The sequence below is a fragment of the Leguminivora glycinivorella genome, chromosome Z (genome assembly GCF_023078275.1).
Source record: "Leguminivora glycinivorella isolate SPB_JAAS2020 chromosome Z, LegGlyc_1.1, whole genome shotgun sequence".
Taxonomy (NCBI): Eukaryota; Metazoa; Arthropoda; class Insecta; order Lepidoptera; family Tortricidae; genus Leguminivora; species Leguminivora glycinivorella.
In genome coordinates, this window is record NC_062998.1 from 26662876 (window position 1) to 26734964 (window position 72089).

At 37.3% G+C, this 72089-nt stretch overlaps 2 protein-coding genes across 3 annotated transcripts; both read right to left on the reverse strand.

The window, feature by feature from the left end:
* Positions 1-8608: 8608 nt before the first annotated feature.
* On the reverse strand, positions 8609-23052 carry LOC125241896 (U-scoloptoxin(19)-Tl1a-like). Of its 2 annotated transcripts, none has more exons than XM_048150593.1 (3): positions 22807-23052; positions 8877-9020; positions 8609-8774 (listed from the first exon to the last, which is right to left on the reverse strand). In XM_048150593.1, exons 1-3 carry the CDS (start codon positions 22979-22981, stop codon positions 8638-8640), a joined length of 456 nt encoding a protein of 151 aa, XP_048006550.1. In that variant the 5' UTR covers positions 22982-23052; the 3' UTR covers positions 8609-8637. The 2 variants fall into 2 exon arrangements, with proteins under 2 accessions (XP_048006550.1, XP_048006551.1); XM_048150594.1 differs by lacking the exon at positions 22807-23052 and adding an exon at positions 10028-10149.
* Positions 15557-17962, reverse strand: LOC125241895. Its single transcript, XM_048150592.1, has 2 exons — positions 17687-17962; positions 15557-17065 (listed from the first exon to the last, which is right to left on the reverse strand). The coding sequence occupies exons 1-2, from the start codon at positions 17934-17936 to the stop codon at positions 15810-15812; spliced, it is 1506 nt and encodes a 501-aa protein (XP_048006549.1). The 5' UTR covers positions 17937-17962; the 3' UTR covers positions 15557-15809.
* Positions 23053-72089: the final 49037 nt, after the last annotated feature.

A 72089-nucleotide genomic window follows, 5' to 3' on the forward strand; every position in this document is an offset into this window, starting at 1 on the left:
AACTCTAATGCCGCTTTCTTCTGTGACTTAGGCTGAGAAATAACACCACAGCACCTGAGGCGGGGTAAACAATACTTTAATTACAATTTGTATACGTTTACGCAGCTTGGTTAGAGCTTTGTTTTCGGCCGACGTAAACGCAAAGGCGCAATTTGCTTTTAAGCAGTTTCTCTCCTCGGGACATTTATAGACCGCGAACCATTAACAGGTTTCTGTGACCAATTGCGTGCCAGGTGAGAATCCGTAATATAAACAAAGGACTGAGGTACAATACATACATACAGATACCAACATATAGCCCTATAAAATTAAATGTTAATATCGATTATTTGATGCGTTGAAAAAAGATAGCCACAGAAACTCGCAAAGTAACATCATCGCAGCCCAACTGAAAATTTGTCAGTTGATGGAGCATTCAATATGCTGTCCCGTGGGTACAAACGCATTATATTTCATGTGTTGCGATTTTTTGCAGCGTTTAAAATTAAATCAGGGTATCATTTGTAGGTTCAACACCAGTCGATTTGCAGAACATACGAGACAACTGTCTAGACTCTTTCATGGAATGCTCCTATTAAGGTATCAGCTGCATGTTATATCTAATTGATAGAAGAATATTGAGAAAAAAATACAGTTCCTGTTTTTAAGTTCTTACCTCTATGCTATGTCAGCTCCTCCTCCTGACACCTCCAATTTAAACCAAAAAGTGCATTTAGTGCATTTATTTTGTAGCTTATGAAGGACGTCCTTCATAAGCTACAAAATAAATGCACTAACTTAATCTGATCTGTGGTAGAACGAGATGTTTTTTTTTATTTATTTGAATACAGTACAATTGATTTTCCATACCCGCTTGTTAAATCTATCCGATTGAAAAGGCTTTATATTTTTTAATCAATGGCCAATTGGTCAGTGCAAATTAAAATTACATATCAAATAATTCGTTGAAAACTCGTAACATGAATTCTGCTATATCCTGATATATTTGCAATAAAGGATGTTGCAACACTTGTACTCAAAAGTTGTGTTATTAATTTGAGTGTGTTTTATTATTTAAGGTGGCTCGCCTAGGTTACCCGAAGCTCAGGCTGCGTTAGATGGCGTTAATCTGCAAATTACCGGTCTTATTTTTTTTGTGGAGTCGTACAGGCATTTATATACTTTCAATTATGCTTCGCGAACATTTAATATTAAAATTGACGTATTACAACATACATTCAACTTCTCATTGTAACGTTAATCCCCTTAATGTAGATAAATTTACTATTTTACACTATTTTTAAGTACCACTCACACATACAAACAGTGTTTTTGTATTCCTTCTAGTCGATAATTTCACGCGGCGACAGCTTGTTTAAATAGCCTTGCGGTAAATACGTGTTATCGCATGATTTGCATGGAAGTACTGGGTTCGAATCCAGGACTTTTTCTCTTTTTTTTTATACTACGTCGGTGGCAAACAAGCATACGGTCCGCCTGATGGAAAGCGGTCACCGTAACCTATGGACGCCTGCAACTCAAAGAGTGTCGCATGCGCGTTGCCGCCCCATTAGAAACTTGTACATTCCCCTTTGCTGTGTGTGCACAGCAAAAAGGAGTGTACAAGTTCAAAGGAGGGTTTGGGTTGCCGACGACTCAAAGGACAATAGACGGAACAAATTAATTCCGTAAGTCCTCCCGTCGTCAGCACCCCGCACCCTCGTTGAGCTCTGGCAGCCTTACTCACCGGCAGGAACACAACACTATGAGACACTATTTTTTGTTTTATTATTATACATAAATGTATATGTACTCGTACAGTAGTTACTGAGCGTTTTCCACAAAAAAGGTTAAAAACCTATTCTCTTACATGGTAATAATTTTTGGGTTCGTCGAACTCAGAATTTCTAACATAATTATCCTAATCTGATATTTTAAAAAATTCCAAAAAGTATAGATAAATTTTAGTTTCTAAAGTACGATTCGAATGATTTTTTTTTTTCTAATTGTTTATTTTCGATGGAGCAAGGGTATTCAAATCGCTTTTGAAATCTTAAATTAGTAAATGAAAATGCAATAGTTAACTGAGTATCGTAGTGCTTTAAAAACTCAAGTGGACTTTTTTATCTAAGGAGTAATTTCGAGAATATATTATATTTAGCGAGGGTATTAAAAGTTGTGTTTTATGGGCGATTCTCTGTAAGCTCGTGAAGGTCCCATACAAATGCTGTCCTGTCAATTTTTTTTAACTATTGCCAAAAATCTGAGTTCTATGTTGACTAAAATTAACTATTATTTTAGTTACATAAGGAGACCCACTGAATTTATACGTAATTTCCGAGTTATTAACGATTTTCTAAAAAATCGTAACAGGGGACTGTTTGGGGCATGAGGGGACTGTTTTTAACGTGTCATGTATTTAGATAAAAGTCATTTTATATTGATCAGTCATTTATTATTTCAATGGCATATTTGCACATCAATAATCAACAGAAGCTTTTTTAAGAAAATCTCAACAGAAATAAAAATTTCTTTTACCAGGGGACTCTTACCAGGGGACTGGGTGTGGCAGCGGTCCAAACGCGGGTTCACCTCACAAGTGATGCTCTGACACTAAACAAAATGGCGTCTCGCCGCCGCATTAGGCATGGTAACCAACTTCACAGCGATTGCGTTTCGTTTCACTCAAAAATACGTTTGCGAACATAGTGGTTATTTTTTAATATGGCTTTATATCTTAATAAATAGAAAATCAAAATGACAATAAAAAAATCAATATGTTCTCTAAGATAAAATTGATACCTTCGGCTCTCCATTCTTGCTCGGTCAATGAAAAATACGAAATTTATATCCAAAAAAAATACAAAAAGTTTATAGAATCCCGGGATTCGAACGCAGTTTCACGGCGTGACAGGCGACTGTTCACCAACGACGCCATTACATAACACGCTGTTACCGACGAAATTAGGCTATACGTATATAATTATTTAAATATAAATAATAATGTCAAATCCGTACTAAAATTACAAATAAGAATGGGTGTGTGTCTGTTTGTTTGTCCGTCTTTCACGGCAAAACCGGAGCGACGAATTGACGTGATTATTTCAGGGGATTTAGTTGAAGGGATGGAGAGTGACATAGGCTACCTTTTGTCTCTTTCTTACGGGAGCGAAGCCGCGGTCAAAACCTAGTTTATTATAAATGGGAAAAGCTGGTTACTCTATAATCTGAAGTGGAAGAATTCATTGTTTCACCAAAGATAATGTGTGTTTGTTTGTTTGTCCGTCTTTCACGGCCAAACGAAGCGACGGATTGACATGTTTTTTAAGTGGAGATAGTTGAAGGGATGGAGAGTGACATATGCTACTTTTGTCTCTTTCTAACGCAAGCGAAGCCGCGGGCAAAAGCTAGTACAGCACGGGTAGCATGGTTTATCGCGCGACCATAATTGCCTGCCTGGACCAGATTATATTGATGATAATTATTATTTGTAACCATTTAGTTAACACTTTCGAAACCGGGCTCTACGCGGCGCTACGACATTTTCGCTACATACGGGGAAACCCATGTAATCGGCTACGCTTCTACGAGCGGTGTGCCCGACAGTCGGGTTCTTGGTAGCGAAAGTGTTAATATTGTCTTCAGTTACCGCGATAGTTACTCATGAAATAAAAACTATGAAAACGGATTAAATCGTGTATAATGAATTTACAATTCATCCCGACGTTTCGAACACTACAGCGTTCGTGGTCTCTGAGCTCAACGGGTGACTGAGGAAAAATTACAATGTGCAAAAGCTACCCACATACCTACATACATATTCATATATATAACTATTTAGTTGTTGAAGAAAAACATTCACACAACAATAAGATAGGTCAACTAGCTCAGTAATAATAATAATAAGTTTCGGCGGAACAGGGGAGCCATCTCGGCCGCTTGGATTGATTATAAGAAGGCCTATGATTCGGTGCCTCATTCATGGCTGATAAGGGTATTGGAGCTGTATAAACTTGATGCAGCTTTAATATCCTTCCTGGCTGCATGTATGAGGCAGTGGACCACAGTCCTTCGTCAACCAGGAGGCAGGGATGACCCCCCTGGCCCGCAGGACTTCATAAGGATTGAGCGAGGAATATTCCAGGGTGACAGTCTGAGTCCATTATGGTTCTGCCTAGCTCTGAATCCCCTCAGCACGCTGCTGAAGGATTCTGGGCTAGGTTGCCGGCTTCGGAGAGAGGGTGAAGTCATCTCTCACCTTCTGTACATGGACGATCTCAAACTATTTGCACCGAACACCCAAGACCTGATGGTGCTATTGAAAACCACAGAAGTTTTCAGTACCGCCATCAGAATGGAGTTTGGTGTCGATAAGTGTGCAGTTATGCATGTACAGCGGGGGGAGGTTGTAAATTCAGAAAATTTACAACTTTCTGAGACGATGTCGTTCAGATCTATCTCTGAATCAGAAACCTATAAGTACCTTGGTATGTCACAGTCGTTGGGTATTGAGGATGTTGGCATTAGACGGTCGGTGAAGGAGCGCTTTTTCAGTCGGCTCACAAAAGTCCTTAACAGTCTTTTGTCAGGAGGCAACAAAGTGCGCGCCTTTAACGCCTGGGTAATGCCTCTACTCACATACTCCTTTGGCATACTACGGTGGACCCAGACTGAGCTGGACGCCCTGGATCGGAGGGTCCGTTCACTGCTTACCACACATCGTATGTTACACCCGCGCTCGTCTGTTATGAGATTGTACATCCCACGGAAGTGCGGAGGTCGAGGCTTCCTAAACGCCAAAGATCTCCACAACCGTGAGGTGTACAATCTCAGGAATTACTTCCTTAACAACGAGTGTGGGATGCATCGTGATGTGGTGGCAGTTGACGGAAACCTCACGCCGCTCTCCTTGGCGAAAGAGAACTGGCGCAAACCTGTGGTACTAAGTACTGCGGACCGCAGGGCGGTATGGGAGAGCAAGCAGCTACACGGGCGGTTCTACAAGGCCCTCACGGGACCCGATGTAGACCTGCTCGCATCGGTGAACTGGTTACGATTCGGGGACCTCTTCGGAGAAACCGAGGGTTTTGCCACGAACAACTACCGGAAATATATCCTGAAGGACGGTACGGTCGACATTTGTCGGGCATGCCGCCGTCCCGGAGAGTCACTCAGGCATATCATTTCCGGTTGTTCTCATCTTGCTAACGGCGAGTACCTGCACAGACATAATCTCGTAGCCAGGATTATTCACCAGCAACTTGCTCTTCAATACGGCCTTGTGGACCGCGAAGTACCGTACTACAAGTACTTGCCTGCGCCAGTTCTTGAAAATGGTCGTGCCACGCTCTATTGGGATCGATCTATTATCACTGACAGGACTATTGTAGCCAATAAGCCTGACATTGTGATAATAGATCGACCGCAACGCCGGGCCGTGCTCGTTGACATCACCATCCCCCATGATGAGAATCTCGTGAAAGCCGAGAAGGACAAGTCCAGTAAGTACCTAGACTTGGCTCACGAGATAACCGCCATGTGGGATGTTGATTCAACGATCATTGTTCCGATAGTCGTTTCAGCGAACGGTCTCATAGCGAAGAGTCTCGATCAACATCTTAAGAGACTCTCGCTAGGTGGCTGGATCAAGGGCCAGATGCAGAAGGCGGTGATCTTGGACACGGCGCGGATAGTCCGACGGTTCCTCTCTCTGCAGCCCTAACCACCGGCAGCTTGGGCCCTGCCCCGCTGCTGGCGGCACCCTAGGTTAGGTTTTTTATAATGTGTTTATATGTTTTTTATATTGTTTTGTATGTGTTTTTGTATTTTACTTTTATATTCATATTATAAAAAGCTTAACCTAAGAAGCAAAATAAATAAAGGAAATAATAATAATAGCCTTTTATTTCATGCAACTATAGATTACATTAGATGTGTAGATACATTGTTTTTTTTTTTTTTTTACATTTGATCGGTAACATGCATTTACCTACTTTAAACATATTTCAATTGAATAATAATATCGCGATAACAGACTGCTCATGAAATATTTATTTATACTAATTGATTTGCGAATTATTGTTTACTAATTAATTTCTAAAGGATAATAAATTAATGAATTGATTACATACTTAATAAATTAATAAATTAATTAATTACATGGCGCTTTTCGCACAAAGGCCTCCCCCAAACGTTCCCATTCTTTCCTGTCTAGAGCCGATCTCCACCAGTATTTGTCGTGGCTTTTCAACTAGCTCAGTAAATGTAAGGAAGTCAGCACATTACTAATACTATGCCCACACTATGACCTATGTACCTGACCTGACGTGTAATATTTTATTTTATCAACAAAGGCACAATAAAGATTGTATTGTATTTTTGTATGAAAATAAAAAATAGGAAAGAAATATAGTCTTTTTTAATAGAATATTTATTATATTAAAAAATATAAAAAAAACTTAATAAATCCAAAAAAAGTTCAAATGATTAAAAAAGACTCCGGAATGGAACTAGAGATCTTCTGCTTCATAGTCAATGCGTTTGACCGAGACGCCATTTCGATTTACACTAGCAGTGTCGAAATACACGATATGTATCTTTATTGACAAAATGCGTCATTATTTCTGAGTCTGCTTGAGTTAAGTAAACCAATATCTTTAAATAATTACTTGTCAAGAGCCAAGTGTCACTGATGACAATGTCAACTAAAAATGCGCGAAATATGACGGCTCTGTGTCTGTACACAAAATTTGGCACGCACATTTTCGTAAAATTAATAAAAAATTTACATGGATTTGTCCATGATTTCTGTATGAAACAATGTATTTCGTTCAATACTGCGACGATGGATAATGTATAGTAGATGTATGCGCATATTTTTATTTAGTTGTAGTGTGCGGTGACTAAATAAATGGTAGATGTTTTTTGTATGGAAAGCGAGCCACCTTAATGCCAGCGGGTAAAAACGCATTTTATATACTAGTGGATAAAGCAATTTGACCTTGAATATAGTCTAATTTTCTGCTTTAAAATTGATAAAAGTGAGTGATAAATACTAGTGATGAAGATGATTTACCACCAGTGGAACTACTGGATCCAATTAATAAACTCGTTTTTTGCGTTGTATTTCCTCGCTTAGTGAGGGTTTGCCCTCACTATAGCGAGTTTTGTGTTATACAGGGATGCAAACGTATTTTTTTATTATTACAAATGGGCTTACTTGGCCGGAGACTAGCCAAAGGCAAAGACGGGGCCTAAAATAAAGTGAGCTCGCCTAGAAAATGCCTGTTCGCCTTGATTTTAAGTACATCTTCCTCTGTGATTTAAACAACAAAACTACCATGAGACGCTGACATATTAAACATATAAACCGGCTCACTCACGTGTGAATTATATATTAATATTGGAAAGTCGCTCGATATGTTCCGCTTCGTAACGAGGAGCATTTTAATTGAGCGATTTGACATGTGGAGCGATTTTCGACTACTACACGTGAGTGAGCCGGTTTATATGCTTAATAACTCTTTTGTGTTTATAGACTGTTGTTTTAAGTTACACGAGTTAAATTAAAATTAGATGACCTCGCATTTCTTACTTCTTTTGTACATAAGCAAAACGATCAACAAGTGTACTTACAGCAATATTTTTTCGTGATACAAAAGTTTATGTAGAATGAAAGTAAAAAGTGTTATTGCTAGGTATACCACGACTCTACCACAACAATCTCTGTAATCCGTATTTATTTTATTTAGGCGTTAAGTATAAGTAATGGCATCGGGGACCCAGAAACGAGATTATTTTTAGGGGAATTGTTATTTGGTGCAAGAAATATTTATATTAGGAAAAAACTTTCTTAAAAGAACACCTGAAAATCGTAGTCTACTGATAATAACAGTTTATGTTAAGACATGTGTTGTCATAGCACCTTGTCGTGGTCTTTGGTAATTAGTCGTCAGTATCTATCTACAAGTACCTAAATGCTTATGGCGCAATAGAATTAATTCTTTAATATTTAATACACCGCTAAATATACCGCTTTCCATTAGGCGGACCGTATGCTTGTTTGCCACCGACGTAGTACAAAAAAAACATATTTTTTGTTTTGGTCTTCCTACAGACAGGCATTAAATTTGTCTGTCTGTCATTTCCTACAGGCAGGTGTCGACTAATTTGCAATGATTTATTAGCAGCAGATAGAGCAGATTATTGTGGATATTTACTAAATTAAGCCTGAATGTCTGTCTGATAAATTATCTAAATTGATGTATTGTGTTGTCATTTCTGTATAATTTTGTTTTCGGGTAAATTTTGTGATCCACACATTATGTTTTTGAAGTTACTTAAAAGGAACTACCTATATCACAGTCAACATATATTATTTCCTTAAAAAAAATATTATCTGAATAATCTGCAGCCTTCAGACTATACTAGTTCTAGGAGATATCACAATATGCGAGAATGTCCGGCATGTTCTCGAATATTCTTCGAGCAAGATCCGTCGTGGAGTCGAACATCAATTGTTCAGTTTTCAGCCCTAGTCTGTTCATATATTTTATCATCGACTGCGAATCTTCGTATTCAATAACTACATAATTAGTAAAAAACATAATATGGAAAGGAAAAAAGTCTAGTAGGTAGATAGTGTTTATATGCAGCAAATTAATTAACCAAAATACAACAATTTTCCCTCTCGCCGCAATCTGTGGCTCGTGAAAATATGAGGTTTGGAGGGCACTTTTGCTGTTTTTCTACGCATTCACCTCCACGTTTCTGACATCGAGTTTCCGAGAATGGCACTAGAAAAAAAAAGAACGAGTACATTAGGTCGCTGAAATAATTTATAAAATTAACTACTTATTCCATAATTCAGTAGGTAGGTAATATAAAATTTAACTTACAAGCATAACAACATTCGATTCCATTTTTCTGTTGTTGTGGACACAGGCCTTTAACTGGGACGCGATTTGCATCTTGGCAATCCGTGGACGAGACGCAAAGGCCACCAATGGTTAAGCAAGGCAACTCTTCATGCGTAGTCCATGCTGTCGAACATATTTTACAGTTTTATTTATACTTTTTACTTTTCATTCTGTAAATTTATTCATTATAAATATTATACGTAACTATAAAACATGTTATAAAAATACTATAATTCAAAGAAAACTAACATAGTACCTAACCTATGTATGAATTTATAATTGTTAATTTAAGTTCGTATTTGTTTTTTTTAATCAATGTATCTATTTATTTAGGATAGCAAGAAAAACAGTAAAATAGGTATACTAAAAATATGACTAAACAATTAAAACTACAACATTAAAACTAAATATCAAGCTACCTATAAAAATACATAACTACAAAAATAAAACTGTCATAAAGAGAAAACCCCGTCCATTGTTCGGCCTGCGGCATGGACCCCATGTTCGTATTTGTTATAATATTTATTTATGTAGATATAAAAGTTCACATACAATCATAAAATTTAAAAAAGAAAGAAAAGAAAAGAAAAGATAGAAACGTTGCATCCCATATAAGACACCGCCCTCTCTGCCATGGAGCCAGCGTCAGCCCGTCGGGACGTTTGCCATCGGTTCGAGACAAACCTGGCGGTTCCAGGAGGCACGGAACACTTACCGACATACCGACAGCATCGCACGACGAATTATTTCATTTATCGAGTGTTGCCTAGGGAAACGACCGGCGCAACGTAGGCAGCTGAGGCCATAGTGGCCGTTCTCCTCAACTATCGCCCCACAAATGCAGCGGTGAACATTGCATTATTAGTTCCTAAGAACTTCACAAGTACTCTAATCGTCTTATAAATCGCAAAATAATTCTTATTGTCCAATTTAAGGCGCAACGTGCTCAAAGGCCAAAACCGAAACGAGGCCTTTTATCGATTTGAAAATTTAAGTTGTGTGATAAGGAGAACTCAGGTAAAAAAAACTTCCAAAGGTTTGTATAAACAATACCCACACTTTTCCCGTTTCCGTGATGTGATGGAAAAGGCAGACAATGCCTAATTATTAATATCAGTTACATTACTTACTTGCTTCGTAACCAGTACCATAGTTAACATAAACAGCACTAAGTATAAGCCAAATAAACAGATTAGGAACCATAATTCGACAATTCACACCACTTGTATTAGCTTCCTGCTACAGGCCTTCAGCCAACTGTGAACGACAAGTCTGTACTATCTCTGGTTTTATACAATTTGGCCCGCATTAGTAATATGTAAATTTTACTTTCGATGTGATAAAAAACAAATTACCCTTTTGTTTTCAGGTTAGGTCAACAACCAGGATGAATGAACAAAATATGTATAAATTTTGCCAGAATTCATTTGTGTATGTTCCTAACATGTATTTAAGAAGTTAAGAGTCAGATTTTTGCATTTTTTGATGCAGGTTGGAGCGGGGGTGACTTTTAGGAAGTATAGTAAAAGTGTCATCTACGTATCTTTTTCAATAGTTTTATTTCATGAGTAACTATCGCGGTAACCGAAGACAATATTAAATAATCAAAAGTTAAAATTGTGTCTTATTTACCCAGAAAACAAATTTTAAACAGGTTGCCTGTATGACATGGAACATCCTATTTGTCATCTTAGAAAGACTGGCAATTTTATACATTCAGTTGGATCTAAAATCAACTATGATAAGTAAAAAAACCGGCTAAGTGTAAGTCGGACTCGCCCACCGAGGGTTCCGTACAAACTTTGAATAGTTGAATCATCAATGTTTATAACACGACAAACTTGACTAAATCCCTCAAGACTCAATTTCCAACAGCCATAACAACTATTTATTTTATTATTTTATTTATTTAAATATCTGGGCGACTATTTTAATATATCACGTCTTTAAATAAAAAAAAACTCTTATAAATACAAAAACAAAAAAAAGACAAAAACCAAAAACTTAATTTCTGGCCGGGATTCGAAACCCTGACACCTACGATCTATCTGCGTACATTAGACCGACCTCGTACGACTGAGCTAAGCGGAATCGATGCGCGCGCGGCGAAATTAACGACCATATTTTATATTTACTAACGCGAAAGAAAAACTCATGAAAACTCGAAAATTCGCGTTTTCTGGGATCTAAGGCTACGCTAGATCGATTTTTCACCCCCGTAAACCCCTACATAACAAATTTCAGCGAAATCGTTAGAGCGGTTTCCGAGATCGTCGGTATATATGAATAAATAAATATACAAGAATTGCTCGTTTAAAAGTATAAGATTATTACAATCAAAGGTAGCAATAGTATAAACATACAGTGCTCCACAAAACTATGGTATTATAAGTTTGACTGTGGAGTCAAGAAATCAATTAATAATATATAACAAGTAATATTTAATTTACAATTTACAACGTCCAAAGAAATTCAATAGTTTACGACATGACGTAAGGACACTACTTACCCGACCCCATTATATCAAGAATAATGCGATGTAGGAAATGAGTGTTCAACGTACAGCGACATCTATCGTCAAATTAAGTAAAGTTTCTTTTTTTTTACAAAAACATTAAAGTTTAGGGTGCTCAAATTTTGCACATTAATTACTGGTGTAGAGCCACAACAACCATAAAAATTAAAAGCCCAAATTCGTCGGGGGCAGAATCAATTAGATTATCCTGGCACGCCCTTTGATAATTGAGCTCTTTCTAACGATACCCCACTTGACCTAGTCACTTGACATTTACAGTTTACCCCCCTTTCATTTTGGCCATTTTATATAATAAATATTAATAAATTTAAAAACAATACTTTCAATTTGTAGAGGTTAACAATGTTCATAACTATTCCAAATTTCAAATCGATAGCATAAGTAGTTCTCGAGATATTAAGGAATGTGACAGACGGACAGACAGATAGACAGACAGAGCGGACAGAGCGGCACCATAAGGGATCCTTTTGTACCTTATTGGTACGGAACCCTAAAAACAGGCTTGTGTCGTGGGCGTGGGTACTTAAATTAAACAAAGATATTGTACATAATACTTACATAGAAAATACCCAAGTGTCTCTATCGACATTTAAAAGAACGTGTCGCGTTTAACGCAGTCTTTGAAGGTTGTACTGTTCAATCATGAAGTACGTCACAGTAGTTATAATAAAGATTACTATCGTATTACACGTATTACAGACGACGTTTGAATCTGACAAGATGTAATAGCCGTAATAGGCCTATGATGAACCCAGGACCATCGGCTTAGCAGGGTCAGTTACCACTAAGCCAGACCGGTCGTCAAATACAGACTGAACCGAACGTGGCAGTAATCCGAACTACAGCACAGAATATAATAATTAACTACAGCGTGACGAACTGACCAGTGATAAGATTTCGAACCTATCTAACTAAGTATGTATTTCGGTAGTATGGACTTGCAAGTCAAATTTGATGCGCCTGGCTACTGGCTATTCCTAAGTCTAATAATATTAGGTAATCATTATTTTAAGTTCAATGCTTAGTAGGTACAACATTTTGCAGGTGATGCATATAATATATTTTTCCCCTCACTAGCTCGGAAAGACGTGTTTTGTCCTTTAATACAAGCGGGTAAAAACGCATTTTATTCACAAGTGGGTAAAGTAATTTGACCTTGAAGCGTATCTAAGTAGCTTTTGACAGCTAACAAAACGTAAACGCTCATAAAAATGATTCATTATGATTAAGTAAAAGGCTTGAAATTACAATTAAAAACATCAAATTTAGCTTTATTCACTTCTTTTCATGCATAAACATTCAAAATCCATAAGAAACATTTGTTTTTTTTAATGATGTTGAATATCATTCTAAACGCACGAGTTAAGTTGATGCAATTTCAAAACGCAACGTCAGGCATGCCAACGTGATCAATTAAATTTTACTTCAAAACCAAAACATTTCTCGCCGACCGATTTTCATAAAAAAAAACAGCTTCCAGTTTTCTGTTACAAAACCTGTGAAAAAAATGAGTGATACTACCGATGAAGACGAGTGTACGCCTGCGGAACTAGTGCAAGCTGTCAAAAATGCGGAATTAAGTTTGCTGCCGCAAAAATCCTGTGATAAGTACATGAAGGCTTTCGAGCAATTCAATGTCTGGAAGAATAAAAAAACCGGCCAAGAGCGTGTCGGGCCACGCTCAGTGTAGGGTTCCGTAGTTTTTCGTATTTTTCTCAAAAAGTACTGAACCTATTAAGTTCAAAACAATTTTCCTAGAAAGTCTTTATAAAGTTCTACTTTTGTGATTTTTTTCACATTTTTTAAACATATCGTTCAAAAGTTGGAGGGGGGGGTCGCACTTTTTTTTCCTTTAGGAGGGATATTTCCAAAAATATTAATATTATCAAAAAACGATCTTAGTAAACCCTTATTTATTTTTAAATACCTATCCAACAATATATCACACGTTGGGGTTGGAATGAAAAAAAAATCATCCCCCACTTTACATGTAGGGGGGGTACCCTAATAAAACATTTTTTTTCACTTTTTATTTTTGCACTTTGTTGGCGTGATTGATATACATATTGGTACCAAATTTCAGCTTTCTAGTGCTTACGGTTACTGAGATTATCCGCGGACGGACGGACGGACGGACAGACAGACATGGCGAAACTATAAGGGTTCCTTAGTTGACTACGGAACCCTAAAAAGGAGCAAAAACCTACTCAGAAACGGTTATACTGTCATATTTTATAGAGTTAGCCAACTCTAAGAATATTATATATACAATATTAAATATATACCTACGTTTGATTATATATTCTTAATACACATATAAATATAATTATATATATATATATATATAGATATTGTCATATTTTCTTGGTAATAGCGTATAACAAGTCACAATTTCTTTTTATTAAACATCTTACTTAATATGTCAACCACGGCAACTGGGTATATTGCCCATCTACTTCTACCACTTTTTATGTACTCGGCAATAATGCTGAACTATAATCTAAGAGTTAAAATTATTTTTTTTTGTAAAACACATTTATTTATTTTTTTACCTACTGTTCATCTGAAACTTCAACCTTAATGTACTTAGCAATAATGCTTTTATAACTTAAGATTTGATTTATGAAGGAGCGAATTCCTCCTAACACAAGTGTCAAACTTAAAAGGAGGATTCGACACCCTAAGAAACCTTGTTTGATAAATAAACGAATTTTGAGTTTTTGAATTTTTTGAATTTTGAAAGAAGCCCAGCTCTCTTTGGAGCATAATTCTATGCTCAAATCTACATTGAAACTAAAAAAAGATGTTCACATAGATAAATACCCAAAGCTGTTGGCGTTTCTCAAGAAAACCGGTACCGGATACAAGCCTAAGAAATCGAAAATTTTTACAGCCGCAGATATAGAAAAGTTTTTTAATGAAGCTCCAGATTTAGAATACCTAGCAGCAAAAGTAAGTTAAATCTTAGTTTTCATAAAACAACTAATCATATGCAATAAAGTTGGAAGCTTTTAAAAGCTGTTGTAATACATATCTAGTATGAATCTAATAGCTTATATAGAGTAACATTAATAGTTGACGAAGTCAACGAAACAGTTGTATCGGTGCAATGCCATGACTGTATTGGATCACAAGGAGGCTGCAAACATGCTATAGCTTTTCTTATGTGGGTCCATCGCAGGAGTGAAGAACCATCCATTACATCAGTTGAATGTTACTGGATGAAATCTAAGCTATCGAGAGTTGGAACTACCATAAAGTATATAACAGCAAAAGACTTATCTAATGGTAAGCCTAGTTTGCCAACAAATACTGTAGTATTTGAGAAGTTTATTGAGGAAGGAAGGAAAAGGCCACTTCACAATTGTGAATTGATTAAATTTCAGGAAGATTATGTGCCTAATACAGTAAATACATTCTCCATGCACAAATTGGTATTTAAATATAAGGAAAGATCCTGTGACACTTTCTTGGAAAAACTTTTGTTTAATGACATAGATGTTAAATTGGTTGAGGAAAAAACAAGACAACAACATCAAAGTGGTCTTTGGCACGAATTAAGATATGGAAGGGTGACAGCTTCACGAGCATATGAATTTAGTAGGTGCAAAACTACTGATGGAACACTGATCGCTTTGATAATGGGTGGAAGAATTCCAGACACCAATGCCATGAAACGTGGCAGACTGTTGGAAGATGAAGTAAGGGAAACCGTCTCTACCAGTCTGGGGAAAACAATTAATAAATGTGGCTTATTTATAAGTAAAAAATATCCCATGATAGCGGGATCACCAGATGGGGTCTGTGATGACAGCATTATAGAAATAAAGTGTCCAGTAAGTACTAAGACTTACAAAAATTATGTCATTAATGGAAAACCAACCAAAAAGTTTTACGCTCAGATGCAGATACAAATGTATTTGTCACATCATCACAAAGGTTACTTTTGTGTTGCTGACTGTAATTATAGTGTGAACAAAAATGTAAATATAATAAGTGTGAAATATGATGAAAAATATGTTTCAGAACTTATTTTGGCTTTAGTCAGTTCATGGAAGGATACTGTGTACCCATTATTGTACCAATGTGTAATTTAGTTATAATAAATAAATAAAACAAACAGTGAATTTTTACTTTTATTTTTTCCTAATTAAATCAGGTTATTGCATAAAGGTAGGTACAAGATATTATAGGTGAAAAACTTAAGAAAGTCACCTGTTGTATGTGTGAGTGACGTGTTCGAATAGGCGTTTGTTTTGTTTGTGTTACTAATTATAAATATGTGTTATCTATTCCAACACGTCACTCACACATACAACAGGTGACTTTCTTAAGTTTTTCACCTATACAGTTCAATTACAGCTATCATAGGCTACCTATTTAATTAAAGAATCCTGTAAATTTATTAAACCACATGCAATGGTTATACTATCATCAAGTACTCTAACTAAATTGTGATTCACACATGCGTGTGGTTTCAGTAAACTAAATTCTCTCAAGCGGCGAATCACTCTCTCTATGTGTATTCTTAGGCTAGCAATTTGTTTAGTTTCCCTCACCTCGGTCTTTGAAAGCTTAGAACCTTTTACAACACTTGGAGGTCGCACTAATTTTACTCCTTGTTTGAGTAAATATGATTCTACATGCTTAAAACCTCTATCAGCCATCACACACATGCTTGGTTGCAAACATTTAATAAAATCACATGATTCTACCAAACATGTGTCTGTTACTCTTCCTCCATACCCAGGTGATATAAAATTTACTAGACCATTTGGAGTGCAGGAGATAAGATACTTGATAGTATTAGCCTTTTTGTATTCAGACCAGGAGAGAGATTGATTTACAGCTTTCGAGGGCTTCTGTATTTCTATTTCTAAGCAGTCAATGATGCAACTTACATGATAATATTTATGTCTGAACGCCATTGGTAAATTATTTTTTATATTATATTTATCTAATTTTACAATAAAAGCACGCATGACACTAGCCAACAAAGGAACATTTTTAAGAAATATCTTACTAGCATAACTTGGTGTCATGGAAAAATCATCAGCGAGCTCTCTGAATGAGTTATTTAATCTAATCTTTTTTAAACACATGAGAAAATGAACTGGAGGAATATTTGTGTATTCTTCGATTAGACCTAATAAATAATGACAGTCTTTAGGAACACCTATATAACAGCGAGGATTTCTGTTGATTTTAAGTAGTGTACACTGCAGCATTAGAGCTGCCTCTTTCTGTTTATCATCTTGTAGCAACTCACTGCAATCTGAAGTTGAATTTGTTTGAACAGATATAGTTTGTGATGTACCTTCATCCATTATCGATGGTGTATACGAAATATCACTATCAGACTGGGCTTCATCTACAAATATTTTTCTTGAACTTATGTGTATGTTTGATGTGGTTGGTTTGATTTTGGAAGTGCATCTAGTTATCTTAAATGGCGATGTAGAGACAGATTGGCGATCCTGTTTCAATGGTGATGTCATCTGGTTTACAATTTTAACTCCAGATTGAACGGCTTTGCTTCTGAATTTGTGTGTCATGTAAACTTGGATTGATTTATTTGCTGTCTTATCTTTTTCCTGTGTAATATTTTCTATAACTTCATCTCCATGCACAGCTGAAAAAAAAACACATTAATTAAATACCCAATAGCACAAGTCAGTATAGAGATGAAAAATAACTATCAAGTAATTCTTAAATAATGAGATGAGGTACTCTAGGTACAGAATGCAAGGTAATAATCTAACGTTGTGTAGGTACCTTGCTATCAAATAGTTAAGTCATTTAGTACCTAACCTGTAACATAAATAACTACCTATAGAATGGTTTAATCAGCACAATTGAATTGCTAATTTACATAAACAGAATAAGAAATTGATTTATATTTTGAACAGGAATAATATACTAATACTAATGGTAAAAGAAGTTTTAAAAATTCAGTTCAGTAGTTTTCAAAATTATTACCTAATAATAACAAACATAAACACATTTTCACTATGCAATATTACCATGAATAAAGAAATAAACATATAATTACAGCTGCACTCTAGTTTTTCTTTTACATCCTATTATTTTATTGTTATTTAGCATTAAAATAGCATTCTAGTGGTGTGTTGATTTTAGAAATCAATCCTGTCTTTTTGAGTATATTGGTAAAAACATATACACTAATATTTACTTTATAATATTTCTAGCAGTCCACCCCAACTCCTACAGTGAACCTGCACTTGCCTCCTACCTGAACTTCCAACTGATGTCTCTTCTAGCTCTAAGGGTTTGTTTATAATACTTTTCTCTTCCAGATCTTTTATAGATTCTTGAATAATATCTTGTCTTTGTTTTTTTGTAATATATGGTCGGTGGATGGTTTCAGCTGAGGCTCGTTTTCTTCTATCTGGTTGGCAGTCAAACCTGGTGGGTATACACCCTGGCTTCATCCTAATTTTTGCCACAGAACCCATGATGTGATACTCCATATAATTATCCATGTCATTTGGCAACTAGAAAATGAATAAATGGGTACATTAATACAGTGGATTCTTTGTTTATTTTTCAGATAATCCTCATCATAGTCATAAGCGGGGCTTGCCGGACAAATTAAATCACACACGTAATGACAAAAGATGTTGAGAAACATTCTGACACATTATTATTATTTAAACTACCAAACACAAAAACGAACATTGAGAGAAATTTTGTGGTACGTGATGAGTATGCAAAAATTTTTGAACAATATCAAAATCTGCGGCCACCCAATACATCAACGGAAAGATTTTTTCTTGCCTATCGCAAAGGAAAATGTATTAATCAGCCCATTGGACCAAATAAAATTGGTGGATTGCCACGCGAAATTGCATCTTTCCTGGGGCTGAACACACCTGAACAGTACACTGGACATTGTTTTCGACGGACCTCGGCCACTCTATTAGCCGACTCTGGTGCAGACTTGACTACGCTGAAGCGCCATGGTAGATGGAAATCTAGCACAGTGGCGGAAGGGTACCTTGAGGACTCGCTTGAGAATAAATCTAAAATATGCAAAGGCATTGTTAGTGGCATTAAGCTCAACAATTCATACACTGATCCACGAAACCAACCATCCACATCAAAGGATGCACTGCTATTCGAAAGTTGGCCATCAAATGACGAAGAAGTCCCCATTGAAATTACTCCTGCTCCCGCTGACTCACCTACATTTACCTTAGAAACCACTGATAAAGAATAGTTATTTGTTATACAAGGGGGCACCGGGCAAAGTTGTATTTTAACGCCGAGTGTGGAATTGAAAAACGAGCAAGTGAAAGGATTCTATAGTTGATAGTTGGGGAGTTTATTGAAAAACCTTAAATTTTTTGACCAAAGCATGAAACTTGGCACAGTTGTTCCTTATATCAAAATAAGCCGATTAAGATCGGGAGCCTTCGGGAGCCTCCCCCCTGGGGCCCGGGAGGGGGGGTCCAAGTACCGCTTCACCCGGCTTGGTTTGAAAAATTCTAACTTACCCCGTTTAGTTAATAGGTCATGTTTGGTATCGTTTTCGAGTAAATCAATAACGTAGAATTCATTTTTGGTACTAAAATTATAATTTAATGGTAAGTAAAATTAAAAAAAATTTAAAAATTTGAAATTTTCATCCATGATTTACAAATTCAAGTCATCATAAATGACAAACTGTTTGCTTTTTCTATAAATAAAAAATACGATATGAAAGCCTATTTAATGTATATTATAAAAAATATAACTTTTATCCACCTTCACAAACGTTAAGTTCCACAAAAAAATTACTTTAAGACGCGCGGCGTCGGGACGCCGCGAGCGTAATTTTAAAATACCTCTATTTTAAAAACTCTATTAGACCCGGTTTAGCTATTAGGTCATGTTTGATATAGTTTTCGAGTAAATTAATAACAAAGAATTTATTTTTGGTACTACAATACAATTATAATTTAATGGTAAATAAATTAAAAAAAAAAATCATCTATAATTTGCAAATTCAAGTCAACAAAAATGTCAACTGTTTGCTTTTTCTTTAAATAAAAATATGATGTAAAAGCCTATGCGTATGTCACCAAACACCCAGACAAGTTTGGTGGAAGCTTCCTTCACGAACTGCTTGGTGTCTGATGACCATGGTCAATATGTAGTTGTTTTTTAAAAATGCATATTTGCGCGTTTAAACTGGGCGTTTTGCAGCAGCAGTCCCTGGTTTCTGGGCCGAGCGTTAGACGTTGGACGGAGCCAAGGTATCCACACAGGTCACGCCCCACGCCAAGGGTCGTCCCAAAAACCAAGGCAAAAGCGAGCAACCATCAGGCCGCTTTCCGTCTGCTGCTGACAAGCCGACAGTTTCGAGGGTTGTCGGTATGTTCGCTGTGCCGAGAGCCTTGCGGATTAAATCGTTAAGTGCAGCGTGTCACAAAATTCGGCCAGCAATAGACTGGCAGTGGAGTCCGTGGTGTCCTAATGCGTCGGCAGCAAGGGTGTGGTTGGCATGTCTTTAGCCCCAGTCTTAGACAAAATGGCAGTATATGATAAAGTAAGGCAGCCTCGGAAGGAGGTATGTTCTCCAAGTGTCGATCTTTTCTAGTAAAGAGGTTCTTCCGGCACTCATTCACTGTTGCGTAAGGACCCTTGATCTGAAACAATATGTGCATTGTCATTTTATTTAAACAGATTCTGCAACTATCAAATTACATTTTGGTGGATCACCTTCACTATTACACACTTACCTATCATACAAAATAATTACAAACTTTAGTAGAATCTGATTAGCCTATCTATGATATTGCTCCATCTCGTAATAGTTTGAAGCCTTGGGTGGCCATGTTTCTCCCTTGTTGATCGTTTCAAGCTGCGTTTATCGTATATATTACCCATACTATGTCTAATCTAGAAACGTTTTCTTTTGGCTTTGAAGCTTAGCCAGGCCACTCAAGGTGTCAAACTTAACAAGATGGAGCAATATCAGAGGCAAATCAGATTCTACTAAAGTTTGTAATAATTATGTATGATACGTAACGTAAGTGGGTAATACTGAAGGTTACGTGATCCACCAAAAAGTTGTAATTTGATAGTTGTAGACTCTAAAATGATAATGCACATATTGTTTCAGACCAAGTCGTTGCGTAACGGTGAATGAGTGGTCGAAGTACCTACCTCTTTAGGTACCAGAAAAGATCGACAATTGGAGAACATACCTCCTTCAGAGGCTGCCTTGCATCAGCATATACTGCGCACAGTGTACCAGGGGCCCATTTCTCGAAGCTACAAGTTACAATTTTCAACTGGTTGTCAATGTCTAATATGACAAGTTGGAAAGAGACTTCCTCTTGTAACTTGTAACTTTCAGTTTTGAGAAATGGGACTCAGGGCGTTCTTGTTTGGAGTCAGGCGTTGGTGCCACACCAAAATTTGCCAAGTTCGTCTTCTTGGGGATGGAAGGAAAAAGGAGACGAATGGGTACCACACTGGTCACTCTGGTCAGACAACACTGAAGTGGCCAGTATATGCTTAGAAGTTACAAGATGTAAATGTAAATCAGGTTGCAAAAAACGATGCAACTGCATAAAGAGGGTAGAGCCTTCTTTATGCAGTTCTATATGTACCCAGCTATGTTTCTGTGAAGGGAATGTATAGTATGAGTATGAGTATGAGTAATCTGTCAATTAGGACACCACAGACTAAACTATAAGTGCTAACTTTTCAGTGTTGGATACTCTATGGCAAATTTTCCTGCATCTGAAACATATTTTTTTTATCTGTCGCGTTATCGGCCAATCAGAGACGGTTATTACAAACAATTGGTTGCTAGGTAATTCGATGTTGATACAATGGTGAACGACTCTATTGACATTAATTTTATCTTGCATGAATGGTGATATTTCCGTCCATTGATGATGAAGATGATGACTCGTAGAAAAAGTATTGTATACAATAGTGATATAATTAAGCTTTTCACTCTCGTACTACACATGGTACTCTACTGAAAAGTTTTGTATTATATCACGATTGTATAAAATACTATTATATAAATTTCTTTCAGGATTCACTACAATAAATAAATAACAGGTACAGTCGGTCTTTAGATCGTGTGGTCCGACCCGAGTGTTGCCGTTGTCGACACCGGAGTCAATAATAATGAATCTTTTTCTATTTATGCATTAACACACCTCTGACACTGGCGATCAAATATATGAAAGAGGCGCGTTCCCCGCACACAGTCTAAGCTCGCGTAGGTGAACGCGTACTATCCTTTGTGAATAGGCTTTAATATCATATTTTTATATTTATAGAAAAAGCAAACCGTTTGACATTTATGGTGACTTGAATTTGCAACTCACAGATTTTTTTTTTAATTTCATTTAACATTAAATGGTCATTTTAGTACCAAATATAAATTCTACGTTATTAATTTACTCGAAAACGATACTAAACATGACCTAATAGCTAAACGGGTTCTAATAGAGTTTTTTAAAATAAAGGCATTTTAAAATTACGCTCGCGGCGTCCCGACGCCGCGCGGCTTAAAGTTTTTTTTATGAAACTTAACGTTAGTAAAGGTGGGTAAAAGTTATATTATTCATAATCTATATTAAATAGGCTTTCATATCATATTTTTTATTTGTAGAAAAAGCAAACAGTTTGACATTTATGATGACTTGAATTTGTAAATCATAGATGAAAATTTCAAACTTTTAATTTTTTTTCATTTTATTTACCATTAAATTATAATTTTAGTACCAAAAATGAATTCTACGTTATTGATTTACTCGAAAACGATACCAAACATGACCTATGAACTAAACGGGCTATGTTAGAATTTTTCAAAGCAAGCCGGGTGAAGCGGTACTTTGGCCCCCCTCCCGAGCCCCAGGGGGGAGGCTCCCGAAGGCTCCCGATCTTAATCGGCTTATTTTGATATAAGGAACAACTGTGCCAAGTTTCATGCTTTGGTCAAGAAAAAAAAGGTTTGGCCTCTTTTTGTCGATAAACGTCCCCACTATTGAACCACGAACGAAGCGAGTGGTTCGAGAATAGAATCCTGAACTTGCGAGCTTTTTAACACACGAGAAGTAAAATACATTTGCACCCGAGCGTAACACAAAACTTTTCCCCTCACTATAGCGAGGAAACTACAACGCAAAAAATGGGTTTATCACTGCTTCCAGTAGTTCCACAGGTGGTAAATCATCTTGATTTCTAGATTCACCTACTTTTATTAATTTTAAAGCAGTTAATTTGACTTTATGGAAAAAACACGTGTTTCCGAGCTAGTGAGGGGAAAAATAAATTACAATGCAATAACAATAATACCCAAGTTACCAACACAAGCATAAATGTTCCCAAAAAAAACCTAACCGTCATATCCGATGTGACCTCCTCCGTTGTCTAGGACTAAATTAATCCTGGAATGCATATTCGCCACCATATTCCAACACATTTCACTTCCTCTTAAAAGTTTCCAAGTTTGAAATACCACTCCACTCAAATTTTCTTTGTTTCGGACATCGTTTGGATCCCAATTGAGAACCATTTGACCCCAAACGTTCTCAATGGGGTTTAAATCGGGGCTTTTGGCTGGCCACCGAATCAGCTCAACGTCAGGTTGACCTGCCAGCCATTCCTGCACTAATCGGGAGCTGTGTATGGAACTATTGTCCTGTGCCAAATAAATTCGACCTTCGGGATAAGCAATGCGAACTGTTGGTAAAAAAACATCACGCAAGATTTCCACATATTGAGCCCCATTCATCCTGCCACTTACTGTTGTGAGTTCTCCCGGGCCCATAGAACTAATCCAACCCCAAATGCCTAGACCAATCCTTCCACTTGACTTGTTCGGCAATGTGTTCTTTTCGACATATCGCTCATTATGTCGCCTGTAGAGTATCTTGCGACCATGCTTGCCCGATTGAAATGTCTTCTCGTCGACAAAAATTACAACATTGTTTACCCAATCGAAATTGTAATATTGCAGACAAAATGCGATACGGTCGTCTTTGTGGTGGAGTCCCCCTTTATTCAACCGACGGCGCACTGTTTGCATAGAAATCTATAACAAGCATTCATAATCATAATCAATATTTCACTTCTATTCAAGTGTTATTACAGATAAATAAATACTTAAAGATAAAGTAATTGCGTTAAACTTACACCGTATTGTATGGCTGTATCACGACAACGATGGAAGGGATCCTGTGAATGTGTAGCAATCATCTCTGCGTCTTCCGCCTCTGTTGTAACTCTTTGACGTGCTAACCGTGGACGGTCTTGTAGTGCTTCATCGTCGCCTGCTTCATATCTTTGGACCCATAAGTAAACTGTTCGCCTCTGAAAGTGAATAAAGTCGTGATAGGAGTCTGTAACTCTGTAGTGATAAAGTATCATTAGTTAGAAAATGAACGCCGAACGATCAACTTTTTTCTATATAATGAACAAAGATGTTATTTATTGAAATCACATACTTGCACTACTGTTTCTCGAGCAATCTCGGCCACACGCATCCCAATCTCTTTCAGCTCTACTATTCTTGTTTTCTCCCTTAAAGTTAGACGGGGAGCCATTTTCAAGCGTGAATTAACCGAAACGCAACATCAATCGGAAATAAATCGACAAAAATATATATTAAATTTAATGTCAATATGTCAATATTGACAATAAAAGAAAAAATACTGTTTCAAAACTCTTTTGAATAATAGCCCGCGTAACTAACACATACGCATAGGACACACACACATTCGCATTCTAGTGCGACTCTCTTTCATGCAATATTTCAGATTTCTGAAGTGTATAGCTAGATGTGTTGCTGTGTGTACTTAATGTTATTCTTACGAATACCTATAGCTCTATTTTCGCAGCTTTAAACAAGTTTCAAAAAAATAGTCTCTGTATAAAATGAACTAAGAAAATATTTGTTAAAACAACGAAGAAAATGAAAGTTTTATTTATAGCCCTCGGACTTTAATTCAGTTAAAAGAACAACAGAGAAGTTGGATAAATGTTTTTGAATTATTTAACGTCATTTTTGTTTGTAACGCCCAGGAAGGGCGAGATCCGTATATTTAGTAAGAAACGTTTCATTCTTAATTTGAATTTATGATCCTGCTGTAACATTTACTTATTAACGGTCCAAAAAATAGGCCAGTTTCATTCCAAAGCCAGTTTCCAATATTAAGTAGTTATATTATTAACATAAAATCGTATTAAAAAGTTTTTAATGCAACAAATACTCTTAATTTTAGAACATTAATTTGAATATATTATGGACTTGATTAGTCCCGAATAACAAAGGTAGGTAAATCAAGATTTCTCTATTTTATATAACCACGATTAAATGTAATTTTACTGTCAATTTTGTGTTGAAAATGTGTCATTTAGTTAAGACGATACGATACAGGTCAATTCTCCATACAAAGGCTCTCGACTATTTCCTCCCTGGTTTTTGAAGATAGAGCAATGATTTTTTCAACACAGATTATTATTATTTTTATCTGTGTCGTACCGTTTTGATTTTTGCTATTTTTATTTTAAAAGACGCTAGAGCCAATCAAAAATTTCTAAAAACGGCCTTTTTCAATATGTCTCAAAAAAAGGTGTGATAATCAAGATCGGTAACAATTAGCCAAAAAATCTAAACGGCCCGACACCGATTATTTCATTGTTATTCGGATTCTTCAAATTTCGTTCCGTTTAAATAAGTTTTGAAAGAGGAAACAGTCGAGAGCGGAACCTCGATTTTAAAATTTAAAATTTTTTCGCAATATCTTTTAACTGAGTTATTCCTAATGGACATTTTTTTTTTCGATAAATCTAGTTAATAACAATAGTATATTTAACTGAAATTCCCAAATTGAAAGGGGGACTCCTTTCCATTTTAGCATTTTCGATCCCCTAGCTCCTTAACTGATTTTAGGCTCCCCCGTGTTTTAAATAGGCTCCCCCGTGTATAATTTTGGTTTTCGACGCTAAAAGCTACTATAGATGTCGTATAAAGGTTTTCGGCGTGACCGCCTGTCGTATAAAAGCCTCCAGTAACACATTTTAGCTCTATAAGCTTATACCGCTAAAAGGTGTTATTAGGAGTGATGTAAACGTTTATATCACCGTTTTATAGAGCCGCTATAGGCCTGGTCTATAACAGGATCAAATATGACTACTATAGGTCTATAATATTGTATAATAGTGTTAGGGATCACTGCTATGCTATCAATTTGCGCTATTAAGGTTCCCGACAAGCCGCTATAGTTGTTGCGTTATACAGCTAAAAGGTGTTATTAGGAAGTGATGTAAACGTTTGTATCATCATTTTATAGAGCCGCTATAGGCCTGGCAGGCAATTATGGTCGCGCGATAAATGATAAAACATCTGGCCGTCCCTATCGCACTTAGTAATAGTGCGATAGGGACGGCCTGACATTTTATCGTCTATCGCGCGACCATGCTACCCGTGCTGGTCTATAACAGGATCAAATATGACTATTATAGAACAATATTATTGTATAATGGTGTTAGAAATCACTGTTATGCAATCAATTTGCGCTATTAAGGTTCCCGACAAGCCGCTATAGTTGTTGTGTTATACAGCTAAAAGGTGTTATTAGGAAGAGATGTAAACGTTTATATCACCATTTTATAGAGCCGCTATAGGCCTGGTCTATAACAGGATCAAATAACCTACTAAAGAACAATATTATTGTATAATAGTATTAGGAATCACTGTTATGCTATCAATTTGCGCTATTAAGGTTCCCAACAAGCCGCTTATAGTATTTTTAGTAGTTGTATTTTAACAGATTTAAAACCTAACTATAGTAACTATAGCACTATTTTGGGATATAGTGGCTTTGGAAAACACTGCTATAGTATTTAACACTGTAGATAGTGATATGAATACCATTATAGAGCTATTTTGCTGTATAATGAAGTTTTCAGGATACGTTTATATAGCTTTGAAAAGCGTTAATAGTCGTTTTCTAATGCCTTTTATATCTCATCGCCGTATACGCCATAATGACTCTTTTATATCACAGAACTGTTGAATAATGGTTTCGGTATCTCTTTTAAAACACAATAGCGTTATAGCTGAGTTTACTATATGTTTTATAAACCAAATCAGATATATAAGAGTAGAAAACGATTACTTTTAAATGATAATTTTGACCTTAAGAGGGCTTTCGTGTTAAAAATAGTGAAATCGCAACCGAGCGCTCGATCATACCGTGTGTGGTGTCAAATTAAAGGGCTTTGCGAGTAGTTTATAAATATATATCACATTATAGGACTTTTTCTACTTGGTCTAACAAAATATGAGAAAATGTCCAAAAGTGGTAATAATTGTACCGGTGAAGGCTCGTTTTCAAAAAATTGGCAAAAATCAATAATAGCAATTTATAATCACTAAGGCATAACAGCAATTTAAGTAAATGTTGCAGATTAATTTAGTACAAAACTTACTTCGATGTGATGTAGATTTTCAAAGAAATTGTCACTTAATTTTAGGTAATTTCTGAAAAAAAATGAATTCGCCTTAGGCTAGTTTACTCTTTTTCAAAAACTTAAAATAAAAATCTAGTCTGAAATGATTGTGGTACAGGATATACGAATTATAAATTTACCCGTTTTAATATTCAAAATTGTCCAAATTTTACAAATAAGATCGACTGATTCAGCTCTATACGTGCGTTTTTCTAAACGTGCATTAGAGAAAAATTCATAATTAATTTAATGAGTTAGTTTTCAAAAATCCAGTCTTATAAAAATCAAGATAATAAGATGCTCTTACTGGAACTTGAATTAAATAAATCTATTGGATAACGGAAAGTGTAGTATTTCACCGACTAAAACTATCAATTTTACATTCTTTTGACGTTTTTTTTGAAAGCAGCCTTAAAAGGCTGCTTTATGGTATTTATTTATACATCGTAATTATGAAATCAGGCCAAAGATTCGGTATCTGGTTCCGTACAGTGTTTTTCTAGAAATTAACTTTAAAAATACACATAGCGACCAATTGTAGTTTAGATTTGTCATACTAAAAAGAAAACAACATTTATTGATACTGTTTATGCTTTCTATAGTAAAACATTGAAAACAAGTATTGTTTTCTATATAAAGAACTTATAAGTTAAACTGGATCATAGTTAAATTCTCATGCAACCCTAATTGAATCCACGATGGCGGGCTTATGGCAGTGAATGCGTATGATAAGTGATATAGTCGAACTATAAAAGCGTATGTTTTACTTCTTGGATTCATAGTAGAAACTATGGTGCCAATAATTTTATATTGTATTAAATTATATTTATTTATTTTATTCAAAACATGTATAAATCGACGGCGCATTTAAAATACTCCATTAAACTAATATTCTTTTAACGGTAAAATTTCCATCGCATACCTTTTTGCAGTAATGATGGAAGTATACGAAATCCAAATTATGTTAATTGACACTAAACTTCATAAGTTCACACGCCACTTTTCATTAAGTTCCTCGTTTAGAACACTTTTTGTTAAGTATTACACACACATTAAATTATTTTAGAAATTTCGCATTAAAAGGGACGGCAACTGCTATTATAGAACAAAATAACCTGTATAACGGAATCTCAAATGCTACTATAGCATAAATTGATACTATAATAGCGTTACTGTGTCCTCTATGTCAACAAATTAGCACAATAGTCATCATTACATCACCATAAACGACCTTAAACATCACGGATGATACTGCTATAGGCCTATTATATCACTAAATGGCTGCATAATTGCGCCAAATCGGCTCTACAGTACCAATATAGATTATTTATAGGACCATTTAGTGTGATTTAATTTGGCACTATAGGACCAGAAATTGTTACTTGAGAGGAACTATAATAAGCACACAAAATTTCATCCCCATCGGTTCAGCCGTTTAGGAGGAGGAGGTAACCAACACACAAGCATGTCAATGACGTGTTAAAAGAATTTCACCATCCCCTGCCCATCTTACCCCCCGTGTGACGTGTTCGTCACCAAGTCGACTGTGGGATTTGGGGGTGAAATTGTGGCGTAGGCGAGAGGCTGGCAACCTGTCACTTCTGTCACAATTTTTGATTTCCTTTAACCCCTTAATTGCCAAGAGTGGCACTGAGACTTTAGTAGTTTCATGTGCTCTGCCTACCCCTTTATGGGATACAGGCGTTGTAACAGACCGACCTCTACAGTCAATAATTTAACGTTTTAATTCAGTTAGATAATTTAACTTGTCAATATTGAATTTCGCGCGTTATTTTGGGATTGTAGACGTGACGCTCAATTGAACGCCATCTATGAATGGTGTAGGGAACTATTAGGTCGATTCGTTTTGATTCATTATTTGCTACCCTGCGGAATTTACGTAAACATTTAAAATAAATTATTTAATCTAATCTTTGTTCAACAAAATAATTACTGATCTGAAAATATTGGACATTTCTGTTTTACCGACCTTCTTATTAAAGTTATGCCGGGAGATCGATTAAAATGCGCGGGAACTATAACCACCAATCATATGTTAGCGTCGAAGATATTAACCAATCAGGACGCGGTATTTTGATAGGACCTATTAGGAATTGGTAGGAACTACGGGGAGCAACCGAGGTGATAAGATGGATGACACGGGGGAGTTAGGGGCTTTTTCCGTCGGCAGAGCGTCGAGACAGTAGGGAATTCTGTGAGTGTTAGTTTGTAAGGAAAACGTGTAATAAGCTTGTTCACAGACACGAGGTCTAGCTGCCGCCATCAGAAGAATCAAAGGATGAAGAAAACCAACGGATGTGACGGGCGAGACATTGCATGCGGCATGTCGTGGCAAGCTGAGCGTTGGCGCGAAAGACAGCATCATGCCGCCATGAGGTTTCAAAAGAGCTACGTTTCACTGGTTCCGGGTTACTGTGAGTGTTCAGGTTCCTTATCTATTTCCTTTACAGCACACCATCTGTCAGATCTGGGTCACTGTTGAATAGTCTGCAGCCATGTCGGTTGAAATGTAAGTTACATAGTTAACTATGGGCGTAAATATCTACGTGCTACCTATTATCTTCGTGAGGAATTCCAAAGACAGCGTGGCTATCGAGGCAGCTTCCACAACGACTACTTATCATTAGCGTCATGATTACTGTGAGTATTCAGTATTCTTAAACCTGAAGGCATGCTGACCGAGACGCGTCATATAGTCCTAACATGGGCGTGAGTATCTAATTGCTATCGCCTTGTGAGGGAGACTAGGACAGAGCTTGTGTCAAAGATGGACGGCACATGGAGGGGCTTCTACATTCACGTGGGCGAGTGGAGCCACGTAAGTCTACCTACCACGAGGTGGACGTGACATTGGATAACACTGGCATGGTACGTTAATTTAAATATTTAGTTGTTGGTTGTTATTCAACTTTGTGCATACCCATAGGTTATAATGACCGCGTACTTATTAGTAAGATCATATATCGTTCGTATTGTTTCATAGAATTTGTAGTAGCATAAACAAAACATAATGGGCGTAGTATAAACGGAACGTAATATTGGTCTTGAATGAATGGCGGGTAGTTCCATAGGTCACGTTAGCTTATTCCTTACGTTAATTTAAATATTGAGTTGTTGGTTGTTAATCAACTTTGTGCACATCCATAGGTTATAGTGACCGCGTACTTATTAGTAGGATTGTAGTTGGTTTGATATAGTTCGTCATAGCATAAACAAAACATAATGGGCGTAGTGAAAACGGAACGTAATATTTGTCTTGAAGGAATGGCGGGTAGTTCCATAGGTCACGTTAGATTATACCTTGTATTTTGCAATAAATTAAATGTTGTTGATTGTTTTAGGTTACCAGCTATGCTATAACGTTCGAAGTGAATATTTTCAGTTTAGTTTGATTCTTTTTAACAGTGTAACGGATACTTGTTTGTGTTTTGACGATTTATAAATAATATACGTGGGTCGGAGTTCGGGAACGATTATGAAGAGTGAACGTATTATTGGGTTAGTGCGTACAATCGGAGTTGAAAGTAAGTCTCAACGTCATCATTATCCTCCTTGCGTTATCTCGGCATTTGCCAAGGCTCATGGGAGCTTGGGGTCCGCTTTGACAACTAATCCCAAGATTTGGCATAGGCACTAGTTTCACGGAAGTAAGTTTCAACGTTCATCATTATCCTCCTTGCGTTATCTCGGTATTTGTCACGGCTCATGGGAGCATGGGGTCCGCTTTGACAACTAATCCCAAGATTTGACGTAGGCACTAGTTTCACGGAAGTAAGTTTCAACGTCATCATTATCCTCCTTGCGTTATCTCGGCATTTGCCACGGCTCATGGGAGCTTGGGGTCCGCTTTGACAACTAATCCCAAGATTTGGCATAGGCACTAGTTTCACGGAAGTAAGTTTCAACGTCATCATTATCCTCCTTGCGTTATCTCGGCATTTGCCACGGCTCATGGGAGCTTGGGGTCCGCTTTGACAACTAATCCCAAGATTTGGCATAGGCACTAGTTTCACGGAAGTAAGTTTCAACGTCATCATTATCCTCCTTGCGTTATCTCGGCATTTGCCACGGCTCATGGGAGCTTGGGGTCCGCTTTGACAACTAATCCCAAGATTTGGCATAGGCACTAGTTTCACGGAAGTAAGTTTCAACGTCATCATTATCCTACTTGCGTTATCTCGGCATTTGCCACGGCTCATGGGAGCTTGGGGTCCGCTTTGACAACTAATTCCAAGATTTAGCGTAGGCACTAGTTTCACGGAAGTAAGTCTCAAAGTATGTATGTTTATAGTAGTCTGTCCCTTATACGCGTAAGGGCAGTAGAAGATTTTGTAATATTTACTAGGGTTTGTGTCGAAATAAATCAAAATCGTGTGTATGTTAATTTGGTAATATGATGACGAATATTTACCTATTTAGTTACGTGTAGATATGGTAGAAGTAGGTGTAGTCTATAAATAGCGGCCGTGTGTTTGCAACCTTGCTGGTACTATTAGTGATTTGTTTATATGCGTGATTTTTGTAATGGTTGTCACATAATTATTACATTCAATTTGCGATTAATTACATTATAGAAGTGAGTAGTGTATGTATGGTTCTCAATGGTTTATTTGAATCGTAGATGTGTTCGATACAGTTTTAGGTAGCGTTAAGTTCTTTCATTCAAACGATCAGAAATGTATCAAATAGTTAGTTTAATCGTAATATTACCTAATATGAATAAACGTAAAGAAATAGTACCTATAGGATTTGAAATAAACGGACGTTGTAGGTAATTGCATTCCTTTATTTACTATATTATTCAAATTGTTCATTTCTCAATTCTCGGTCCATGGGCGAGGAGAATCGACGAGCACCTCCGTCAGCGGATTACCAGACCTCCAGTTTACCAGTGTATCGTCGAGGTTTTGGGAACCCTTCTACATGGACATGCTGCCACATTACCGCCACCTCGGGCCACTTGCAAAATACATCGGGCCAAGGTGCTTCTCGTCGGCATCTAGCCAAGGCGCCGTGACTAGGACGTGCAAATGCAAAATGGTGTATTACTGAAGACAATACAAACGGTGCGTTGGTTCTGAATTGATATTTCTCTTAATCATGATTGATTTGATTTCATATTTTGTGTAAAATTTGGCATACTTCCCTAGGTCGTCATATTGAGCATAATCTAAGCCTGGATCGTGCTGTAAACGGTAATTTATTATTTATTTAATTAAGAGAAGTAATTTAATATTGATGTCCCTTTTATGGTATGATTATAATTTATAATTAAATATCAAAATGATGATCACTCTAGGGTGTAAAGGTAATTCCCATATTCTTAACAATCTTATTACATTGTGCAGTATTTATAGGTTTCACGTTTTATTTTAATCGGAACTATCAAACTAAACTAATAAAATAAAATAAATAAATAGATATTATGGTACACTTTTACAGATTAGTCCTGGTAGGTCGAAAGATTGTCTTGTGGGAACTCAGACAATTACTTATATATAAAATATAAATACTTACATACATACAGAAAATATCCCTGACTCTGGAACAAATATTTAGATATGTTATAAACACAATTTTATTTCTATTTCCGGTTCACGAGCGGTTGCGGGTGCGAGCCTGATGCCATCGGCGACATGCAGAGCTTTACTATGGCGCTACGACGGGCCTCCTCTGCCACGACGGGCGTCAGACGCAAGCTTCTTTACGACAAGCTACGCGTGAGCCACTCCGTCTTCATCGTCATGAACCGTGAGATCTTCGGACAGCGGCCGTCAACCCTGACGCTATAGTCTATGCGGCGACCTAGATGATTTACTTACTTGCGTAGAATGTAACTATACTGCGTGTCCCGAGATTTTAGGCGGGGTAGTTTTGACGTTAGGTACGTTTTATTTACTTAAATGATTAAATTGATTGCGGCATATTTGTTTAAGATTAAGACACGTGTTAAGTATATTTGTATGTTTCCATTATTGCGGTTCAGCCACACACGTATTTATTAATGATAATTATTGATTTACATGTCTAGTCGTTGACTGTGAAAGTAGACGTTTCTCATGACAAATGAAGTTATTCCTGACTCTATTTTTGATATTACGAGACCTTTTGATTATCTGGTAAAGCCACCTGTTTGATAATTAATAATATTGACACCTACTTAATGATCATGATGACGTATTCATTTTAGATGTAAGATGCTAGGTACCATATTATCCAAATATATCTCGTATCCAAGTTCTAATATAACAATTCATATTTATTTCACTATAAGAATAATATTTAAATACACTCGAGTACATACATAGCTTCAATCTATTTATATATCTATATTTCGCACACGTTGATTCAGTCTTGGCTGGTTGCGAATCATGAATCATTTGCAGTGCATTACAATGACATTGCTAAGGTGTAATGTTAGATTTATTATTAACGCATCATTCATTAAACAGATTGGCATAGATATATATGGTCTTACGTAAACTTCAATTTCAAGTCAGCATGATTCGCAAACAGCTATATTCTATGAAGTTCAGGAGTCATGAAATGCTATTGTGGGTGTGATATTCTATCATTAGAATTTTATACATACCCAATTCACGTGTCATACTGAATCAAGTCATTTGACTGAAACTATGTTTAATACATATTAAATGTAAGGTTGTACTCCGATACGTCCGTCCGTTCGAAAGTAGGCATATTATATTTATTTACTAATTTGTAGTTGTTGAAACCGGTCACAGTGGCTTTATTATTATACATGTGGCTGTTTCGACAATGAGGTAATTTTAGTTATATCTGGAACTGTCTTTATATTGACTCATTCCAGTTATGACAAAGGTTTCGGTACTACCCAAATTTATATTCATGTAAGATTAAGCTGAGCGATGGTTCTAGTCCAGGTTGAGGAAATACGAACCATGTGTTTTATTATAGGGCCCCCGTCTCTGTTTCATTGAAGAGGGCTTCTCCTCAGGTCCCATCCCCACTGAAAGTAATCCTTGAAAAGGGAGGGCTACGGTGGAGTAACACGTGTAGCGGAGCTGCTAAGTATCTTGTTTGTAGTAATCTTATGATTCATACAAAACGTTTACTGGCCTTCCCTCTAACTATAGAGACGCGTGTGATCATGGAGAATTATATGATCTTTTATCGGACTCTGGTCGGATACCACACATCAAAGCCGTCTAGAACCTATGAGAGATTATTAACCTCCCGTGGACGATAATTGTGTATTGTCGTTTACCGGTACAAGTCGTCTAAGACTCCTTTATATATTAAACAACTATATATTTTATATGGATGAGATAGTCTTGTATCGGGGCCAATGATAATATAAATTGTTGGAGGAGCGCTAACCCCTTTACCTCTTCAATAAAACTCAATTATTACTGAGTCTTGGTTTGGCCATACCTCGGTAATGAGGACAAAAATTAGTCAGTAAGATATTTAGTATGATTCAACCTGGAATTAGGCCTGTATTGAAAATGCTTGGCATTTTTGTGGTAATGGGTAATTTAATCAAATCCTTTTCCACTGGCTTTTATTTGTAGTATTTCGATAATTCTAAATGATTTTCAGTACTTTGTATCTGTAAAGAAATAAAGAATGGGTGGTTTCAGGACGTTGTCGGTCAGTTTTATATCATTGCTGTGTTTATAGTCTCTCTTAGACACTATTTGTCGATTAACTATCTACTGTACTCGCTACTGTATTCACATGAGGCACTTTCACGAAAAAAAGGGTTTAGGGTTCATACTGAAACGTATTATAGCCAATTACACGTCTAAAAATACTCGGACAGTCGAGTAAATGGCGAATTCATTATGGTTGCATGATCGATATTATTACCCAAGGGTTTGCAAAATTATGCAAGTTACTATGTAACATACACCCGGGCTAGGTAGGGCCCATAATGATTGTATTTGTATGTAATATATTTCTGGTAGCGTGTGGAGTGCTTCATGTAGGACTTTGGTTGACATAGTTGTCTATAGAGGTGACGTATGCATAGTAATTTTATAAGAATCACAGCCTGGCCTTTCAGTGAATTGCAAACAACTATTCTTTGTACATAATATACAATTATAGTCTGAGTTACAAAAGCCAGATCCCTACCCAACCAACCAAGTCTAAAATATATATATATATTTTCATGATATATTTTGTTTGACCAATATAAGCGTGCTATAGATGTTAATAAAAACATCATGTCTAAACCACGTTTATAGATACTGGTCTTGTTTATTTTATGGTTAATAATCAGACTGATAATCCCACAATAGCATTTTATAAGCAGGAATAATGGTTTATAATATTATTATTTGTGTCCTCGAATTTCATGAAATATCATGAAATTCCGTATTAACGTCTTATTCAACTGGCTTAATTTTAATAAACAATTGTATTTTACTTTTGCGCGATGTTACAGGTGCATAATGAAATGGCTGATCTCATGATATCAAGGGCAACGCTTATATCATTGTCTTGTTTATGATCGTTTATGGGTGCTCATGTCACATACTTACTTACTTATTTGGTCCCGGTTTCAGTACTCTTTAGTCTGAACCTTACGTGACGTAGTCCATGTAGACGACGGGTCTACGGTATTGCAGACGATGCGGGTCCAAGTGACTATAATACCATGCGTATGGGTGCGTTCACGTAGGGGCTTGCGGCTAGACATATTTTTAGTACCCATAATAACGACTTATGCATGATAATTTTATGAGATTTCAAAGCTTGCCTTAACGTTGATTGCAACCAGCTATTTTATTTATTGATATAAATGAATATTAATTTAGTTATAAGCCAGATTTACCTGTCAGGTTTATTGATCTTATAACATATTAATATGTTATTTAACTTGAATCTCAACAAACATATTTTATATATCTCAATTTATCTCTAAATTTCACTATCGTTCAACAGTGTTTATAAACCAATATTTTAACCAAACACCATTAATAACTTATTATTATCGTGGTTTTCTAATTATTAAATTATAAACCACAAAATACTTTCATATACTTCTAGTTGCGTTAATTATGCCATACATTTAGAAGTATTTAGTTCTATCTTTGGTTGTAATTAATAGATAATTTAGATCGCTTTAAGGATGCGGATTATGCTTGTTGGAACATATCACTGGTTGTATCACTAACATGTCTCACACCTCAGGAGCTTTGGCTACTACTTATCATAACGTTAGTCTATACTACCCTAGATGATTTTGCCATACATTGTTTGTGTATTTTAATATGCTTTACTTCTTTGTCCGTAACATATTTTATTATGCTTGTATACAGGTTAAACTTGGGCAGTCAGGTTTTTGTTTCCGTCTACTTTTCCTGACGTAGGGACTTGGCCCTAGTAATGAAGGCGGTGTATTCAAGTAGATCCTAATCAGATTTAATTGAATACAGAGTTATAATAATTATTTTCTGATAAAAGTATAAATGATTATAGATACAATAAATCGAAATGTTTTAGTACCTAATCTTTTGTTTATTTTATACTTCACCCTCGTAGCTTACACCCTAATTATTATAGGTTCAACTTTTAGTTAATGGTAAGCATTAAAGCTTGAGTAGAGTCAATAATCTTATTGAAGTAGCTTTCATTATTTCTTTGAGCTTACCCTGGGTAAGATGTAACAATATGGTTTAGGCCGTGTCCAGGATAATAACATTTTATTTATTTTGTTTTCATGCCTTTCATTAGGCACAATTTGATGTTCGTGCAATGGTCTGAGGTCTAAAGTGAGATATGTTATGTGGTTGTACTGTGTTCTAACAAGCATTTTCTTTTCAGATCTTATATCCTAATATTAATTTGGGATGAATACTGTCTTCCGTTTTGATATGTTTTGCACTGAATTTTATGTTTCCTTTTTCACAGATGGATGTTCTTCCAAGTTATTTTATAATGATATGTGTTTATTTCAGAATTCTGTTAGTTTTAGTAGAAAATTCGCCATTTTATTTATTTTATTCCGTTGATTTGCAGCATCATTTTATTGATTAATTTATCATTAAATTATTATAGAACTGGAAAAGTCGGTAGTGGAAATAAAAGGAAAGAATAACTTTTGTAACGGTTGCTAATTAGAATTCTATACATTTTTACATTTCTTTTTCAACGAGTTTCGCCTATTTACCTTAATCGTAGGATAATTATTTTAGTAGATTCCTAAATTCTTTCTTTTTTGCTCGATTCAAAGTATTTCTTTCATCGAAAAAAAAAATATTTTAATGTTATCAGTAGAATCTCCAAATAATTTGTTTTTGCTTAGTTAGTAAAAAAAAAAAAAAAAAAAAAAAAAAACTTTGTATTAGTATACTAGCGACAATTACTGAATCTGCTATTATATTGTGTGTGATAATACAATTTATTACTTTCAGCGATAATGGTTTTGTTGGTAAGTTCTTATGTTAGTTATCTTGAATGTGTAAAATTATATATTTCTTTCATTTAATTGATTATTCTGTACATAGTTTCCAACGCATTTCATTTATTGATTAATTTAAATTAATTGTTAAAATTAGTTCATGCCTCTACTCCCTTTATCGAGTTTTTAGAACAAGATATTTAACTAGTTTCTTCTAGACGGTTTATTTAAATTCATATGGGAATTTTTGTCTTTTCTATTCATATTTTTGATTAGATTTTAGTCTCATTTTAAATTAAGTCAGAATTCCAAGTGTCTTCTACACGATGTCTTTTACATTCAGGGGTTCAGCATACATATGTTTTCAAACTTATCGTGTATTTATTATTATTTTGTAAAAAAAAAAAAAAAGGAGATATCTTGAGCTTCATGTTATTAATTTAAGGTCCGTATCGTGGGTTAGTTGTTATTGAATCTTAACGTGTCTACTTCTTTCTAGGTTGTTAAATTAATTCATAATATAAACTAAATAAAATTGAACGTATATTTCATATTTGTCCCACTTTCTAGGATAGTTCTGTAGGTATTTATATTATTTTGCTCCATTTTTTTAATTTTGAGTTTGGCTCATTACAAGCTAAACTAAGAAACAAATCACTTTTTATTAATGATTTTATATTATGTATTTCATTCACGTGGCACTGCTCACTCCGCGAGCCTCTTTTAATTAGTTTTATATTTAACTGTCTATCATTATTAATTCTATATTATCTAACTGTCATTTTAATTCAATATTCTTTGGGTTCTTCATCTACGTCGGAACTATTAACAGTTGTTACTTTATCATGTTTGTCATAGTCTAAAATTTACTATTCAAAATTAATAATGCATATATATAGACTTCTTCTTGCATTCTACATAGTTTATATCAGGACCTACATAGACGCAAATACATCTATTTTCATTGTTAATTTTGTTGTAAGTGGGGTTGTTGGTTAAATTTAGCAATTTTATTTTGTATTGGATTTTGTTGATAAAGGTAAAACAGTACTTAAGAGTCATTAGGGATAAGTCTTTTGTATCTATGCTTATAAAAAATAAAATAAAAAGTAAATTAAATTAAATCCATTACATAATATCATCAACTTAAATTGATTTCTTTCGTAAAATACGATGTTGATTCTTACTTCCAGCATTTCCAATTAAAATAGATTATATAGTATTTAAAATAGGTTGATCTATATTAATTACCAAATTATGTTCATCGTCGTACATTTTAGTTTTGTAAAATATAACAATTAGTTTCCATTTGTTCCAAATTTTAATTCTTTATTTTGCTTTGCGTTTAAAATTCTGTGTATTTTAGGTTAATTATATTCCCTTCACCAATTTTAGTTCTTAATAATATTTTGTAATGGGGTTTTTCTCTACATTATTCATTACTAATAGTCAGAATAGAGCGACATAGCGGAATCACGGTTAATTCGATTTCCTGTATAGTCCAGCTCCAGCAACTGTTTGTTTTCATATAATTGTCCTCGATTATTACGTCTCGCGTCCCATTTAAAACATCATTTAAAACTTATTGAGACTTAAACAAACAGAGTAGGTTTCATCAGATTCTATTTTATAATTAATATTTTGAAGTGATCATGTGATTTAGTGTTCGGTTTTAGTACCTCGTTCGGTTTAATTTCAATAAAATAAATTAAAGTGGGTTGAGCTTTCGTTACGTTACTAAATTTGTTTTAAAGATCTCTAGCATATATTTCTTTTATCAAGTCACATTATGTAGCTCGTTGCTATCTAGATATTACTTGCGATGTCAGTTGTTATATGAAGTTAGTATTATTACTCCGGTAAACTTCGTAAATATACTAAGGGCGATTGTAACAGACCGACCTCTACAGTCAATAATTTAACGTTTTAATTCAGTTAGATAATTTAACTTGTCAATATTGAATTTCGCGCGTTATTTTGGGATTGTAGACGTGACGCTCAATTGAACGCCATCTATGAATGGTGTAGGGAACTATTAGGTCGATTCGTTTTGATTCATTATTTGCTACCCTGCGGAATTTACGTAAACATTTAAAATAAATTATTTAATCTAATCTTTGTTCAACAAAATAATTACTGATCTGAAAATATTGGACATTTCTGTTTTACCGACCTTCTTATTAAAGTTATGCCGGGAGATCGATTAAAATGCGCGGGAACTATAACCACCAATCATATGTTAGCGTCGAAGATATTAACCAATCAGGACGCGGTATTTTGATAGGACCTATTAGGAATTGGTAGGAACTACGGGGAGGAACCGAGGTGATAAGATGGATGACACGGGGGAGTTAGGGGCTTTTTCCGTCGGCAGAGCGTCGAGACAGTAGGGAATTCTGTGAGTGTTAGTTTGTAAGGAAAACGTGTAATAAGCTTGTTCACAGACACGAGGTCTAGCTGCCGCCATCAGAAGAATCAAAGGATGAAGAAAACCAACGGATGTGACGGGCGAGACATTGCATGCGGCATGTCGTGGCAAGCTGAGCGTTGGCGCGAAAGACAGCATCATGCCGCCATGAGGTTTCAAAAGAGCTACGTTTCACTGGTTCCGGGGTTACTGTGAGTGTTCAGGTTCCTTATCTATTTCCTTTACAGCACACCATCTGGGTCACTGTTGAATAGTCTGCAGCCATGTCGGTTGAAATGTAAGTTACATAGTTAACTATGGGCGTAAATATCTACGTGCTACCTATTATCTTCGTGAGGAATTCCAAAGACAGAGTGGCTATCGAGGCAGCTTCCACAACGACTACTTATCATTAGCGTCATGATTACTGTGAGTATTCAGTATTCTTAAACCTGAATGAATGGCGGGTAGTTCCATAGGTCACGTTAGCTTATTCCTTACGTTAATTTAAATATTGAGTTGTTGGTTGTTAATCAACTTTGTGCACATCCATAGGTTATAGTGACCGCGTACTTATTAGTAGGATTGTAGTTGGTTTGATATAGTTCGTCATAGCATAAACAAAACATAATGGGCGTAGTGAAAACGGAACGTAATATTTGTCTTGAAGGAATGGCGGGTAGTTCCATAGGTCACGTTAGATTATACCTTGTATTTTGCAATAAATTAAATGTTGTTGATTGTTTTAGGTTACCAGCTATGCTATAACGTTCGAAGTGAATATTTTCAGTTTAGTTTGATTCTTTTTAACAGTGTAACGGATACTTGTTTGTGTTTTGACGATTTATAAATAATATACGTGGGTCGGAGTTCGGGAACGATTATGAAGAGTGAACGTATTATTGGGTTAGTGCGTACAATCGGAGTTGAAAGTAAGTCTCAACGTCATCATTATCCTCCTTGCGTTATCTCGGTATTTGTCACGGCTCATGGGAGCTTGGGGTCCGCTTTGACAACTAATCCCAAGATTTGGCGTAGGCACTAGTTTCACGGAAGTAAGTTTCAACGTCATCATTATCCTCCTTGCGTTATCTCGGCATTTGCCACGGCTCATGGGAGCTTGGGGTCCGCTTTGACAACTAATCCCAAGATTTGGCATAGGCACTAGTTTCACGGAAGTAAGTTTCAACGTCATCATTATCCTCCTTGCGTTATCTCGGCATTTGCCACGGCTCATGGGAGCTTGGGGTCCGCTCTGACAACTAATCCCAAGATTTGGCATAGGCACTAGTTTCACGGAAGTAAGTTTCAACGTCATCATTATCCTCCTTGCGTTATCTCGGCATTTGCCACGGCTCATGGGAGCTTGGGGTCCGCTTTGACAACTAATCCCAAGATTTGGCATAGGCACTAGTTTCACGGAAGTAAGTTTCAACGTCATCATTATCCTACTTGCGTTATCTCGGCATTTGCCACGGCTCATGGGAGCTTGGGGTCCGCTTTGACAACTAATTCCAAGATTTAGCGTAGGCACTAGTTTCACGGAAGTAAGTCTCAAAGTATGTATGTTTATAGTAGTCTGTCCCTTATACGCGTAAGGGCAGTAGAAGATTTTGTAATATTTACTAGGGTTTGTGTCGAAATAAATCAAAATCGTGTGTATGTTAATTTGGTAATATGATGACGAATATTTACCTATTTAGTTACGTGTAGATATGGTAGAAGTAGGTGTAGTCTATAAATAGCGGCCGTGTGTTTGCAACCTTGCTGGTACTGTTAGTGATTTGTTTATATGCGTGATTTTTGTAATGGTTGTCACATAATTATTACATTCAATTTGCGATTAATTACATTATAGAAGTGAGTAGTGTATGTATGGTTCTCAATGGTTTATTTGAATCGTAGATGTGTTTGATACAGTTTTAGGTAGCGTTAAGTTCTTTCATTCAAACGATCAGAAATGTATCAAATAGTTAGTTTAATCGTAATATTACCTAATATGAATAAACGTAAAGAAATAGTACCTATAGGATTTGAAATAAACGGACGTTGTAGGTAATTGCATTCCTTTATTTACTATATTATTCAAATTGTTCATTTCTCAATTCTCGGTCCATGGGCGAGGAGAATCGACGAGCACCTCCGTCAGCGGATTACCAGACCTCCAGTTTACCAGTGTATCGTCGAGGTTTTGGGAACCCTTCTACATGGACATGCTGCCACATTACCGCCACCTCGGGCCACTTGCAAAATACATCGGGCCAAGGTGCTTCTCGTCGGCATCTAGCCAAGGCGCCGTGACTAGGACGTGCAAATGCAAAATGGTGTATTACTGAAGACAATACAAACGGTGCGTTGGTTCTGAATTGATATTTCTCTTAATCATGATTGATTTGATTTCATATTTTGTGTAAAATTTGGCATACTTCCCTAGGTCGTCATATTGAGCATAATCTAAGCCTGGATCGTGCTGTAAACGGTAATTTATTATTTATTTAATTAAGAGAAGTAATTTAATATTGATGTCCCTTTTATGGTATGATTATAATTTATAATTAAATATCAAAATGATGATCACTCTAGGGTGTAAAGGTAATTCCCATATTCTTAACAATCTTATTACATTGTGCAGTATTTATAGGTTTCACGTTTTATTTTAATCGGAACTATCAAACTAAACTAATAAAATAAAATAAATAAATAGATATTATGGTACACTTTTACAGATTAGTCCTGGTAGGTCGAAAGATTGTCTTGTGGGAACTCAGACAATTACTTATATATAAAATATAAATACTTACATACATACAGAAAATATCCCTGACTCTGGAACAAATATTTAGATATGTTATAAACACAATTTTATTTCTATTTCCGGTTCACGAGCGGTTGCGGGTGCGAGCCTGATGCCATCGGCGACATGCAGAGCTTTACTATGGCGCTACGACGGGCCTCCTCTGCCACGACGGGCGTCAGACGCAAGCTTCTTTACGACAAGCTACGCGTGAGCCACTCCGTCTTCATCGTCATGAACCGTGAGATCTTCGGACAGCGGCCGTCAACCCTGACGCTATAGTCTATGCGGCGACCTAGATGATTTACTTACTTGCGTAGAATGTAACTATACTGCGTGTCCCGAGATTTTAGGCGGGGTAGTTTTGACGTTAGGTACGTTTTATTTACTTAAATGATTAAATTGATTGCGGCATATTTGTTTAAGATTAAGACACGTGTTAAGTATATTTGTATATTTCCATTATTGCGGTTCAGCCACACACGTATTTATTAATGATAATTATTGATTTACATGTCTAGTCGTTGACTGTGAAAGTAGACGTTTCTCATGACAAATGAAGTTATTCCTGACTCTATTTTTGATATTACGAGACTTTTTGATTATCTGGTAAAGCCACCTGTTTGATAATTAATAATATTGACACCTACTTAATGATCATGATGACGTATTCATTTTAGATGTAAGATGCTAGGTACCATATTATCCAAATATATCTCGTATCCAAGTTCTAATATAACAATTCATATTTATTTCACTATAAGAATAATATTTAAATACACTCGAGTACATACATAGCTTCAATCTATTTATATATCTATATTTCGCACACGTTGATTCAGTCTTGGCTGGTTGCGAATCATGAATCATTTGCAGTGCATTACAATGACATTGCTAAGGTGTAATGTTAGATTTATTATTAACGCATCATTCATTAAACAGATTGGCATAGATATATATGGTCTTACGTAAACTTCAATTTCAAGTCAGCATGATTCGCAAACAGCTATATTCTATGAAGTTCAGGAGTCATGAAATGCTATTGTGGGTGTGATATTCTATCATTAGAATTTTATACATACCTAATTCACGTGTCATACTGAATCAAGTAATTTGACTGAAACTATGTTTAATACATATTAAATGTAAGGTTGTACTCCGATACGTCCGTCCGTTCGAAAGTAGGCATATTATATTTATTTACTAATTTGTAGTTGTTGAAACCGGTCACAGTGGCTTTATTATTATACATGTGGCTGTTTCGACAATGAGGTAATTTTAGTTATATCTGGAACTGTCTTTATATTGACTCATTCCAGTTATGACAAAGGTTTCGGTACTACCCAAATTTATATTCATGTAAGATTAAGCTGAGCGATGGTTCTAGTCCAGGTTGAGGAAATACGAACCATGTGTTTTATTATAGGGCCCCCGTCTCTGTTTCATTGAAGAGGGCTTCTCCTCAGGTCCCATCCCCACTGAAAGTAATCCTTGAAAAGGGAGGGCTACGGTGGAGTAACACGTGTAGCGGAGCTGCTAAGTATCTTGTTTGTAGTAATCTTATGATTCATACAAAACGTTTACTGGCCTTCCCTCTAACTATAGAGACGCGTGTGATCATGGAGAATTATATGATCTTTTATCGGACTCTGGTCGGATACCACACATCAAAGCCGTCTAGAACCTATGAGAGATTATTAACCTCCCGTGGACGATAATTGTGTATTGTCGTTTACCGGTACAAGTCGTCTAAGACTCCTTTATATATTAAACAACTATATATTTTATATGGATGAGATAGTCTTGTATCGGGGCCAATGATAATATAAATTGTTGGAGGAGCGCTAACCCCTTTACCTCTTCAATAAAACTCAATTATTACTGAGTCTTGGTTTGGCCATACCTCGGTAATGAGGACAAAAATTAGTCAGTAAGATATTTAGTATGATTCAACCTGGAATTAGGCCTGTATTGAAAATGCTTGGCATTTTTGTGGTAATGGGTAATTTAATCAAATCCTTTTCCACTGGCTTTTATTTGTAGTATTTCGATAATTCTAAATGATTTTCAGTACTTTGTATCTGTAAAGAAATAAAGAATGGGTGGTTTCAGGACGTTGTCGGTCAGTTTTATATCATTGCTGTGTTTATAGTCTCTCTTAGACACTATTTGTCGATTAACTATCTACTGTACTCGCTACTGTATTCACATGAGGCACTTTCACGAAAAAAAGGGTTTAGGGTTCATACTGAAACGTATTATAGCCAATTACACGTCTAAAAATACTCGGACAGTCGAGTAAATGGCGAATTCATTATGGTTGCATGATCGATATTATTACCCAAGGGTTTGCAAAATTATGCAAGTTACTATGTAACATACACCCGGGCTAGGTAGGGCCCATAATGATTGTATTTGTATGTAATATATTTCTGGTAGCGTGTGGAGTGCTTCATGTAGGACTTTGGTTGACATAGTTGTCTATAGAGGTGACGTATGCATAGTAATTTTATAAGAATCACAGCCTGGCCTTTCAGTGAATTGCAAACAACTATTCTTTGTACATAATATACAATTATAGTCTGAGTTACAAAAGCCAGATCCCTACCCAACCAACCAAGTCTAAAATATATATATATATTTTCATGATATATTTTGTTTGACCAATATAAGCGTGCTATAGATGTTAATAAAAACATCATGTCTAAACCACGTTTATAGATACTGGTCTTGTTTATTTTATGGTTAATAATCAGACTGATAATCCCACAATAGCATTTTATAAGCAGGAATAATGGTTTATAATATTATTATTTGTGTCCTCGAATTTCATGAAATATCATGAAATTCCGTATTAACGTCTTATTCAACTGGCTTAATTTAATAAACAATTGTATTTTACTTTTGCGCGATGTTACAGGTGCATAATGAAATGGCTGATCTCATGATATCAAGGGCAACGCTTATATCATTGTCTTGTTTATGATCGTTTATGGGTGCTCATGTCACATACTTACTTACTTATTTGGTCCCGGTTTCAGTACTCTTTAGTCTGAACCTTATGTGACGTAGTCCATGTAGACGACGGGTCTACGGTATTGCAGACGATGCGGGTCCAAGTGACTATAATACCATGCGTATGGGTGCGTTCACGTAGGGGCTTGCGGTTAGACATATTTTTAGTACCCATAATAACGACTTATGCATGATAATTTTATGAGATTTCAAAGCTTGCCTTAACGTTGATTGCAACCAGCTATTTTATTTATTGATATAAATGAATATTAATTTAGTCATAAGCCAGATTTACCTGTCAGGTTTATTGATCTTATAACATATTAATATGTTATTTAACTTGAATCTCAACAAACATATTTTATATATCTCAATTTATCTCTAAATTTCACTATCGTTCAACAGTGTTTATAAACCAATATTTTAACCAAACACCATTAATAACTTATTATTATCGTGGTTTTCTAATTATTAAATTATAAACCACAAAATCCTTTCATATACTTCTAGTTGCGTTAATTATGCCATACATTTAGAAGTATTTAGTTCTATCTTTGATTGTAATTAATAGATAATTTAGATCGCTTTAAGGATGCGGATTATGCTTGTTGGAACATATCACTGGTTGTATCACTAACATGTCTCACACCTCAGGAGCTTTGGCTACTACTTATCATAACGTTAGTCTATACTACCCTAGATGATTTTGCCATACATTGTTTGTGTATTTTAATATGCTTTACTTCTTTGTCCGTAACATATTTTATTATGCTTGTGTACAGGTTAAACTTGGGCAGTCAGGTTTTTGTTTCCGTCTACTTTTCCTGACGTAGGGACTTGGCCCTAGTAATGAAGGCGGTGTATTCAAGTAGATCCTAATCAGATTTAATTGAATACAGAGTTATAATAATTATTTTCTGATAAAAGTATAAATGATTATAGATACAATAAATCGAAATGTTTTAGTACCTAATCTTTTGTTTATTTTATACTCCACCCTCGTAGCTTACACCCTAATTATTATAGGTTCAACTTTTAGTTAATGGTAAGCATTAAAGCTTGAGTAGAGTCAATAATCTTATTGAAGTAGCTTTCATTATTTCTTTGAGCTTACCCTGGGTAAGACGTTACAGCGTGATTGTATGTTGTATGTATTCTAAGGCTGCTTTCAAGAAAAACGTCAAAATAATGTAAAATTGATAGTTTTAGTCGGTGAAATACTACACTTTCCGTTATCTAACAGATATATTTAATTCAAGTTTCAATTAGAGAATCTTATTATGTTGAATATTATAAGACTGGATTTTTGAAAACTGACTCACTAAATTAATTATGAATTTTTATCTGATGCACGTTTAGGAAAACCCGCGTATAGCGCTGAATGAGATCTTATTTGTAAAATTTTGAATACTGAAACTGGTAAATTTATAATACGTATATCCTGTACAACAAACTTCTCAGACTACATTTTGATTATAAGGTTTTGAAAAAGAGTAAACGAGGCGACGAAGACGAATTAATTTTTTTTCAGAAATTACCTAAAATTAAGTGACAATTTCTTTGCAAATCTACATCACATAGAAGTTATTTTCGTACTAAATTAATCTGCAACGTTTACTAAAATTGCTCTTATGCCTTAGTGACTATAAATTTCTATTATACATTTTTGTCATTTTTTTGAAAACAAGCCTTCACCGTCACAATTATTACCACTTCTGGACATTTTCTCATATTTTGTTAGACCAAGTAGAAAAAGTCCTATTATATGTTATATATTAGTAAACTACTTAAAAAGCCCTTTAATTTGATACCACACACGGTATAATTAAGCGCTCGGTTGCGATTTCACTATTTTTCACATGAAAGCCCTCTTAAAAATGCAGTTTAAAGTTTAGAAAGCAGTTTTACCCCCTGCTTTGTAAAATAAAGTCAAATAAAGGCATCCAATAAAACAAAAATTTAGACAGCTGTAACATTGCAAATACGTATTTTAGTTCACTATACTTACGTAAGACCAAATGAAACACAGTTAACCATGTCGGGATGCATCTACTGCTACCTATGTGATTCGATATTTCCGTAATATTTTAAAGTTCGTGTTATCATTGGTTTTTGTATCCAGGGGCGACTGACAGCCCAAAAAAAGTTTTTAAGAGTGCAGTTGGATAATCGACCATCACATCAACCATACACTTTAATACACTTTGGTTTTTATACAATCATTTACTTAAAAGTCAAGTGGTGCAAAGTAACCCACGGGGGAGCAAAGTCGCCTCGTTTTACGGTACGTAACTTAATAAAATTATGTTTAGTCAGGTTTAATGTAAAACAAATTTCTCATTACTTCAAAGGCGAATTTATTCATTCAAAAAATTGTGTACTCTCTACCATCACCACCATCTCCACCGCCACCTATGAAGCTTGTAAGATTTTTAGTTGAATAAATACTTTAGGGTAAACAATAAATATCTATGCATATACATAACCCGCATTCACTCACATAAAGGGTGAGATAAACTCAACCCTTCTCCACGGCTGTGTCTAATTTAGTGAAAAGATAACAATCGCTGTCGTCTTGGTGCAAGTTATAGGCGTACGTAGGATAGGTACGTTTCAATATTGTCCCTCATACATCATCGAGCTTTTAGTTCGACTTCGACTCGTAGTTATCGTTTTCTTAGTTATCCATGAAATGTGTTGAAACTGTGTTGAATACACAAAAAACAAATACACAAATAAACGCTATCGAGGGCTCTAATTTAAAAAGAGAAATAGTTGAGCCAAGTGGACATGCAGAAGTTAAAAACAGGTCACCACCAGGGTTAAATGAACAAAAAATTCCTTTGGCAGTATCAATCTGTGTTCCTTAGATTTACCTATTTAAAAAGTGGAACCAACCAGATTTTTGATGGTGGATGGTGGATTTTTGCAGTCAACGATATTTAAGGTTGATAACTGTTTCAGTTTAGTCTCTAAGTCAAGTTTAGTGCCATTTCCTATTAGGTGCATTGGGGTAGTTTCGAGAGGAGTCTAATTTCGAAAACCACTATAAGTAATTAAAAAATATTTTTTTAATCATTTTAAATAAAATAAAAAAATAAAAAAAAATAAAAAATATATTCCCCCTTTATTTCCGAAACTACAAAGAGTAAAATTAAAAAAAACTACATGAGATATCTATCTATCTGTCTAAAGATTACAGGAAAATCCATTAGAAATCTATAGTCAAGCGTAAGGACTTAAAAGAAAAAAAACTCAAATTACGAATTTCACTCACTGCCGCTGCAAGGAGTTACCAAATCTCTTGAAATTGTGTGAGCGTGTTTGAATATTACATAATTATAAATTCAGTTTTGTTTTGTTTTTTTATTAGAAAGTACGCAGGTTATTTTTTAGACTTAAGCGCCTTCAGACGTGCAGGCGCTTTTAAGGCCATTTGTTGTGATGACTCAACGAAGAAAATGTACCTATTTTATTTTATTTTACGGAACCCCTAGAACGCCTTTTTTATATTAGAACCATCTTATGTTCTAACTTAGTGAATATTTTAAACAAATTTAAACTAAATTGGTTCAGCGGTTGGAAGCGTGAAGTGGATTAAAAAAAACTCTTTTTTAAGTACGGTCACGGACTTTAATTGTTGATCCACTTCTAGCTCATTTTATACTGAACATCTCATAGTTAAACTATGACGAAGCCCAGTATAAAATGAGCTAGAAGTGGATCAACAATTAAAGTCCGTGTCCGTGACTGTACCCACCAAAATCGTTCCCATTACAAACTTTCAAGCCTTTTAAACGTTATAATAAAGGAATAATAGAGCACTATCAAAGCTTCTCTTGTTCCTACTACTATTTTATGACAATTAAGTTTCAAGATTCTAACCTAACCTATGTATAAGATAAAAAAAAATACTTGTATAAAATCTAGGTATGTCTCATGACAAAAATAGATCACAATATTTTAGAAGGCATTTTGTTCCAGGTAGAAGAACGTCACTAACTTGATCTGATCCGCTCGTCGTGGCTGAGACGCAGTAAAACCACAGCTCTGGGGCTGCGTAATTGCTGCCCTTAGGACCAAGATAGCGTCAAAAATGCCGCAAATCTTTGTTTACTGCATAATTATAGGTACGTGAATATAATTAAGCTAGACTTTGTGCGCCGCAGTACAGGAGAAAGAATAGTATTGATAAAAAAATAGACAATGTAATTATAATTATATTTTAGCTGACATGCGTAAAAAAGGTCACGAGTTGAGTCTGTAATTTGCATCATTGCATACCCCCCAGGTCACGCTTAATAATTAAATGTGACAAAATATACTTTAAGTACAATATAACAAAGCTATCAATTTCATCATACAACGAAATCCCATCTAAAACATATTGATGTACCTACCTAAAATGTTTCCAAGGTTCGCACAGTCAAAAAACTATCAGATCTCATGTAGAGCCAAGCTTGGTTAAGGCCTTGGATAAAATATGTGGCTTAGACGTACCGTTATTTCAAAAATTATTTTACTTATCTGTACTTACGACGGCTGTTCCGAGAAAGCTTACTTATTGCACCAGATTAGACAACTTTTTAACAAAAAACGACATTCTAAGACGAAAGCAAAATGATGGCTTTAGGAAAAATATATCCACGACATTGGCTTGCTTTGAACTCGAGGTATTCCAGTTGGCGTTTTTTTTTTTTTTGTTTTGTCGTAGTTGGCGTATTGTTTCTCGACATGTCAAACGCATTTGACACGGTTTGTCATTCTCCAAAAACTAGAAAAATACGGAATACGTGGACCAGCCTACTCCTGGTTCGAAAGCTACCTCAAAAATCAAAAACAATGCACATAAATAGCCAAAATTGTAAATGATGAGGTTTTAACTATAAAACTCCCGTGAGACTCATACATATTTAAAAATATTTTAAGCGGGTTACTCACGTATTAAGTCGATATAGCGTTCGACATGTTTCGGTCCAATTTCGAGAACCTTTCTCAAGAGTAGCGACCCCGCCTTTACATGTCGAGAGCGCGACGCATAAGGCGTACATAAAACGAAATTCATGTTATTTACATCATGTAAATCTAAGATTCCTAAAGTTATAGTTGAATATATGTAATTTACAAGTCGAAGAAGTAACTGGGCCATTTTTTTCAAAGTTGTCCAACCCACTTTTTTTTGGATTTGGATTTTTTTATGTACTTTCCACTGAGAATCGCGAGCTCTTTCAATTCTAATAGGATAAAAAAGTGTCCCAAGGTTTTTTTCCCATTCCGTTACCATTTTTCCATACATTTTGTATGGCGGTAACGGAATGGAAGGTTCGAAAAAATGTATGGAATTCTTGGGACATTTTTTTTCTCCTATCAGGATCGAAAGACCTCGCGATTCTGAGTATGAATCGCGTAAAAAATACCCATGTTACAAAAAAAGTGGGGTGGACAACTTTGAAAAAAAAATGGCCCAACTAGCACTGTCTTTTATTGGTATGACACTATATACACATTGTAGTTGGAAAGAACATGTAGGGGTCTGTACAAAACTGAACAAATTAAACATTGCTCTCTGGCGCATTAAACGAATCGTTTCGTTCAAAAGCGCCTTATTAACTTATCATGGATATATTCATTCTACGGTACGAGTATGGTGTAATTATGTGGGGAAACTCTGTTAACGCTGATCGCGCTTTTGTGGCTCAAAAAAAAAATGCATTCGTACCCTTTGCGGAGTGGACAGACTAGATCCGTCTAAACCTTTATTTATTAAGCAGCAACTGCTATCCCTCCCCTGCCTCTATATTTACATTTACTTGAGGAGGGCAAGCGGAAACAGGGCGGCCAATTCCTCAGGTACAAAGATGTGCTTAAACGGCACATGAAAAAGTGTCGTATAGAGAGCCCTTGCGATGGGAGCAGCAGGTAGCCGTACACGCACTGAATGGCGAAATAAAATAAATAGCAGGGTAATAGGTATTAAGTTAGTTTTTAGTAGGTACTAACATAGTTTTAAGGATTTGTGATATTTACTAACACTCTATGGATTTTTATAAAATTCGAAATAAATATATTGAATTGAATTGAATAGACTTTGAATCTCAACGGCGCTCAGAGCTGGATTCCAAGCGCGACGAAATAAAAGACCGACCACCTGCGGCAATACAATATAATTATATCAATGGTGTGCTCACTTGCCCACAATGTCCGCGTACATTTACTAACAAGATCGGTTATGTCAGCCACTTGCGAGCACACCAGAGACAGCAACGGACTTGAAAGAAGTCGCCGTAGCCGTATCGGCCCTGGAGTTATTATTATTATTTACGAAATATGTATTTTTGTGAAACTTAATATTGAACTATTCAAGTTTATAGCAGACAAAGAAACAACAAAGTCTCATAGGCGCCATAGGTTAGCACTACCAACTTCCAGTAAGTTAGCACTTGGGAACAAAAAAAATAATAAAATACGAGCTGAAATAAAAACATTGCCTATTGACCAGTACAAAAAGACATTGTATCAAATATGAATTGACAACTGCTTCTACATTATAAATGATTATTTATTGCATAGTTTTTAAATGTTAACTGACATGAGAAGATCCTATTTATACAACTTATTACATTCTTAATCATGTCTTGTTGTATGTATTCTTTCTTCATTAAATACCTAATGTTAATTTAAATTATGCTAGTGACATTTCATTAAATCTTTATGCCTATTCGTTGCCAAATATACGTTTGGTAAATCTAATTAGACATAACGAAATAGCTGCAATTTAATTTTAAATGACTGAGTGATCATAATATCACTGCCATCCTGTTTTCACACGTCTACCTAGACTGAATATATTAAGGGACACACTATTGTAATCGAAGCTCTTTTGTTACCATATGTTCATTGTGAATAAACGATTAACTTCATTCATTCATTCATAAACCCCTGTTTTGGCTGACTGTACCTGGGCGACCGAGCTTCACGAGTTCTATTTGACCGTAATTTGCGTTTGACAATGCGAAAGAAAAACGCATGAAAACTTGAAAATTCGCGTTTCCCGGGACTAGCGATGAAAAAAGTCGGAAAATTCCCGTTTCTTCCATTTCCTTTGGTCTTTCCGGAAATTTATAGAAAAAAACCGCGAAGCTCTCGGCTCTTATTTTTCAAAAAAGAAAATAGAGGAAATAAATGAAAGAAATTGCGGGTTATAGCCGTGGTTACACAGCTTTTGTACCACGGTGGGACCACGGGTAATTTTTTTCCCCGTAGACCCCACTGCTCAAGTTTTAAGTTATCTTTTTGTATAAGTACGAAACTTGCCGTGGACCCACGGTTCATACCCCACGGATATTTTAATTTACCGTAAATCCACTGCAATGCAATACATAATTATTATGACAAGCATCCTTCAGAAATAAACTAAACTTTTTGGTTAGGTACTTATTATTATCATTGTTTTCTATAACAATGACGCATTAGTTTAGACGGGTTATACATACGACAACGAAAACTAATTAAAAATGAATGGATTTCGCGGATCCCTTAGGCGTGCATATGGCGATGCAACTCAATGCGTTTTCGGTGGATGCCAGATAAATGAAAATATAATTGATATACCCGATATGACCCAAGGGCCACTTTGGAACACAACTTTTACCTTCCCGCTGGAAGTCGGGTACATGTTTCCAACATTCAACTGAAGGAAACTGGATAAATTTAGTGGAGGCTGCAGATAGCATCTATGACTTTAATAAGACTATACCGGTCATTGCTTGGACGGACACATACCAGAGATAGAAATCGATTATTGCCAGAGCGATTTTATAAATAAATGTTTATTCAGGCAAATTTGCACCTACAAACGGACTACACCGACGACATGGAAGCAGAAATGACTGAAGTACAGACGGTAAACCAAATCTTGGCACTAATAAATGGCGGAAAAACCAAATTTTCTATGGGAATTAATACTTTGCCCTTACGACAGCGGGCAATTTACCTTTACCAGCCTAGATTATTTCGGCCCTGTCAATGTCACACTGGGTCGCCGCCATGAAAAACGTTATGTAACCCTTTATACATGTCTCACAACACGGGCATTAGATACACCTGGAATTGGTACACAGCCTTTTATCTGACTCTGCCATAATGAGCTTGAGGCGTTTCATTGCCAGAAGAGGTATCCCTAATACAATTTACTCAGACAGCGGGACCGCCTTCGTTGGAGCAGACCGCATCCTACATGAATAGAATTATTCAGACGATATTCAAGAAGAAGCAGCGACTAGAGAAATCAGATAGAGTTTTATCCCCGCTGCAGCGCCTTCGTTTGGAGGATGGTGGGAACGTCTGGTAAGAACAGTAAAGGTGGCACTGAAAGCAGCGCTTAACGAAAGATTCCCTAAAGAGGAGACATTGATGACGTTACTAATGGAAGGTGAAACGATTGCAAATTCTCACCCACTAACACATGTGTCTACAGACCCAGAGGATACTACGGCCGTTACAACTTTCCACTTCCTAATTGGTAGCCATTCTAATCAAACACTGACGTCTGCCTTTTCGGACGCTCGGAGTGGAAAAAGGCATGAACTCACGGCCTCTGGAGTTCAAGTCTCACCCAAGGCAGACATTTTCCACTTTTAAATTTATTCTAAGCCTAGTGGCATCGATTGCAGACGTTTCTGCTAATCAGAAGTTAAAATTTGGAAAAAGGCAATCAGGTTATCAGACCACTTTTGGAAGCGCTGGGTGCGTGAGCTATTGCTAACGATGCAAACACGAGTAAACGTAAAGGGAGATCGTGGGCAAGAACTACAAATAGGAGATGTGATAATAGTGGACGAGTCACTACCTCGCCTCGCGGAATATAGCCAAAAGGAAGAATACCGAATATGATTCCCGGAAAAGATGGCGTAAACAGGGTGGTGGACGTTGCAAACGCTGGGAGTACGCTACGCCGTCCCCTCAAACCAATGCTTCAATTTGGCATATGATTTTATGTTTACTTATAAATTGTCAGTGGTGATGCTTGGTTTTGTATAATTTCATAATATTTATTAAAAACAATGTTAAAGGTAAACTAGTACGAGGGTGGATCAAAAAGTACCCGTGTTTGAAATGAAGACGCATATTTTTTTAAACTTTTTTATTTTACTTTTCAACGTAATCCCCTTCGAGATTGTTACACTTTTCCCAGCGTTTCGGCCACTTCTTTAACCCCTCCAAAAAGTAGGATTTGTCAAACTCTTCAAAATACGCCTCTGTTTCAGCGATAACTTCCTCATTTGACCTGAATTTCTTTCCCCCAAGCCATATTTTCATATTGGGGAACAGAAAAAAGTCACAGGGAGCCAGATCCGGTGAATAAGGTGGGTGTGGCAGCAATTCGTATCGTAATTGGGTCAGTTTGGCAGCGACAATTCTGGACGAATGTGCTGGAGCGTTGTCGTGGTGGAACAACACTTTCTTCTTTGCCAAATGGGGCCGAGTTTCCTTTATTTTTTTATCGAACCGGTCCAATAACTCACTGTAGTACTGTCCAGTGATAGTTTTCCCTTTTTGTAAGAAATCCATGAGGATTATTCCCTTAGAAACCCAAAACATTGTAGCCATAACTTTGCCGGCTGATGGGACCGTTTTCGCTTTCTTTGGGGCTGACTCGTTTGAAAATATCCATTATTTAGACTGCCGCTTGGTCTCTGGTGTATAATAATGGATCCAGGTTTCATCAACGGTGACGATACGATGAAAAAACTCCTGTGGATTTCGCTCAAAACAAGCCTAAACACTCCTTCGATATGGACAGCCGTAACCGCTTATTTTCATCAGTGAGCAATCGCGGCACCCATCGGGCGGACACTTTTTTCATATGTAATTTGTCGTGGATTATATTAATTGCTGTTCCGTACGACACCCCTACAGTCTTTGCTATTTCGCGCACTTTGGTACGGCGATCAGTGAGCATCATGTTCTTTACCTTTTCTACAACTTCTTCGGTGACCACGTCTGCCGGGCGTCCTGGGCGGTCCTCGTCGAAAACAGATGTACGACCTCGCTTAAATTCGTTGAACCAATATCTGACAGTTGTCATAGACGGCGAAAAAACATGAAGCGAATTACGGAACGATACTGCTCTTTCTCCGTTTTGAACGAACAACAAGACAAGTCTTACAAAATTTGCCGCCAAAAAAAAATTCACCAAAGACAATTGTCAGTTTTCTTTTTTTTTATTTGATAAAGACAATACTACACGATGGTATCACCAACATTCCTAAGCAACGCCATCTGCCATCAAAAGCGAGTACTTTTTGATCCACCCTCGTAAACTGCAATAGATACCATACACTAAAGAAAAAGCGATCAGGCCCACTGGTGGCGAAGCCGGGAATCGAACCCGGATCTCCAGCTAACGCGGCTGACGTGATACACCGCTACACCACCCCGACCGCCCACCGCCGCGCCACCAGTGGGCTTGCTCGCTTTTTCTTTAGTGTATGGTATCTATTTCAGTTTATAATTTATATATAGTAGTGTTACTACGTAAAAAAAACAATTCAAAAAGTATTTAATAAAATAATTTTATTTGTTCCCTACATCGATACATAGGTAAACTAGTAGTTATCATTCATAATTAGTCCCATACAGTCCATCTCAGTCCTTTTCAGCAATCAATTGAAAAATAGTTTTGGCTTATGTAGGTACAAATTAATCCTTAAATGCATGACCTTGACAAAGATCTATTCAAATTTGAATTTTGACATGATGTCAATAGAGTCAAAAATACATGATGCATATATACATCACTATGCATTTAAGGGTCCATGTTCAACGACATCTCTGTGTGGAAACAGAAGAGCCATGGTGTAGTGCCCTATAAACAGGCTCTATCCGATGCGTAAAAAAACCCTTCGTCTTTTAAATAGAAAATCTGAGTGACTTTATCTTCGTTTTTTTTGTAAGTTACGTCTGCAATTAAAATCTTAAATTAGAATACTGATGAATTTTATAACACATTAACTGGGGAAGATGTCAAAGATTAAATTCTACTTATGGAACCCGAACTATTAGGAGCTATTCTCCCGGTGATGTACGAGTGGCTTGATACGGCTGTTTCACTGTACTGAATAAGGAGGGAGCCGGGGCATCACTGCCCACTTCGTCAAAAAAATAAAAATAATTTTCTGTCCTATTGAATTGTAAACCATATGTATATGGCATTGGGCATTGTAATAAGACGTGCCGTGACGTATGACTGGGGGTACTGAACTGTGAATTACTTTCATTAGCTTAAACTATTATCAGTCATATTATGTATTGATTAAACTAAATAAATAAATATTATTGGACATTCTTACTCTGTCTGAGTCCCGTTAAGATAATAAATATATTATTTAAAGTACCTACTACTGTTAGGTACTCAAATGAACTCGAAATCGATCGAAATATATCTTCAAACCATTTTTCATTAAAAACTTCGCCATTATTTCTTTAAGGATTAGACTGGTTGAACTATGTTTTGCTCTTTATCGCCTGTCCACAGCTCGCGTCGCTGAAAAGTTTAATTAAGATTATGTTTTTGGGGTAGGTATAATCTCGAATTGAAGAAGATATTGAGAACGGATTTTGTCAAGAAATTGGGAACTCACTACTTAAAACACTTCGTTATATAGTCCAAAAATAAAAGACTACGAATCATAATTTTACGATTAAACATGATTTTTTGGCGTTCATATTTATGAGAAACTTAAACTACAGCTTCTCCGTACCAAGGTGGTGTGGTAATGGAGACCATTATACATACTTTCAGGATATTAGCCTTAAAGAAACTAAATTACAAGGGTTCTATTTTCGAGCGGTGTTAGGGTTGTAATTACCTACCTACTATTTTTGTGTTATTTGGGCGTTTTCATAAAACGTGTTTCTTACTAATTTGGCGCTATTTGGCTCGTTCTACTCGACTTCGACAACTTGTAATATAAAAAAATATGTAAAAAATAATACATTTTTTCTCCAACTGCATGCAATTGCACATTTACTGTGAGAATGTAATGAAAAATACTTTATGATTCCAATTATGAAATTCAACTTATTAAAGGCAGAGAGAATATTGTCAAGATAGGTATCTACAGCACTGCAAACATAAAATTACAGTCTTCAGGGCCAACTTTCAGAATAGACAAAGGCGTCAAACAGGGTGATCCGCTGTCTCCCGAATTATTTAAATCAGGGTTGTTAAACACTAAAATTAAACGGGGAAATTGAGCATAATTTGGTAATTACGAGATATACTTATTAGCTTAATACGTTCAAGAACAATATTGTAAAGAATAGTATGGAGAATATATTTCTCCTAGACATCGTTATTGTAGCTTTCACGGTTTCAATGAAACAATGAAAAGACTGAAATTAGGGACATAAAAATTAGAGAAAATTGGGGAAGCATTACTCCTCGGCGTGTTTCTGCTTCTATTTTTTCTTATAAACATATACAGTGCGTAAACGTAATAAGGGCGATAAATGAAACCAGGCATACAGTACCGCTCAAAAGTTTAAGTTCACTCTGTGATTTCGGTTAAATGAAGCTATAACACAATGTACTAATAAAATTATTTAATTATCTTCTAAAACATACAATAACAAAGCTAATCCTCTAATTGAAAAACACAATTAAATAAAAAAAATATCAGTTTTTGCCAACTTTAGACTCTTCAAAATATCCGCCTTTTGCTTTCAACGCTGCCGCACACACTTTCGGAATTCGCGTAATTAATTTTTCCAGTGTTGATGTCGAAATTTTATTCCAACAAATGTGCAGGTATTCCCAAAGCTGTTTTTTATTAATTGGCCGCATTTTTCTCACACTCCTGTCCAATTCATCCCATAACAACTCAATCGGATTGAGGTCGGGCGATTGAGGGGGCCAATCCATATATTTTAATTCTTTTTGTTTTTCTTTCGATGTTCTTGCACAACTTCGAAGTATGCTTGGGATCGTTGTCTTGTTGAAAAACAAATCCTCTGCCTACGATGCGTTTTCCAGATGGAAAAGCGTGACGTTGCAAAATGTTATGATACATTTTCTTATCCATTATGCCATTGACTCACACGAGGTCACCAACTTTTTCACCCGCAAAGCATCCCCAGACCATAACCGATCCTCCGCCGTGCTTCACTGTTGGCATCACGCATTGCTTTATCATTCGTTCGCCTACTTGTCGTCGAACATATTGACGACGTCTCGCTCCAAAAAATTCAAACTTCGATTCGTCAGAAAATAAAACTTTAGACCACTGTTCAGACGTCCAGTTTTTGTGTTTCTGGGCCCATTTCAACCTTTTAACTTTATTCTGACTACGTAACAAGGGTTTTTTGGCAGCAATACGACCTTTTAGACCATAGTTTCGCAGACGCCGTTGCACTGTCGAAACCGATACAGGCTGTTCTCGGGTGGCGTTGAGTTCTTCGCAAATTTCTGGAGCAGTTAGAGTACGTTGGCGTTTGCTCTGCACGCAAATAAATTTGTCTTCGCTTTTAGACGTGACTTTTGGCCTACCTGATCAAGATCGAGTGCAATTAAGACTGGTTTTTTGTTTTCGTTTCAAAGTATTCATTACAGCGGTTTGCGAAACCTTAATTTTTTCAGCGATTTTCCGCGTTGTGTAGCCCTCATTTGACAGAGTTACAATAGCAGCACGAGTTTCTACACTTAACTCGGCTTTGCGACCCATTTTAAATAATTTCAAACTTCACGAAATCTCATAGGAAATACAGTAAAAAAATATTAAATGGATCAAATTTTCCGAATAACACAAAACGATTGTTATTTGGTAGTCGTGGAAACAATAAAACGTATGACACTCAAAACATATTCTAAATTTGAACATAATTTAATATGATAACCTTATTTCGCAGAGTGAACTTAAACTTTTGACCGGTACTGTATAATTCAATATTATTATCATTAATTAAGAGCCGTTTTTGAGTTACTCTTAATTTTCAGCCCATAATTAATTTTTGAAAAATTTCCCAGCAGCAATGTACTGTAAACGTGGTTGCGGTGACAATCAATGACAACTGTCAACGAGCGTTTAAAGCTATACAGTCCGGTGTGGCAGAAAGCATAAAACTTTATATGTGATGATGATGATGATGTCTTCCTCGACGTATCCGTCGACGGCGACGTCCTGACAAGCTATAATCTATTTAAATAAAGAAAGTGTGTTGTGAATTAGCTTTTACGTGCATGGGCACGAGTGTGACTTGCAAAACCAAATTTAGTTTTGAAAGTACGGCAACACGGAGCACAGTAGAGTTAAGAGTTTTGAATGATTCACGGTTATTTTCATTAGACTTATATTGACCGGGATATAGACCCAAGCACCTCACTCATCGCGTAGAGAGACAACCAGCGTTTATGCCGTACGTAAAGGGAGTGACAGATAAGATCTCTAAAATACTAAACAATTACAGAGTATGTAAAAACTATCTTCACCCCACACAGGAAAATTGCACAGTTCTTGCGGTCACCTAAGGACAATTTTCCTCTGGAAAAACCTGGTGTGTACAAAGTTGAGTGCAGTTGTGGCAGTTCTTACATAGGGCAGACCAAGCGCACTATTGCCTGCAGAATTAAAGAACACATTGCTGCAGTCAAAAAGAACGATACTCGCAAGTCTGCTATTGCTCAACATCTCATTGAGTCGGGTGCAAATCATTGGATCGAGTTGCATAGTCCTAAGGTAATTTCGACGGAACGCCACTACATACCGAGATTGGTAAGAGAAGCCATTGAGATTCACAAATATAAAAATTTCAATCGTGAGGATGGCTTCAAACTAACTAATGTATGGAATCCAGTGATTTGTTTGTGTAAAAAACCGGTGAAGTCAGAATTGAACAAACGTAGTGACACTGTGAGTGTAGTGTGTTTGGACAGACCATCGAGTGTGAACGCGACCAGTGGTAACGCTGAAAGTGAACGCAGCCGACGCGCGCGAAGGAGGGTAGATCGCGCGCTGTCTATACAACTTTAACATCCACCCGCCTTCGTCAGTTTTTCCGTGATCATGATGCATGCAACTGCGTCGAAATATCGGGAGCTCGACAAAAATCAAAAAGGTAATCACGGTCTATATCCCGGTCAATATAAGTCCACAGTAGAGTTGTCCAGATGAATCATTTGTGTAGTTGTAGGAGGGCTCGAGTCGAGTCTTTTGGAGCTGACGTTTGGCGTCAAGGTCTTCAAGCCGGGTGCCGGGTATTGCATGTATATAGCTTTATAATACAGGCTGTAAACCTAATACGGGCGAACCTCTTAACGGTGGTGAGTATAGGATATAAAAAATGGAATTAGATAACTTTTACTTAAAATTGAAATATTTTTTTTATCCATACAAAGAGGTAGGGCACAGCACAGAGAGGTAGGGCACAGCCAGAGAGGTAGGGCACAGCGAATGATATCCCGCTCTGTGTGGTAGGGCACAGCACAGCGTAATTATATCATCTCGCTCGAACCTAGAGCAGAGCCCAACTGGGGAAGTACCTCCGCCTTACAGAAGACCGCAGCCAAATAGCACTAGACCCTACTCATAGTGTTGTGTTCCTGCTGGTGAGTAAGGCTGCCAGAGCTCAACGAGGGTGTGGTGTGCTGACGACTGGAGGACCCACGGAACTAATAATACTGGCTTCGGTCTGTGTAGGCGCGGACTGCAGGCTCGGCTATCAGGGAGACCCGGTGAAACGGCTGACCGCTGGCCGCCCGCAGGTCAGTAGGGTTCCCGAACCCAGGGATTAACTTAATCTCCGCCTTGGGAGGCTGAACCACCAACCTGCGAAAAATCCCTGGGGTAGAGGTCGTGCCGGAGAAGGAGACCGGAGTGGACTCGGCTGCTGCCACAGGGGGGGACCGGGGGCCCTTCCGTACGCCGTGCCTGCAGACCGCACTACCTGCATAGTCCCCCGCCAGATTTGTTCCGTCTATTGTCCTTTGAGTCGTCGGCACCTCTAACTCTCCTTAGAAATAAGTACACAAAAAAAAAAAACAAAAATGGCTCGTAGAAAAAGAAAGTTTGGTCCATCAGCGGAATCTCCATCCACGCAAGTGGATTTCTGCAACATCAGGGGTATACACTCCAACCTGAACGCAGTCCACTGCTATTTGGAGACTGCGCAGCCGACCTTACTGTTCCTCACGGAGACGCAGATATCCTGCCCGACGGACACATCATACCTATCGTACCCCGGCTATACACTTGAACATAAGTTCATGAGACGCGCCGGTGTATGTGTGTACGCCCGGCGGGATATATGCTGTCGCCGTCTTCAAGCCTTTGAAGACCGGGACCTGTCAGTTCTGTGGGTGCGTGTGGACTACGGCGGCCACACCCGTGTCTACGCGTGCCTATACAGGTCTCATAGCGGCAACACGGAGAGACAAACCGACTCTTCGAGCACCTACAATTGACGTCCGACAGAGTTCTTGAGCAGTACCCATCCGCAGAGCTGGTGATTTTGGGGGACTTTAACGCCCATCACATTGAGTGGCTTGGTTCTCGGTCCACCGACTCTGCGGGAAGGTCTGCTCATGAATTTTCTCTGGCCTATGGGCTCTCACAACTGGTACATTCTCCCACGAGAATACCAGACATCGAGGACCATACGAGCTCTTTACTGGACCTCCTGCTGACCACGCGTCCGGACGGATATTCCGTCACAGTGAATGCACCTCTCGGCTCGTCCGATCACTGTCTCGTCCGGACTAAAGCGCCTTGTGCGCGGCCTGATCCACCGCGGCCAACTAGCCTACGTTGCGTTTGGCAGTATGGGTCAGCAGATTGGGACGGATTGCGAGAGTTTTACGCTTCGTACCCATGGAGGCAGCTTTGTTTCGCATCAGATGATCCAGACTCCTGTGCGACAAATGTCGCTGAGACAATACAGCTGGGAATGGATTGTTTCATTCCTAACTCGTTAGTCGCTGCAGGAGCAAAGAAGCGACCTTGGTTTAACCGGCCCTGTAAGGAAGCTACAACACGTAAGCAAGCCGCTTACAGGGCTTGGACCAAGGCCGTAGCTGATAAGGATCCGAACGTTACTGATGTGAAACGTAAGCTGAACGCTGCCTCGAGGTCTAGTAAAAAAGCTATTGCCAGAACAAAGTTCGATTTTGTCGGCAGATTTGGTGAGAAACTCGCAGGCTACCCATCCGGGAGTCGCGCTTTCTGGTCTCTTGCCAAAGCTGCCGAGGGGAACTTTTGTCGGTCGTCTTTACCACCACTGCGAAATGCTGACGGTAATCTGGTCCATAGTGCAAAAGAGAAAGCCGATCTTCTAGGTACTCTTTTTGCCTCGAACTCGACTGTGAGCGATGACGGTAGCACCGTGCCGCCTACCATACCGCGGTGCGCACACTCCATGCCGGAAATCCGCATCTCCCAGAAGGATGTTCGGCGGGAGCTACTGTCCTTAAACGTTCACAAGTCGAGCGGGCCAGACAGCATACCTGCAGTTGTGCTCAAACGCTGTGCTCCAGAGTTGTGTCCCGTGCTAACGCGTCTCTTCACGCTTTCTATTAGCAAACGGGAAGTTCCATCTTCGTGGAAAACGGCCCTTGTGCACCCTGTCCCAAAAAAGGGCGACAGATCGGATCCATCAAACTATAGGCCTATCGCTATTACCTCCCTTCTCTCTAAGGTCATGGAGCGTGTAATTAACTCGAAGCTCCTTGGATACCTAGAAGAACACGATCTAATAAGCGACCGCCAGTATGGCTTTCGCCACGGTCGCTCTACTGGTGATCTTCTAGTGTATCTAACTCACCGCTGGGCTTCGGCCATTGAGAGTCAAGGTGAGGCATTGGCAGTTAGCCTAGATATAGCGAAGGCATTTGATCGGGTCTGGCATAGGGGCCTTTTGTCGAAGTTACCATCTTATGGACTGCCAGAGGGATTATGCAAATGGATTGCCAGCTTTTTGTCCGGCAGACGCATACGAGCCGTAGTAGACGGTAGCTGCTCCGATAGCATGGACATAAACGCTGGCGTCCCGCAAGGTTCTGTGCTATCCCCAACGCTGTTCTTGCTGCATATCAATGACTTGTTGTCTATCGGCGACATCCATTGCTATGCGGATGACAGTACTGGGGATACATTTTACACGGGCCGTGCTAATATCCCCCGTTCAGTGGTGCTAGAAAGTCGTGAAAAGCTTGTGTCGGACATCGAGAGGATTCTGTCCGGAGTCTCGGTGTGGGGTCGGGACAACCTAGTCTGTTTCAATCCCACTAAGACACAGGTGTGTGCGTTCACCGCTAAGAAAACCCCATTTACTGTGGTTCCACGGTTTCAAGGCACAGCCCTTACCTTGTCAGGAAGTATTGGGATCCTCGGAGTCGACATTTCGAGTAGCGTCCAATTCCGTTGTCACTTGGAAGGGAAAGCTGCGTTGGCATCCAAAAAGCTCGGTGTGCTCAACAGAGCGAGGGGATACTTTACTCCGGGGCAAAGACTGCTCTTGTACAAGTCGCAAGTTAGACCCCACATGGAGTACTGCTGTCACCTTTGGGCAGGAGCACCTGAATACCAGCTTGGACCCTTTGACTCGATCCAGAGACGCGCTGTACGAATTGTCGACGATCCCAAACTCACAGGCGGTATTGAACCCTTAAGTCTAAGGAGGGACTTCGCCTCCTTATGTGTGTTCTATCGCCTGTACAATGGGTTGTGTTCTGAAGAACTGTTTGACATGATGCCAACGGCCACTTTTCATCATCGCACCGCTCGCCATCGACAGGGCGCTCATCCACACACCTTGCAACCTAAATGGTCGCGCACCGTGCGGTTTCAGAGGAATTTCCTCCCACGAACGCTCCGGCTGTGGAATGAGCTCCCTGTCGAGGTATTCCCGATGAACTACAGTATGGGGTTCTTCAAAAAAGGAGTGTACAAGTTTCTAATGGGTCGGCAACGCGCACGTGACACCCCTTGTTGCGGGCGTCCATAGTTTACGGTGACCGCTTTCCATCAGGCGGGCCGTATACCTGTTTGCCACCGACGTGGTATAAAAAAAAAAAATAGCTCAAGTTAAGGGGCCGAGTTTCTTAATTCGCGGTGCAGTCAAGCAGATTGAGCAATCGTATTTTCAATTTATGTTCGTCTTTGGTGACATATTTTATATTATACTGGTATCTCCCATTTGAGGCAAAGGTTGGCTACAGATAGAATCAGGAACGATGTAATGGCCAAATGGCGCAATTAAGGTGACGTTCAGACAAACTTTTGACAGTTTTACGACGGCCCTTACAATTTAGCGGTTTTGGGTAAAATACAAGAAGATTTACTATCGTAATATACGTTTTAATATTATGTTTTGCAGTGGAATAAATGGTTTTAAGTTTAGCTTGTGTCTTCATAGGACGCATAGTTTCAGAGAATTAGCGAAAATCTGAAAAAAGGGACCTTCAAACTCCCACTTTTTCCTCCAGTTTTAAGGGTACAGCCGGGGACTTTGGATGTATGTTAAGGTCCTAATTATCCCCGACAAAGGTACGACGTCAAAAGTTCTGTTTCTATCATTTCCCCCTATGTCTTTTTAATGTTTGGCTTATTTTTAGTGAAACCAAAAAGAAGTGATGATTTTGATGTCAGATAGCCGAATAAGATTGAAAAGTGTTAAATACATAGACGGTTACATAATTTTAATTCTCTTAATATCTGATCTTATTGCCAAGACAAAGGATTTTAATATTTGAATTTACGTTCACTGAATCAAGACGCACTTTAAAATGTGTTTAGCCTCACACGATGATTACACGTAGTCCTGAAAATCGTAACCCTAACCTACGAATTTTATAGGTGCATTGAAAACAATTTATATTTCTGGGATTGAAGCACTACAAAATCGAGGATAAAATTTGTAAAAAATAATATAAACAAATTATTATTCATCAATCCAAAAAACTAACCCGAATCTTGTGATTAGAATGATAAACTCTGATCGAATCTTGCAATAAGTGACAGGGAAAAAGAAGAATATACCTTTTTACAGATACCAGAATATGAGTTTCAGGAGGAAATTTAACAGAAATCGAAAATCAGCCGATTATGTATTTAAGCGGTTAAATTGCTTACAAACGCGGCTTTATGAAGTGTAGCGGAACAACAACTGTCAAATGTATTTTCTGCTAAAACTAGAAGGAAATAGGTATAGATAGTTGATATTTATCTGTGTTGACATAACAGAAAACTACTTACCCATCTCCTGTATGAAGAGAATGTTGGCAAATGTTTTCAGCACTTTTTGCAATTAACTGAATATGTCCAACAGGCGAACTTTGTACCTTGGAACTTTGGAAGTTTTGGAATTATGCATTCCAAACAACCGCCGTACCTTGTTAATAAATTACAATTATCTACACGGGAAGTACGGGGCGGTCAGCGACTCGTTGGTCCAAAGTACAGTAGGTATGCTTGTCGTGGTTGCTTTTGGTACACCGCCACGAAATGTTGGAATAATCTACCACCTCCCATTAAAAATTGTAAGTCAGATCAGTGTGATCAGAGTCAAAGAGTCGACAGATTTTTTCTCAATTTTCATACTTTACCGTCACGTCATGGGGCGGCAAAGCTAACAGGCCCGGAGAGACAAATCCTTGAAATACGCCTCTGATACCTGTATCACAGAATTTCTTAATTATCAAAATTTACTGTTACGGGTTACCCATACCGCATAATATCGCACATTTATCGATATCAATAAATATTATTATTTTCTGTTTTCATTGAAGATTTTCTTTACTTAATTAGTGTGAACAGAATTTCAAAAGAAAAATGGAAAATTCAACAGTTAAGTTTATTTTATTTGATTATTAATACTGTTTCCTGGACGCACATACAACATAGATTTTGGAGGTAAGCCGTACCGCAGGTCTAGCTTGTAAGAATTTGGTTCAGCTTTTTGGATCAAATATCTACTCAGTTCTCTTGGCGCTTGTGATTGAATATACTGTAAACAAAGAAAGTACCGTTCTATTAGTTTGCATTACCTACAAGTACACATGGTGCTATTTTATCTTACTAGTGCGAGAAGTGGTTCATTATAATATATTATATTATCTCAGGTCGAAACTTTGGAGGGTCATCTGTACTGAAAAACGTCGTACAATAGGTACACGTACGAAAAGGTAATTCGTAACTCGTGTCGATCTAAAACACTCCTTCGGTCGTGTTTTAATTTATCGCCACTCGTTTCGACCTTCCTTTTTTTCACACTTGTATCGTAATGTACTATAATCCTACACTGCGGCTAAGTAAATATCAATTTATTGACAACATGAGCATAGCTTAACTTGGGCCCACTTGCACCAACCACTTAACTCAGTGTTAGTGGGCTAGCATCTGTCAAATTCACTATAAAATAGTGGGTTAACCCACCATTTTCGTTGGTGCAAGTGGCCCTTACATAGATAATTATTCAGGAATAAATATCGACTGTGTTCAGCACCCTAATACCCCGTAGCTTACCGGGACTCGACCCCAGAACCATCGACTTCGCAGGCAGAGTCACTACTCCCACCACAACATCAGGCAGGCAATCATGGTGATAAACGATATAACGTCAGGCCGTCCTTTTCGCACTATTTGTTAGTGCGACAGGGACGCACCGATGAGATAAGTTTATCGAACTTGTGTGCTACGCCCGCAAACTATCGATCGTTAACCCTTTAAGTAGGTAACGGGAATATAGTTTTACAATAGTGTGTACTTTTTATAACCGTGCAATTGTATTCTCTGTACTTTTAGGTACCTACTTAAAAGGAAGTAAACAAATAATTTGTAAATTTTCGGGTAGTTACAACATTTGTCGGTTAACCAACCAAACGCAAGTGTAATTAACTTTTTTTTTTTTTTTTTTTTTTTTTTATTGGTAAATAACAACTTAAATCTATCTTTACAGGTTTTCCTAATGCGATAGATAAGCGAACCAAACAATAAAACAGTTATTGCCAGTATATAAAAAAAGAAACTAAACTAAAATTAACATAGTGGCCTTTGTGAGATCATTCAGGGAGCATGTAAAAATGTCTATCTCGAGAGCAACTTTATTGATAGCGCGAATCGCCCTCGTAAGCGGGGCTTCCATGAGTAGCTTTGTACGAGCTGCGGGTACGGCCAGCAGCGGTGGCCGGCGGCGGCGCCCCACGTGCCCGTCCGGCGCATACAGTGCCAGGGCGTGCAGCACCCCGGGGTTGCACAACTCACCTCGCAGCACCCTAACTACATATAAAGCGAGGGCAAGCTCTCGCCTCACCTCTAGTTTGTTATACCCCACCATTCCGAGCACGAAGAGTGTGGGATACAGTAAGGGATACCCAGGATATACACCATAAAGCTTTAAGTAAAGAAGTCTAACATATTTATTTTGAATGCGTTCCATCATGACTTTGTACTTAGCTGCATGTGGACTCCAAATTACCGCGTTACATTCAAGATGACTCCTTACGAGAGCCCCATACACAGCTCGTATCGCAGCTATGTTCGTAAATTCCTTTGCTTGACGCATGAGGAAACCTAGATTACGAAATGCTTTCTTGCAACTTATACATATTATACATATTAAAGACATATATATACAAGATACGTAATACAACATGTTTTTATACGATAGTGGACTTAGCTGTCCCCCACTTATGTATGTAAAAAGTGTCTCTTTTACTGGGTCACTTATTGTTTTAATTAAAAATGAACAGTTTTTTTTTATTTTTTCCCTAATCTGGTATGTAATAAAAGAAGGATCTTTATTCACGATGGCCAGGTTAAAACTCACAAAAGTAGAGCTAATAAAAACAACGGCCAAGAGCGTGTCGGGCCAAGCGTGTCAGTGTAGGGTTCCGTAGTTTCCCGTATTTTTCACAAAAACTACTCAACCTATCAAGTTCAAAACAATTTTCCTAGAAAGTCTTTAAAAAGTTCTACTTTTGTGATTTTTTTTCATATTGTATAAACATATGGGTGGTTCAAAAGTTAGAGGGGGGACACACTTTTTAACCGACTTCAAAAAAAGGAGGAGGTTCTCAATTCGACTAAATTTTTTTTTGTATGTATGTTACTCGATATCTCCGAGAATCGTGGACCGATTTTCAAATTTTTTTTTGATCGAACGGGTAAAACCCCGAGATGGTCCCATTGGCACCAAGTCGGGGTCTGATGATGGGATCATGGAGAAATCGAGGGAAATCTTCAAATGTTATAGGCATATGTAACGTTTTTAGTGTATTTTTCAAAGGTACACCAGTATTTACGCCTGATGGTAATAATTTTATGTGGCTGAACTGATGATGGAAGGTCAACTCCTCAACGGTTAGGAGTTAAAGGATAATTCTTTCACTACTGTACATATATTCGGACTGATACATATAATATCACTAGGAACCACTAAAAATCAACAAATAAATAAGCTTTTTAACAAAAAATAAAACCGCCTTCAAAAATAAGCGTGTTACAAAACACGGAGAAACAATAATAAACCTTTGAATTCAGATTTCTTATCGAATTGCAATAATCTAAACATCCAAATTATACACAAATAAATTATTTTTGGAGTCGGGGCCAGCCTGTGTATGGTTGGGTGGGGCAAACAGGAAATAGCAAGGCGACGAACAGGTCTGGTACCGACTACAAAAATAATTGATTTGTTTATAATTTTGATGTTTAGATTATTGCAATCCGATAAGAAATCTGAATTCAAAGGTTTATTATTTTTGGCTTTTTAGTTTCTCCGTGTTTTGTAACATGCTTTTTTTTACTTTAGGAGCGATTATTTCCGAAAATATTAATTTTATCAAAAAACGATTAAAGTAAACCTCTATTCATTTTTAAATACCTATCCAACAATATATCACACGTTGGGGTTGAAATGAAAACAAAATTGTCCCCACCACAGGGGGGTACCCGAACAAAACATTTTTTTCCACTTTTTACTTTACCACTTTGTCGGCGTGATTGATATACATATTGGTACTAAATTTCAGCTTTCTAGTGCTAACGGTCACTGAGATTATCCGCGGACGGACGGACGGACAGACAGACAAGGCGAAACTATAAGGGTTCCTGGTTGACTACGGAACCCTTAAAAACAAGAAAAAGCTGATTCACCCATAGAGGGTACATTTTGTTTACATTTATTTAAATACCTAAAGATACAGACTATGTATTGTACATTTAGTGTTTTGAAATAAAGTCTAACCCCCTTATTCATAAACGTACACTAAAGTTATCAAGCCGATAAATTAGTTTGTCCCTTTCTACCACACCAATACGTCGGAAAGGGACAAACGAACTTTATCGGCTTGATAACTTTTGTGGACGTTTATGAATAAGGGGGTTAGTTTCTCCTAAACTTATTATGTATTCGGTGATCAACACGACACGAATTAGTACATTACGATACAAGTGCGGAAAATAGCAAATTCGAAACGAGTGGCGATAAATTAAAACACGACCGAAAGGAGTGCTTTAAATCCACTCGAATTACGAATTTCCTTTTTGCACGTGTATCATACGACGTTTTTCAGTACAGATGGCCCTCCGAAGTTTCGATCTGATAAGAAATGAACCACTTCTCGCACTAGTGTACTGAAAAATATGTTTTGTTTGTTTTTGCATCAAACATGCGTCGTTAATTCTTTCGGGTTATTCAGGCCCTCGGTGTATATATTTAAAATATAAGTAAGTAATTAATATTCTTTTTTTGCACCACAATGTATATTAGGTAGGGAAATAAACTTACTTTTGACGAATCGTATTTTTTTCTTAATAGCCTCAAAGACAAATCGAATGGGCCCCAATTTTTGACAGGAACAAATATCAGCTTCCAACTCTAAACAAAATCACGTATTGCTTTACCCCCTTATTCATAAACGTTCACTAAAGTTAGAAACCACGAGCCAGATGGTCGGACGACATCAAAAAGACGGCAGGGCCGACCTGGCACAGAACAGCCGCTTACGCCGTGTCTTGCGTGGGCGACGGTCGCGCGACCGTCGCCCACGCAAGCCACGGCGTTATAGAACAGAATGGAAATCCATGAAAGAGGCATGTTCAGCAGTGGACGCAAATATGCTGAGAAGAAAGTTATTAAGCCATTAAAGTTCGTTTGTCCCTTTCCGACGTATTGGTGTGATAGAAAGGGACAAACGAATTTTATCGATTTGATAACTTTAGTGTAAGATTATGAATAAGGGGGTTAATATGTATCTTCATTACTGCGTCTTTTAAAAAATCAAGATTATACACGTAACTACATGGTGTTAGTGCGTTTTCACATTATCCGAACCGATATCGGATCTAGGAAGGATTTCAAAGGCAAAAATCCAAGATGGCGGTTAAATATATGGGATATCGGTCCTACATTCGATATCGGATCGGATAATGTGAAAACGCACTTACACGAGGACACCAGAATAATTTTAAGAGCGTATTACTGATCAAACTGTAAGACTACGAGTAAAAATATGTTATACCTATTCGGGAATTCGCGTAGTTTTAGATCAAGTTATTAGTTATTATTATTAATTTTATTAGTTATTAGTGGATTTTAGATCGATGGAGATGAACTGGACTCCTTCTTGGAGGAATGGTCAGACATAGCACTACTAGTTGTCATGGCAGGTGTCCGATAGTCTCCCCCCATAGACCATTATCCAGTCCATCCAACTTGCACAACAATAGCCTATGACCTTAGTTCCCATCGCAACACAAAAGTGCTGCACTGAAATAGTCTTTACACCTGGCGGGGACCATCTCCGGATGTATCATATTGTGCGCTCGGGGATGGTATCCGCCAGGTGTATCCCTTGCCTTTAGATTAAAATGTCTAAAAGGGCCTCTGTGCTGTTGGCTTCGGCCCCACACATGCCTCCCAAAAGTCCGGGACCCCATGGTCCCGAGATATGGTAAGACATACAAATAATAATATTAGTTATTACCGACTAAATGAAACATCTTATTGTTACTCAGAACAAATTATTTTTGTTCCCGAATTGTATCGTCATTTACAGGGATTCTATCCAGAGTCTATTCCCCAACGCAGCCCCCGCTGGCTTCCCACGCATACGCGTAGTAACGAAAAAATTGAAAACGCAGTGTTTGGTTTTGTAACCATGGCAACGCATTGTTATAACGTTGCAGCGCGCGTGCGCTCCAAGACGGCGGGGGATGGCTTTGGGCAGCTGGCTCGAGCGATGTCAGTGCAAACCTTTGCGTCAAAACACAGGAAACAGTGTGAATATCACGAAAGTTTTTCTAGTTCTAGTCTAGTTATTAGATTTAGATAGAATAAACAAGTTCATCTATTTGTATGACGGCCGAGCGTGTCAGATTTTGTACTTGCTTGTGATTTTAACTGTCTCAGGCCCTTGAACGTTCATAATTTTTGTGTTGTTGCAATTAAATATCGCGTAACGAGGCATTTTTAATGTTTTGTTGACTTCAACTTACAAAAAATGACGCCCGTAAGCTGCAAGCTGCGATTAAAGACGTCCGTCTCAG

Excerpts from the sequence above, each read along its gene's own strand:
- LOC125241896 (XM_048150593.1), bottom strand. The coding sequence starts at position 22,981 with ATGGTTCTCAATTGGGATCCAAACGATGTCCGAAACAAAGAAAATTTG. Across the intron at positions 9,021-22,806 it reads AGGTCACATCGGATATGACG|CATGGACTACGCATGAAGAG; the intron begins GTTAGGTTTTTT and ends TATGTTCGACAG. Across the intron at positions 8,775-8,876 it reads AATCGAATGTTGTTATGCTT|TGCCATTCTCGGAAACTCGA; the intron begins GTAAGTTAAATT and ends TTTTTTTTCTAG.
- LOC125241895 (XM_048150592.1), bottom strand. The coding sequence starts at position 17,936 with ATGGATAATTATATGGAGTATCACATCATGGGTTCTGTGGCAAAAATT. Across the intron at positions 17,066-17,686 it reads GACATCAGTTGGAAGTTCAG|CTGTGCATGGAGATGAAGTT; the intron begins GTAGGAGGCAAG and ends TTTTTTTTTCAG.